The sequence below is a fragment of the Meriones unguiculatus genome, chromosome 17 (genome assembly GCF_030254825.1).
Source record: "Meriones unguiculatus strain TT.TT164.6M chromosome 17, Bangor_MerUng_6.1, whole genome shotgun sequence".
Taxonomy (NCBI): Eukaryota; Metazoa; Chordata; class Mammalia; order Rodentia; family Muridae; genus Meriones; species Meriones unguiculatus.
In genome coordinates this window covers 91,118,147-91,190,235 of record NC_083364.1, presented here as the reverse complement: position 1 = coordinate 91,190,235, position 72,089 = coordinate 91,118,147, and the positions used below count along the sequence as shown (strand labels likewise).

At 37.3% G+C, this 72,089-nt stretch overlaps 4 protein-coding genes across 4 annotated transcripts; 2 read left to right on the top strand and 2 right to left on the bottom strand.

Moving 5' to 3' along the window:
- The first annotated feature begins 19,163 nt into the window (after window positions 1–19,163).
- Window positions 19,164–19,700, top strand: LOC132648626 (keratin-associated protein 6-5). Its single transcript, XM_060370850.1, has one exon. The coding sequence runs from the start codon at window positions 19,222–19,224 to the stop codon at window positions 19,456–19,458; it is 237 nt and encodes a 78-aa protein (XP_060226833.1). The 5' UTR covers window positions 19,164–19,221; the 3' UTR covers window positions 19,459–19,700.
- A 6,010-nt stretch (window positions 19,701–25,710) lies between these two features.
- Window positions 25,711–25,979, bottom strand: LOC110544069 (keratin-associated protein 6-1-like). The gene has a single exon (XM_021630202.2). It carries the CDS (start codon window positions 25,958–25,960, stop codon window positions 25,724–25,726), a length of 237 nt encoding a protein of 78 aa, XP_021485877.1. The 5' UTR covers window positions 25,961–25,979; the 3' UTR covers window positions 25,711–25,723.
- Window positions 25,980–33,375: 7,396 nt separating this feature from the next.
- LOC110541807 (keratin-associated protein 6-5) lies at window positions 33,376–33,739 on the bottom strand. The gene has a single exon (XM_021628503.2). It carries the CDS (start codon window positions 33,681–33,683, stop codon window positions 33,447–33,449), a length of 237 nt encoding a protein of 78 aa, XP_021484178.1. The 5' UTR covers window positions 33,684–33,739; the 3' UTR covers window positions 33,376–33,446.
- A 4,682-nt stretch (window positions 33,740–38,421) lies between these two features.
- On the top strand, window positions 38,422–38,646 carry LOC110541808 (keratin-associated protein 6-1-like). The gene has a single exon (XM_021628504.1). The coding sequence runs from the start codon at window positions 38,422–38,424 to the stop codon at window positions 38,644–38,646; it is 225 nt and encodes a 74-aa protein (XP_021484179.1).
- Window positions 38,647–72,089: the final 33,443 nt, after the last annotated feature.

Sequence of the window (72,089 nt, the reverse complement as noted above, 5' to 3'; positions counted from 1 at the left end):
TGAACTCAGTAGACTCCTGTCATATGTTCAATGCACATCCCATCTGTCTTTCTAAATGAGGATTGATCATCTTACCCCATGTCCGCTCTCTTGATTATCTTTTTTAGGTGTATAGATTTCATTATGTTTATCATATCTTATAGGTCTATATAAGTGAATATATACCGTGTTTGTCTTTCTCTTCCTGGGATATTTCACTCAGAATGATCTTTTCTAGATCCCACCATTTGCCTGCAAATTTCATGATTTCCTCCTTTTTTGATTGCTGAGTAGTATTCCATTGTGTAAAAATACCACAATTTCTGTACCCATTCTTCAGCATGAAAATGAGTGGGTCTACATCTCTATCTCTTTTCTTTTTCCTGAATTCTTTCTTTTCTGTTCTTTTGTTTTGTCCTATTTCAATGTCTTTGTTTTGTTTTATTATCTATCTATCTATCTATCTATCTATCTATCTATCTATCTATCTATCTATCATTCCTTAAAAACATGTTTGTTTTGTAAGTACAGACAGAACGGGGGTAGGTGTAGATGGGAGGGGAGGTGGGAGTGAACTGAGAGGAGTAGAGGGAGGGAATCATGTTAACAATGTATTATATGAGAAAATATTTTATTTTTAATGACAGATAAAATACAAAAATACATAAATAAAATTTCAAGCCATCAGGCTGTGTATAGTGTTGTGTGTTTGTGAGTTCTCTTAGTCAATTACAGCTCAATAAAGCTGAAAAACTAGGGAATAAATTAAGTTTCAGACTGTATTCCAGACTGTGAGGTTAATTCTGCATTCAGAAGGACAGCATTAGCACCTATTTATCCTGCTTCTCTAGTGAATTCACTGACCAATGGTTTGACTGATTACTTTCCTGGAGCAACAGTGTTCCTCTAATTGCTTTTCCCCAAAATTTGAATTATCTAAAAACACAGAAGTAAGCTTAATTTTGTCTTAACGTTATATAAATTACTTTATTTAAGATATTTAAAGTTCCCTTAGTTTAACCTATATAATTTATATAAACAAATATACACAAAGAAGCCACAGATTTGTAGAAAAGATCACTTTTAATGAAAAATTTTGACATGTACCAAATGGTATTTGTTTAGACATTTGAGAAACTTAAAATGGCTAACTGTATTATATTTTTATTTTACTAGTGACCCAATATCAAGACTGCTCAGAGTTTGTTTTTATTTTCAGTGATTCATAAGACTTCCAGATAAATAAAGAAATATAAGTCCTGATACGGATGGTATTATACACTAGAGTTGTTATTTTTAACATTAAAAATATATTGTTATAAAATGTGATGCAAGAAAATGCAGCTTCTCTTGAGACAATGATTTAAGGGGTTCAGGAGTGTTTAGTTTCTCAAAAGAATCCAGGAGACAACAATCTTTCATAGCAATTTGGACAACAGCAGGCACATTCTTATCTACCACAGCCATTGCCATAGCTGGGGCCTGCAGAGCCAGTATACTGCCTACTATGTTCCCAACTGTAGAATCTCATGGTGTAAGGATTAGAAGGTCAGATTCTGGCTATCACAAATAAGGCTGATATAAACATGGTTGAGCAAATGTCCTTGTATTCTTGAGCATCTTTTGGATATATGCCTAGGAGTGGTATAGTTGGATCTTGAGGTAGCACTATTCCTAATTGTCTGAGAAAGCACCAGATTGATTTCCAAAGTGGTTGTACAAGTTTACATTCCCATCAGCAAGGGAGGAGGGCTCCTCTTTCTCCACATCCTCTCCAGCATGTGTTGTCACTTGAGTTTTTGAGCTTAGCCATTCTGAGGGGTGTCAGGTGAAATATCAGTGTTGTTTTGATTTGCATTTCCCTGATGACTAAGGATGTTGAACATTTCTTTAATTTTTTTCTCCATTCGATATTCCTGTGTTCAGAATGCTCTGTTTAGTTCTGTACCCCATTTTTTAAAATTGGATTACTTTATTTGTTGCTGTTTAACTTCTTGAGTTCTTTATATATTCTGGATATTAGCTCTCTGTCAAATATAGGGATGGTGAGGATCCTTTCCCAATCTCTAGGGTGTTGTTTTGTTATGATGACAGTGTCCTTTGCCTTACAGAAGATTTTCAGTTTCATGAGGTCTCTTTTATTGACTGTTGATCTTAGAGCCTGTGCTGTTGGTGTTCTGTTCAGGAAGTTTTCCCCTATTCCAGTGAGTTCAAAGCTCTTCCCCACTTTTTCTTCTAACAGGCTTAGAAGAAACCTGTGTCTGGTTTTATGTTAAGGTTTTTGATCCACTTGGACTTTAGTTTTGTGCAGGGTGATAAATATGGATCTATTTGCATTGTCTGCATGTATCCAGTTAGACCAGCACCATTTGTTGAAGATGCTGCATTTTTTCCATTGTATGGTTTTGGATTCTTTGTCAAAATCAAGTATCTTTAGGTGTGAGGGGTTATTTCTGGGTCTTCTATTCTATTCTATTGATCCTCCAGACTGTTTCTCTGCCAGCACCATGTAGTTTTTATTACTGTTTCTCTATAGTACAGTTTGAGCTCTATAGTACAGCTTGAGTCAGGGATGGAGATACATCTAGAAGATCTGTTATTGTAGAGAATTGTTTTAGCAACAGTTTTAAGCTCACATTTAAAAAAATATTTATTTATTTATTTTTCCTTTTTAAAAATTCTTTATTAATTATACTTTATTCACTTTGTATCCCCCCTGTGGTTCCCTCCCTCCTCCTATCCCAATCCCTCCCTTCCTCCACCCTCTTCAGGCATGCCCCTCCCCAAGTCCACTGATAGGGGAGGTCTTCTTTTCCTTCCTTCTGATCCTAGTCAATTAGGTCTCTCAGGAGTGGCTGCACTGTCTTCTTCTGTGGCCTGGTAATGCTGCTTCTCCCTCAGGGGGAGGTAATTAAGGAAAAGGCCAATCAGTTCATGTCAGAGACAGTCCCTGTTCCTATTACAGTGGAACCCACTTGGATACTGAACTGCCATGGGCTACATCTGTGCATGGGTCTTAGGTTATCTCCATGCATAGTCCTTGGTTGGAGTATCAGTCTCGGGAAAGACCCCTGTGCTCAGATTTTTTTTTGGTTCTGTTGCTCTCCTTGTGTAAACTCATATTTTTTACATGATTTTACACATCAAGTGAGTGTTTTGTGGAGCATGCCACTGCTAAATTCACATAAAAATGACTGTCATTGAAGCTAATGTCATTGAAGCTATCTAAAACATTTCTTACAACCAATATGCCCAAGACAACTTTGTTATGTGGCAGGATGCATGAGTAGATATGATGTGCCCTTAATGAGAGACTCTTCTCCAATTTTATTAGCTTGCTTCTTCCACATGCTAAATTAAAGCAATCTCAAGCTTACAGTAGGTCATATAACCCAGAAATATAGCTCCTATTAAGTTTTTGTTTTTTCCCCCTCTCAGTTTATATGTATGTCTTTCTTCTTTCTCTTTTCTCTTTTATCGCTCTCCATCTCTTTCTTACTTTCTGTCATTCTTTCTTGTTTATTTATTATTTTTGCAAATATGAGTTATTGGTAATAAAGGCCTAGTTAAATAGCATAGATATAGAAAAGGGATTTGTGAGAGGGCAGTGAGTAGAGGGCATGGAGAGATAAAGAGGGTAGGAGGGTTACAGTGGTCAGAATGTACTTTATACATGCATGAAAATTTAATCAAAATTATCTAAAATAAAAATTAGGAGGTAAAGTATAACATCACTACTAAAGAAAGGCCATGGTGGCACCATTAATTTATAACACATTGAACGTCACTATGTTTTAACTTTTCCGTGTATAGGGAAGGTTCATGTATTTTAATTTATGTTTCATGCATTCATTTAATTATCAATTTATACATTATCCATAGTGGAGACACAGATATTTATATCCACTGACCCTGAATACACGGAAACAGAACTCTATTGACGTAGTACTGATGTAGCTTGTTTTTGATATTCTTCACCAATGTGTGGCATCCCTCATGGAAGGCCGTTAGGACTCAAGACCTGTGGCAGCTTCCACTAACATGACTACAGAAGCAGTTGGGCTGAAAGTTCTTGACCTGACGTTGGGAAGCCTGCTTGGAGACCAACAACTAATGGCAGGCTTGGAGATGGCATGTAGGAATCTGACTGGTAGCTGAAAGCTATATAAAGTGATCTCTCCTCTAGAGTAAATGAGTCTGCATCCTCTTGCCCTCTGATTGCATTCACCTCCCGGTGTCTGTGTGATGACTCTGTGCCTCTCACCCCTGTGGCCTGGACCTCCAGTCCTCACACACAAGCTGAACCTTTGAGAGGAGGACCAACACCAATGGATCAATTCTAAAATAGTTATTTGAAAAAATTGAACAAATTTAAATTTGGTGATAGTCTGAAGAATTTCTGACATGTCTATAGATAGTCCAAGGAAGGCATGAAAATCAATGGAAGAGTAAGGTTCTTGTCATTATATTGGAGACTAAAGAGGTTTGACCATCAGGAGCTAATGAGATGGCTCAATCAACCCTATCACTCTGTGTTCCATGATGACATCAATGTGCAACCCTCATAAGTTAACTAATTAATCAATGAAAGTGTGATGAGAAAATAAATGTAAACTTCATACAAAGACAGAAAGTAAAGAGCACAAGTAGAATTAGGTTTATTCTTAGCTTATAACAGATAATTTATTTGGTTGATAAATGTATAATAGCTCTAAACATTAAGTAATGCTAGGTTTCATAACTCCTATATATTTTTATTGTTCAAAATAAGATTAGAAATAAAAACTGAGGTTTACTTTGGTGGAGTATAAACAAAGTAATTCATCTAAATAGTTTAGAGAAAGGCTGATCCTTTAACAGGACACCATCATACTTGGACAAAACAAAAGAAGAAAATATATGAGGTTGAAATTCGAATGTATGGTAGGAGGAAAGCCAAGATGAAAGAATCTTCAGGATGTAAAAAGTAAATTTAGCTGATTTCACCATTGTTCAGAGTCTGGGTATGAAGATGATGTGATCTCTGACTTTATTAAGAATATGAGACCTGATAGGCTAGGGCCAGATGAAAGGGGAGGAGGACCACCCCTATCAGGGGAAAGGGTATGGAAAGAGAAAAGAGAAGAATGGTGAGAGTGTGAGAGGAAGAAGGAAGGAGCTACAGCTGGGATACAAAATAAATACATTGTAATTAATAAAAATAAATTAATTACAAAGGAAACAAATTAAATTTCTTTGTATGTTTAATTCTAAAGCAAAATATAAACTGTGAGATCAAAATTCAAAAAAGATTAAATTTTATTTATTTATGCAAAGGATAACAACTTAATAGAGCGAGGGAGATAAAGACCAGAGATATGAACAGAAAAGTATAGTATACTTTCATGAACACATACTTATGAAGTTCTGTGAGGAGGTCAGGCAGGGCAGTGACAACTACCTCAAAGGGATTGAAGAACAAGATTTAGCTTCCTTTGTTTTGATTATGGATGTTCATGAGCACTGGGCACTTTCAGAAGACCACATCAAAAAATTTTATTCCCATTTAGTGCAAAGTTTTCACTTTTAGGATTAAAATGAGAAAGCAGGTCAATTTGTTAAAATATCAATTTTTGGAAGTAAATGCTAACAGGTAAATTTAAATAACTTTTGTTAACAAGGTCTTTCAATGATAACAAATTATCTATTAATATACCTGCTAAGAAAATGCACAACCAGATTTTAGTTCTATGCAAATTGCTTCATGCAATACATTTTTAAATTTAGTGTTCTAAGAATTAAAATAGTCCAAAGAAAGAGTAATGCACGTTATTTATACCAGTGCTTACAAAAGGTGAAGTTATTGTTGCATTGAGTGCAACTCTAAGATTTGTATCTTCTAATTGAGGCCCATGGCATGAGAAGGAGCCTATGCCCTACACTGTCTGGATGGCCAGGAACTGGAAACTGGATAGCCCAGAGACCTAGGATAGAACAAAAATGTGACTGGTTAAAAAAAAAATCAATGAGGAGAGAAAGAGACAGAGACATAAACAGACAGAGAAAGAGAGACAGATTGGAAGTAAACAGGGAAATCCTTGGAAAAGGGGAAGGAAAGATTGTAAGAGTCAGAGAAGGTGAAGAACTGTGGGAGAACATGGCCAAAGGAATCAACTAAGCAGGGCTCACATAGGATCAGAGAGACTGAAGCAGCCAGCACAGGGCCTGCAAGAGTCATCACCAGGTCCTCTGCAAAAACATTATAGCAGTTAACTTCTTGCTTTTGTAGAACTTCTCACAGTGGAAGCAGATGTGTCTCTGACAATTTTACCTGTTCCTTTTATTGGGTTGCTTTGTCCAGCCTTAATATGAGGGTTTTACCTTGTATTTTTGTATTTGTTTAGGTCTTTTTGGTTGTCAGTTCTTGGAGGCATAATCTTTTCTGAAAAGAATACAGAATGGGGATTGATCTGAGGGAGAGGTGAGGCAGCAGGGACTTGGGAGGAATGGAGAGAGGACAAACTATGCTTAGGATGTATTGTATGAGAAATGAATATAAATTTTCAGTTTTAAAAAAGGATCTGACTTTGAATAAGTGCAGATATTTTCTATTTCAAATATCATCTCACAAAAATGCACCTACCAATTAACACGTAAAAACAATATTCAAAACATGCAATGAGTTTATTAATAGACTAATATGTTGATTTACTCATTAGCATTTAGATATTTTCCATTCTTTTGAGTCGCTTGTAAAGCACACAAGGTATGTCAAATTCCATAACTAAGAAGTAAGTCCACGTCCATATTCTGAAGAATATCAAGAAAACTGATTAGAATACAAGGCATGGCTAACACCTGAACCCCCTTAATTTTCATGTAAATTATCTCTATATCTGAATATTTTAAGTTTACCCAAGGATATCTGAATGAATACATTAAAAGAGTAATTAATGTGAACTATTTTTGAAATGTCAGAAATATGACTAAAATATCTAAAATCAATGTGAAGAGTAGAAAATACTGCCTTCCTACATATATTTAATGAAGGATATTTACTAATATTTAAATAAATTGTGATTAATTAATAGTAAAAAATAACAATTTAAGGGTAATAGAGAAATGAAACTTAATCACATAAGTATTTTCTTAATTTTCAGGAAAATACTCCATCTTTCACAGACCTGGGTCTACAAGTTTTGATTATTTGGAATATTATCAACATTATGAACATCAACTATGAACTGGACTTTTATATATATGTTTAATATATATACATATATGTCCTAGTAGTACAGCTAAGGAGGGAGAAATTTTACATTGATAAAGAGAGAAGAAAAGTCACATTGCAAAAGAAATACCACCTCTCCGAAAATATTTTTCAAAATGATACTTTTGGGAGTAAAAACTGAGACTCTAGGCAAGTATAGTTTGTTAAACAAAAGATGAATAATAGAGGTTTAATAAAAAGCATAGTTTGGGGAGGAAGGAGGGGTTTATGGGGGGATACAAAGTGAATAAAGTGTAATTAATTTAAAAAAAGCATAGTTTAAAGAAGGTTTAGGTGAGTGTATGTGTCTCCCCTCTTTATGGAGCTCCTAACAGTGAGAATTTCTCTGACTCGTTTGCTTGCTCTTGAGACTCTTCTCTTCCTATTGGGTTGTCTTGTTAGCCTCAATATGAGGGTAATTGTATCTTGATTTTGTCTTGCCTGGTTGCTTTCTCTGGGACACCTGCTCTTTTCTGAAGAGGAAGTGTATCTGGGGAGGAGAAAAGGGAAACTAAGAGGAGTGGAGGGAGGGAAAACTGGTCAGGGTGTATTGTATAAGAGAATAATCTGCTCTCTCTATATATATATAATATATAATCAGTAAATATAATTACATACACAAAAATATAAAAAACAACCCTCAGTTCAATCAGGAGAGTCTAAATTCACCATTGAACTACTCCTGTCCTGCTTTGAACTTCCCAACCTCACACATCCATATTCACAGTCTTTACAAATATTCTCTAGGGAACAAGGGGAAGAAGGGGGTGCTGTCTTCCAGGTGTGACATAGCCACTGCACTCATGAACTCACAGCAACCTCTATTATTTACGGTGGACCTGCAGGAAATTGGGGCTACCAACATCACCTGTAGACAGCAGCAAGGCTCACAGGACCTAGTTTATATCTGGAGACCTATTGAGAGCTAATGGTTTCTAGAGGGCAGGGAGTCATTTTCTCAGTGGTGTACCCATATTCCAATGGACAGCTCCATACTCATGACCAGGGCTTCGATGGCCTTTGTTAAACTCCTTATGTCACAAAACAAAAAGACATAAGATAAAGATGGGGAATTGTTCAGAGAACCACAGGTCTTGCTGAGACATAAGCAAGGGTAGAAAGGTAGGAGGAGCAGAATGTCTTATACGCTGCATATATAAAACTTTCACAGAACAAACTATTTAAGCAACAAATGGAACCAACTATTGGATTCACTGATCCTTTGTACCATTTTCTTTGAGTTTTATCAATGTCTGTGTTGATGTTGGATTCATTGAGTCAATATTTTTTGTCACATAGTAAGAAGATAGGAAACATGGGATGGGTTCTTTTTTGTTTTTTTGTATTTGTTGAGGTTGATTTTTTGTTCTAGCATGTGGTCTGTTTTAGAGATGCTTCCATGTGCTTTTGAGTACAATGTATATTCTTTGGCATTTGGATGGAATATTCTGTAGATACGTAACAATAATACTCAGAGAAAAGTTTTAAACTTGAGATTTTGAAGGGTATAGAAGGGTTTTAGGGTGTAAAGAAAGGTAATTCTATTTTATTCATAACATTAAAAATAGTAAATAATTTAATATAGAAAAAAACCCTGAAAGACCAAATACCAAGCCTCTCTAATGACTGATAAATTGTCATGGTTGAAAACAACAAAATAATTAGAGTAGTCATAAAATTACCCAGTGGCATGAGCACGTGGTGGGCTCCACCCACACTGAGAGCATATAAAAGGTCCTCTCTTCAGGCAGAACTACACAGACTCAACTCACCTACACTCCTCTCTACCCAAGAACAACCTCAACAACCAACACCATGTGTGGCTATTATGGAAGCTACTATGGCGGCAGAGGCTATGGCTGCTGTGGCTATGGAGGTCTGAGCTATGGCTATGGAGGCCTGGGCTGTGGCTATGGCTCCTGCTATGGCTGTGGCTACCGTGGACTGGGCTGTGGCTATGGCTGTGGCTATGGCTATGGCTCACGGTCTCTCTGTGGCTGTGGCTATGGATATGGTTCTGGCTATGGATCTGGATTTGGATACTACTACTGAAGACAACTTTGAAGACTTTCACCTTCTCCCACTGTGAGCTCAGAAAACTCCAGTTCTGAACCCCATGTTTTCTTAACCTACTTCTTAGAGGACACATCTCAATTTTATGATGTGACTGTTTTGAAGCTGTGCCCTCGATTAATGCCCTTCAGATATAATACCCAAGACTTTTACTTATCTTACCTTTGACTCTTGAGAGGTCTTTGGATTTCATTCTATGAACTTCTTTATATCTCTTATCAGAGTGATAACAGTATTGTGTTTTGACTTTCCTCTTCTTTTCTAATAAACTTATTTCTTCTCATAAACTGGTATATTTATTATTTAATTTATTTAGTGTGTGTCCTTGTGTGTGCGTGCATGTGTGTTTACCCATGTGTGCCCCATAGAACATATATGTAAGTCAGTAGATAACCAAAAAAATTGGTTCTTTATCTCCACAATAATCAGAAACAGGGGTTGAACTCATGTTGATAGGCATAGAAACATGATCCCCACCCCCCACCCTGAGCCATCTTTCTGGTTCTGTGATTTTCAGACCTTATCCATATTTATATTTCATTATTATATGCAACTACTTTTCTAGGGATATACATGCTTAAAAATTTCTAATTCACTTGTGTTACAAAATCCTTGGTTTATGATATTAGGAACATAACCATCTTCTCAATGCACAATATTTTATTTTGTTTAAAATGTGTTGATATGTGTTGTCATGAATTAGCTCAACAAGGAAGAAAAGGGGCCACTTGGTCCCTTCAGATCTTACAGTTGACTGTTAATTGGTCCACTTCTGTGAAGGCCCATTACAAACAGCTGCTGATGCGATAAAATTATGATTACACTGGTTGTGTTATACCTACAAGGTAGTTTTCCACAGCACTTATACAATCTTTAAACTCGTACATTATTTCTGGCCCTCTTCCATATTGATCCCCAAGCTCTAGAGGGGATACCAGGAATGTTCTACTCAGGGCTGACCATACCATTGACACTTATTTTCACCACCTTCAACTGCCATCAGTCTCTGCATTCACCACTGTTTATTGTGAGTTTATCAGATGATGTCTTAGAGTAGTATTTGTATATGTCTGGAAACAAATATTTAGAAGACAATTTAAGGCTGTCAATTTAGTAAATAATGATAGTAAAGTTCACCGCTAGGACCTAAGAACTCCATAAGTCCTCAGTTTTTAACTGTATTAGTGCTACTAATCATGAATTATGTTTTGTGGATTGTTCTTAAAAGCCAATTGTAGAACATGTGGTTGCCCCTGAAACACTGTGCCCATATTACACTAGAGGGTACATCTTGACTGATAGATTTGTATTGCAATTAATGAAGTTTTTAACTTGGTGAGACAATCACCCTTTGTCCTTGACAGCTTACAGTGCTTGTTCTGACCTAATGAAACCTGGACCGTAGGAAGTCTCAATCTCAGTTTCAGATTTGTCTTACATGGAAGGTAAGTGGTGATTTCAACAATCGGGTCTTAGAAACTAGTAAAGTACGACAACCAAAAGGAATGTTAAGATGCTATTCTGGGAGGCACTGTTTTCCACTGGAGTAAAATTGTTGGCTCCACAAAAGGAATTCAGTTTTCTAGAACTATTCAACCTTAGTTAAGAAAATAGTTCCTTCAAATGATGTTCACCTAAGGACTTTTATTTCCTATTATTTTATTCCATAATGTTAAAATAAAATCACTACTGAGTAAAGCACAAATGGTAATTATTTAAAATTACAGATTTTAGTTATCTTAAATTTTTTTAATTTTTTATTTAGCTTTTATTAATTACACTTTATTCTTTTTGTATCCCCCATAAGCCCCTCCCTCCTCCCCTCCTGGTCCCTCCCTCCCCCCCTTTCTGCATGCATGCCTCTCCCCAAGTCCACTGATAGGGGAGGTTCTCCTCTCCTTCTTTCTGATTTTTTTTTTTGTTGTTGTTCTTCTCAGTGCAGTTTATTCAGGAACCTTGAACAATCTTCTCACCCTGGGGAAAGCCAGCCCACAGCTTAAAATAGCCCCTGGGTAGCCAATCCCAGTGTGCCTCGTGGGCAATGCAGATACACATACAGGGAAGCAAGCCAGATCCTCAGCCTTAGCCAAATATAGAGCATGTCTGATGGCATGCGGGTTGATGCCCCAGGTCCCGCCTCTGAGAAAAAGGTATCCGACGGGTCTGATGCTCTTTGGGTGGATGACACCTAAATGAACATCGGTACAAAGTCCCAATTTATTTCTAATATCAGAGATCAGACCTCTACTCTTGCCTGATGCGTCTAAAACAAAAAGGGGGAACTGTAGAGAGCTGTGGAATGCCGCACCTTAAAGATGGAGCTGGTTTCCGCCTTCCACCTTCCCGATGGTGAGTGCTCTCTATCTTGAATTTTTGAAGAGACTTAATCACTGAACAAAAGATAACACCTCTTATGAAATAAGATGATAGAAAAATATCCACAACTATTGTTAAGATGGATTTCCCAGGTGTGACACACTAGCACAAGAGTACACAGAAGGATACTGGCCAGCCACTTCCTTTATGGAAGGAAAAAAGAAGACAACACTGGTGAGGTGGGAAGATAAGGCATCAAGACTGACAGGAAAGAAACTAATGGGAGAGGAATATAGGAAAACCATCCTACCGTGGGCTCAAAATAATGACACAACATTTGGGAGGGAAAGAGGCCTGGGATCTCCAAACATCAAAGATGGCAGGCACTTTGTAGGCTTATGGTAGACAGAGACTAAAGACCATGAGATGACACTCTTGTGATCTTGGGTGGTCGCTGAGCTTTGGATTTTTCCGAGCTTTTTTAATTACTTCTTTTTCAGGGGTCTCTCTCCCAGTAAATAGTTGTTATCTCTACCAATTAAGAAAAAAAAAGATATTCTAATACTTGTACCTGCCTCATATGTTAACATTAGCAAAAATTAATATGATTTTTTGCAAGCTTATAATGCTCAGAACTTGAATTTAAATTTCAGCAATAATGTCACCAAAGAAATATGCATTTTATTCACATTGATTTGTTCATCTCTATTAGTTGAATTGGGAATCTCTGGAATGGAAATAAAACATACAGCGCTCTTTTGACATTTGCTCTGTACCTTATTTGTGCCATTCATTTCCTATACTTGTCAACCTCCATTCTAGCATCATTATACTTACTTTTGTTAGACATATACATATGATAATTCCAGTTGATTGTACCAAAACATGTTACATAGATCTGATTCCTAATGGGTTTTGCTTTTGACATATTATATACTTTTGAGATTGATATGAACATATGAAAATTAAACACGATAATGGAAACTACATTGAAGGGCTACATTTCCCTACTTGCTTAGGGACAATGAACATGTTTGAGATCTTTCTTATCCAGTTTTATTTCTTCTTTTGAGAACTTCTGTTCAGTGTTTTATTTTAATTCTCTTTCTCAGGAAAAGGGTTTCCAATTGATTATCCAATGCAAAGTATTCAGCCGTGAAAAAGTATTTACACAAGTAAAGATTAAAGGGGCTGTATTTATGTTTTACTTATATCTTTATATCTTTTTTACTTTTACTTTATTTATATCTTTAATATAATATATTAATATATTTACTATATTATATTAGATACTTAATATATTAAATTAAATATTTAATTTAATTTATATTAAATATTTATATTGCATTAAATATTTAATATATTAGATATTTAATATAATATATTAAATATATTAATATATTTGATACGATATATTAAGTATATTAATATATTAATTACTATATTATATTAATATAATAAATATAATATATTAAAGATGTATATATATACAACATCCATATAATATGCTTTAAGTGTTGAACATTTTGCATTGTAATATATACATATATATCCAATGCCAAGTGGCTTTATATATATACACATAATTGAATATATATATTTATTTAATTAAAAAGTTGTCATGAATTTGAGATTGAACAAGGTAGGGGTATACATAAGGGGTTATAAGTAGAAATTATGAAAATATATTTTAATTACATAAATAAAATTATAAGTACATATACAAAATTCTAAAACTTTACCTGGGTGTTTAGAGACCATAGAGTCTCTGTGGTTTAGCCTTGTAGAACTGAGGCATGAAAAAGAAATATTTAGTCTACTATAAATTTCATTTTACAACTTATCTTAGGTAGTTCTCATGTTCATTTCATTTGATCTTCACACTAGTATTCCATCCTGTGGCAAGAATTCACATTTACATATGGGAAGCATCATTAAGGTCTTTGATTTCATGGAATTTATTTTCTTAAATGTGTGGTAGGGAGATGATTCGAGTAATGTCAGAAGCTATACCTCTAAAGGATCAGCTTTAAACATGAGTGCCTAAACATGAAATGAACAATGGGCATACGAAGTGGACCAGAGTAACTAGGAGGCCTCGGTCCCACGCAGAGAACTACAGGCAACCAGGAATGCTGAGGCTGGGAGAAACAGCCTTCCCCAGAGAAGAGCACATCAACTGGTTATCCACTACAAAGTGATCTGCTCTGGAAACACCTACAAATAACATTATACAGACTGATCACGTTTTATTTAGGAATATATGTATATTTACATACATATATTACAAACATAAGTTCCTAAATAAATATATGTATACATATATGCATATAATAACAATTTATGAAGAAAGTGGTCATGAACTAGAAAGAGAGCAAGGGGGAGTGTATGGGAAGTTTTGGAGAGAGGAAAGATAAGAGAGAAATATTGTAATTATATTGGAATCTTAAACATAAAAGTGTCAAAAGTTAAAAAAAAACACATCTTGGCTGTGTCTAAATTTGAGCAACCATTAATAAAGTTGCCATAAACATCTGCTCCAAAGAGGGGAGAAATGAAGAACTTGAAGAAGATGGTGCAGAGTCAAGGGAACCTCCTGTATGACACTCAGTGTAGTCCAAGTGGGATCTCTGAAGATCAACCTTTAAGACAAGGATAGAAATAACTTACTTTAATGCGTGATAAGAAGAAAGATTACATTTGGTGTCACAAGAAAATGTGGGCTTTGCCCTGGAGATGTCAACTGTCTATGCATGAGGAGCAGCCTTACTAGACCACAGAGGAGGACATTTCAGCCAGTCCTGAAGATACCTGATAAGCTAGGGTCAGAGGGAAGGAGAGGAGGACCTCCCTATCAGTGGACTTGGAAAGGGGCAGGAAGGAGATGAGGGAGAGAGGTTGGAGTTGGGAAGGAATTAGGGAGGGGGCTATAGGGGAGGGGGCTACAGCTGGGATACAAAGTAAATAACCTGTGATTAATATAAAAAAAATAAAAAATATAAAAAAATAGAGAATTGTATTATTTCTTTTTTTTTTATTAATTACACTTTACTCACTTTGTATCCCCCCCCTTGTGGTTTCCTCCCTTCCTCCACCCTCTGCCTGCATGCCCCTCCCCAAGTCCACTGATAGGGGAGGACTTCTTTTCCTTCCTTCTGATCCTAGTCAATTAGGTCTCATCAGGAGTGGCTGCCTTGTCTTCTTCTGTGGCCTGGTAATGCTGCTTCCCCCTCAGGGGGAGGTAATTAAAGAGCAGGCCAATCAGTTCATGTCAGAGACAGTCCCTGTTCCTATTACAATGGAACCCACTTGGATACTGAAGTACCATGGGCTACATCTGTGAAGGGGTTCTAGGTTATCTCCAGGCATGGTACTTGGTTAGAGTATGAGTCTCAGGAAATACCTCATAATATTAGTGGGAAACGAACTGGACAAATGTTTTCCAAGCAAATGGAACCAAGAAGCAAGCAGGAGTAGCCATCCTAATATCTAATAAAGTAAATTTTCAACCTAAATCAATCAAAAGAGATAAAGAAGGGAAAAGGGAAAAAATCATCAAGGGAAAAAATCCACCAGGAAGATATCACAATCCTGAACATCTATGCCCCAAATGCAAGGGCACCCACATTTGTAAAAGAAACTTTAATAAAACTTAAACCACACATAGATCCCCACACATTAATAGTGGGAGACTTCAACACCCCACTCTCAACAAAGGACAGGTCAACTAAACAGAAATTAAACAAAGAAACAATAACTCTGACAGAGGTCATGAATCAAAAGGACCTCACAGACATCTACAGAACCTTTCACTCAAACTCAGAAGAATTTACCTTCTTCTCAGCACCTCAAGGAACCTTCTCCAAAATAGACCATATAGTTGGTCACAAAGCAAGCCTAAACAGATACAAGAAGATTGAAATAATCCCTTGTATCCTCTTTGATCACCATGGACTAAAACTGGACCTCAATGACAAAAATAGCAAAAGGCCTACACACACATGGAAACTGAACAACTTGCTTCTAAATGATAGCTGAGTCAGAGAAGTAATAAAGAATGAAATTAAAGACTTCCTAGAATTCAGTGAAAATGAAGGCACAACATACCCAAACTTATGGGACACAATGAAAGCAGTGCTAAGAGGAAAATTCATAGCACTAAGTGCCTTCAAAAAGAAATTCGAAACATCTCATGCAAGCAACTTAATGGCTCACTTAAAAGCCCTAGAAAAAAAAAAAAGAAGAAGCAGACACACCAAAGAGGAATAGATGGCTGGAAATAATCAAACTCAGGGCTGAAATCAATAAATTACAAACAAATAAAACAATTCAAAGACTCAATGAAACCAAGAGCTGGTTCTTTGAGAAAATCAACAAGATAGACAAATCCTTAGCCAAACTGACCAAAAGGCAGAGAGAAACTATCCAAATCAACAAAATCTGAAACGAAAAGGGGGACATAACCACAGACACTGAAGAAATCCAAACAATAATTAGGTCTTACTTTCAAAGTCTATATGCCACAAAATTTGAAAATCTAAATGAAATGGAAAATTTTCTTGACCAATTCTACATGCCAAAGCTGAATCAAGACCAGGTAAACCAATTAAATAGTCCTATATCCCCTAAGGAAAGAGAAGCTGTCATCAAAAGTCTACCATGCAAAAAAAGGCCAGGGCCAGATGGTTTCAGTGCAGAATTCTACCAGACCTTCAAAGAAGAGCTAACACCAATATTCTTCAAACTATTCCACAAGATAGAAACAGAAGGAACACTACCAAACTCATTCTATGAAGCCACAGTCACCTTGGTACCTAAACCTCAAAAGGCCCAACAAAGAAAGAGAATTGTATTATTTTCAGGTAGGTGATTGTACATACAAAAAGACCTAGAATATGTTAGAGACTGAGGCAAAAGTGTAGAGGAGTTGCAAAAGAAATCACAAAAATGTAGTTGGACACCAGCTGCTCCAGTGTTTTAGACAATTCCCAGACCTGTGTCTCAGAATTAAAATAAACTGTCAATAAATAAACTAAAACGGAAATGGGGTAGCCTCCACAGGATTGCTGAGTGTCAATAGTCTAAGTGTTTGAGGGAAAGGAGGTAAACAGTGGATCATGTATATTTAGACACAAACTTTGTAGTGGAAAAGTTTTTTAATTTTAATTTTTTCTTCAAAATTTATTAATTATATATCCCGATTGAAGCCTCCTCCCTCAACACCCCCCCTTCCCCAGCCTCCCTCCCTCAAGAGAAGTAGTGAATTAGGCAATCACTGAGGGAAACTAAACAAAATTTCTCCAGGAAAAGAAATCCTTTTGGTTTGTTTCTGCAAGAAATAAATTTTAATTATATTTCAGAGAAGTAGGTATGCAGAACCTTTTGAAGTAAACATACCAAAACGATTTCTAGGGCAATAAAACTATGAAACTACAATGCTGAATGCATGCCATACAACACGTGTCAAAGTCCATGGAAGATATGTCCCAAGAGTGAGCTTTAACTATGGACTCTGGAGACAGTGACGCTTTGGAGTAAATGATAGGTTGCAGTAGGTGTGCCACTGAGCGTAGCATGCTGATGGCGGAGAGGAGAGACGACACGTGAACTTCTTCTCTGATTCTCAGCTATGACACAGTGAGATACTGCTCAAAACAAATGTTGCTCATCAAAAACAGAAATGTTTTAATGCACATGAAGCACTCGCTTATTATAAAACTAAATATTAGTGCATTATAAGACACAAATGGCTCTTGAAAATTGATTTTGAAAGACTTGCTGCCATCAATTTTATAACCTTGGCTTATGTGGGAAACTATAATTTCTATTGATGTTTTCCAGTTTTAACAGTATTTTGATGATTATTTTCTTTACTAACTAACATAATTAAGTTGTGTTTTTTTTTTAAATATAACATTGAAAATTACTTCATAGTAGTGACCATTTAAGTTTTCAAGTTTTATCATCAAGACAACTGGTAGAATCTAAAGAAAATGAGATCTGAGGCAACTGATACTTCTTTTTGGAAATTTTAGTGACAGAGTGAAGACCTCCCATCAATCATCACAGGAGGGAGCAAACAAATATGTAGCCACAATAATGTGTGTTGTTTATAAATGTACATTTCTAAAGAGAAAGTATGAACCATGAAGAGAAAGTATGGTAAAAGGTATGGAAAATGGTTGAGCTTATTTACTGTGAAAGAAATATTGCTTTATTATTAAACTTACATTATCTCAGCTAATTTGAATTACTTTTCAGGGTAGATAAACAAGATTCTTGAATTCCAAAGGCAGGTTAGTTGAAAGCAGCTAACTAACTTCCTTTCTGCTACCCACTTCACTATTTAATAATGAAATCGCAGCTTCAGACCCTGCTTGTATATAAGAGGAAACCACACTTCAATACACAGCATGTTTGGCCCATCAAGCTTCTGGTCATTTACTTAGAGACGCTCCTTGCAAAGATGTGGCTGTTTTTACACAATGAGAAAATGCTCTGCTGTGTGTCCTCACAGCCTGGAGCATGTAGTGAAAATAACAAACTTTAATATATAATGGTTATTACAAAAATTCCGCATGGATGACTAAAAGCAGATTTCTTGCTCAACATTATTAATTGTTGCAAAGGAATTCAACTTTGAATAATATATTGGTGGAATCAAATGTCTAAAGGAAAAAATGCCCTACATGATATTAACTTATTATTATAAATTTAATGATTTAAGCAATTGCTGATAGGTAATATGTTAGTCATAGAAGCAATGACATTTCAGGTCTCACAAATTTCACAAACATAACTGATAAAATTTCTTAAGCTTTTCAAAAGCTGAAACATGCTATTTATCAAAAGTCATAATTTATGGAAATATACTTTTATTACTTTTAGTAGTAGGCTGGACAGAAAATTAATATATAAAAAAGAACTTATTTTTATGGCCATGAGAAGAAATAAGTGAAAAATATTAAATGTGTTTAGTTAAAATCCCAGATACAAAATTAGCTCAGCCTCTTGGTTTACTGAATTTTTTAATAAATTTTTAAAAATTAAAGTACAATTTAAAATAAATACAATTAACCGACTTCTGAATTGCATTATAAAGATAAATGGCATTGAAAATTTTACTGTTGTTATTGATAGACAGCTAAGACATTAAAGAACAAAAATGTTTTGAATAAATAACAGGTGAAATACACTGCTTCAAATGACTACTCTGGGATATGAAAGGAAAAGAATATACATTTTATTTTGTGTCAAGAGCAAGTAGCACATGTGTAGCTTCCATAGCTCATATATGTATACAGAAGTTAAAATGAACATTTCTGTGTATTAGTGTTTCCTCATTATTAGTGTGAAATTGTTTCATGGGACACCTAATTAGCAAACATAACAAGCTTCCATAATAGCTCTGAGGTTTTGTCAGATGATTGAGAAAAAAATAAGAAATAAATTAGATCAATCTTAAAATTAGCCAATGGCATGAGCCCATAGTAGGTCCCACCCACACTGAGAGCATATAAAAGGCCCTCTCTTCAGGCAGAACTACACAGACTCAACTCACCTACACTCCTCTCTACCCAAGAACAACCTCAACAACCAACACCATGTGTGGCTACTACGGAAACTACTATGGTGGCAGAGGCTATGGCTGCTGTGGCTATGGAGGCCTGGGCTATGGCTATGGAGGTCTGGGCTGTGGCTATGGCTCCTGCTATGGCTGTGGCTACCGTGGACTGGGCTGTGGCTATGGCTGTGGCTATGGCTATGGCTCACGGTCTCTCTGTGGCTGTGGCTATGGATGTGGTTCTGGCTATGGATCTGGATTTGGCTACTACTATTGAGGAGTTCAAGGACACTTCACTTCCCACATGTATGATGCAAAGAACTCCAAGTCCTAGCAGCACCATGCAAAACTGGAATAATATGAAGCTGTGGTGGCCTGAAATACATTGGCATCCATCTATATCCAATATTCTACTATAAATAACATCTGTATCCAGCTATTTATTCTACAAGCCTTGTATAAGTACAAGAATTGTAATTTTATTCTCTATATTTCCAATAAACTCTGCTAAGCTAAATATAAAGCCTTGTTCTAATTTTTTATTATTTATTCATATTTATTTAATATTATATGTAGTATATGTTTATTTTATATTTCTGGATTTTTAAAACAAATTCTTCTCTCACATACATCCTGACTGCAGGTTTCCCTCCCTCTATCGCTCCCAGTACATCCCTGCTGCATCCCTTCTCATCCAGATCCATTTCTCCCCCATTTCCCCTCCATTTCAGTGACTCCATTATTTTATTGTTTCATACTGAGGTTTTGTGGGATTTAATTATTAAATAAATTTTTATTATATTCATCTATTCTTATTATAAGTTGATTTTTCTTAGGCATTTGCTATGATGGCAGAAATCTAATACAAAAATCTTTACTTTGACTAGGGTGTCTGCTATTGCTTCAATGACTGATGACTTTCGAAAAGGTTTGCAGGAAGAATCTATAAAGTGCTTAAAGAAGTAAGCTAGAACAAGCCTAGAATGTTTAGTAGTAGTTCTATTGCAAGTTTGGACACTCAGATCACTGACAAGTAGCATTTATACTGGCAAGATTTCAGGTGAAAATAAGTATCTTTTAGGAACTTGACTAAGACACACACACTGATTTTTTTTCCTATTCTCTCAAATAGAATAGGAAGTGAATCTTAAATGCTATGGACTAGTTTATCTGGTAAAGGAAACAGATCATTCAGCAATATAGTTCCAAGTTTACCAAAGGCAGAAAAATTATAGAACAAAAATCCATTCACTTTGATCATGGCTATGGCCATAAATAGCATTGTCACTAAGCCATGGGCTTTACTAGAACAATAGGACATGTGACCTGATAACATATCAATAATGAACCTAGACTGCTACCATAGAGCCAAGAGTTCAAACAAAAATATCCCAAACTTAATTCCTCCTAGAAAACAATCCAGAGAAATCCAAACACATCAGACACCTGGGTATTCATTTCTTCAAATTCAACTAGGAATATTTGAGTTTATGGGGTCTCTACTAATATTGCAGAGGAAAGGTGAGGAGTTTATGTGGATTGCCTCCCTGCACTCAGTCATTCTTGGAAAAAAGTGTAAGATGCTCTGGGGATAAAACTGAGGCTGTAGTTGAGACCCCAGAAAGATGGCGATCCCAATGATGTGTAGGGATCCACAAGAGAAGCCACGGGCAGTAAGAGAGCCAGTCCTAGAGGATGGCCGTATTTGCTTTGGAGCTTCCTGACTTTTGGGAGTCTGCATCCCAGTGCAGTGCATCCAGAAGTCATATATGAATATTTAAGATAGGGTCGTTGGGTTTTTACCTCTTCTTTATATCACATTACACCTTTCCTTGGAATAAGAATATATATCTTGTGCCGATTTTCACATTGAATCCTGGGTTTATATGCCTCCCTGTAATTTTTATAGAGGCTTACAATTAAATGAGCCATGACTCCTGAAGGATATGTTGGATGTTTTAGCAATGTGGGGATAGTTAAAACATCATGACAGGGGTGGAGTAAAACATACTTTGTGAGAGTCACATGAAGCTATGACTTCCAAGAATGAAATGGAGTGAGTGTACTTGACATATTCTCCAAGGGCTCCTGTGATGAAAGTTTGATCCCCACATGACAGTGTGGAGAAACAACATGTTCATAGCAGCTTCTGAAAACAACCCAGATGTCTCTTATCAGAGGAATGGATACAGAACTTGTGTTATATTTACACTATGGAATACTACCCAACAATTAAAAACAAGGAAATCATGAACTTGTAGGCAAATGGTGGGAACTAGAAAAGATCATTCTGAGGTATCCCAGAAGCAGAAAGTATATGGTATATACTCACTTATAAATGGATATTAGACAGATAATATAGGATAAACCTACATAAATCTGTATACCTAAAGAAGCCAAGCAAGAAGGAGGACCCTGGGTAAGATGATAAATCCTTACTCAGAAAGGCAAATGGGAATGGCATCAGAAGAGGCAGAGAACAGGGAACAGAACAGGAGCCTACCACAGAGGACCTCTGAAAGACTCTACTCTGCGGGGTATCAAAGGAGATGCTGAAACTCACCCAAACTTTGGGCAGAGTACAGGGAATCTTATGAATGAAGGGGGAGGTGAAAGACCTGGAGAGACAGGAGCTCCAAAAGGAGAGCAACAAAACCAAAAAATCTGGGCACAGGAATCTCTTCTGAGACTGATATTCAAACCAAGGGCTATGCATGGAGATAACCTAGAACCCCTGCACAGATGTAGCCCCTGGAATCTCAGTGTCCAAGGGGGGGTTCCCTACTAAGGGAAATAGGGGATGACTCTGACATGAATTCACTGACTGGTTCTTTGATCACCTTCCTCTGAGGCGGGGAGGTGCAGCCTTACCAGGCTACAGAGGAAGACAATGCAACCGGTCCTGATGAAACCTGATAAGCTAGGGTGAGAGGGAAGTGGAGGAGGACCTCCCCTATCAGTGGACTTGGGGAGGGGCATGGGAGAAGAGGGAGGGAAGGTGGGATTGGGAGGGGATGAGGGAGGGTGCTACAGCTGGGCTACAAGGTGAATAAACTGTAATTAATTGAAACAATAAGTTATTATTATTATTTAAAGAGAAGCAATGGAGAGGTAAAGCTTAGCGTGAGGCCATGGAGTCCTCACGGCCCACAGCACTGTGGACCTCAGCTCTTCCTTGCTAGTTCTCTTTCACTTTCTGAACATCACATGAGCAGTTTTACTTGTGTCACGTGTTCCAGCCATGTGTGCTAGCTTGGTATGGGTTCAACATTGTGAGCCACCTCACCTGTGCTGGGACATCCAACATGTTAGCCCTAATTAACTTACTGTCTTTGTAAGTTATTGTTTAAATAAAGATTTTATTTTGCTTTATTTCCATTAGAAGTTTATTGCTTGGTATCGAGTATTGAGACCGCTTCTGCAGGCAGTGCATTTATGTTTTCTTTCTCTTTAGATTATAGTTCCTCATGAGAAATGAGCAGTAATTCATTTTCTTTATCAGCAGCAATACTGTTTATCTTTAGCTGTTTTTGGTATGTTGGGCTCTTTGTTTTTGGAAACGTAGCTGTGATATCATCAAATATTATTTGCTTTGAGTGTCCTTAATTGGGTTTGTAACCATATAACTTGCTGTCTTTATCTTTTGAATTTTGGAAATGCAAGACTTTTTCATTATATTACTCTTAGACTATTTTATTCCTGTATCAAATGCACTCTGATTACTCTCATCTCTACCTTCTCTTTTCTCCTTCCAATTCCAGTCCACTCCACACTTTCTCTCTACAAGTTCATTTCTCACATTCATTTGATTACATTTAGTGATTTTCACTCAAGGCTGCCCATGTAACTATGTGAATGGAAATAAGCACTAAATATATTTCTATAACAATGTATATCCTATTTGATATTTGATTACTATGAATGGTCTAAAATTTCAATGTTACCAATGGTACAATTTCAGATATGATATCTATGTACTCAATTTATATTTTATAATTTCAAAAAGAAAAAGATATATAAAACAATAAGGTGATCTCAAACAAAAATAAAGAATATTACTAAATCTGTTACTTTTTTAAAATGTTTAAGATTATTTAAGCCGTATAAAAAGTAGACGGAAGAGGGGCATGTTTACACCTCTGTATTTCTCAGTATAGGAGAGTATACATTATACTTGTATAAATATGTTATAAATTCAGAGTAGTAGTATAAAATCAAGTGTAATTATTCATGTCAAAAGGGTTTTATACAAAGACATTTGCAGAATTGCACAGAAATACACAGAGCTGGCAGACAACTGTTAATAAAATTGACAAGTTCAACCACCTTTAACACTAAAAACAGCTCACAATAACACTTGACATTGCGACTTTAAGATTAAAAGAATACTGGAACACTCTCACTGGCACATATGCTAATAATGGTTTCATCATGATGTTTTCATACATGGTCACAATGTATTTTAATGATGTTCATCCCGTTCATGCCTTTTTTCCCCTTCTCACTCCTAATAATCCCCTTCTTTTTAACCAACCTATTTCTACTTTCATGTCTTCTATCTCTTATGACCTAAACAATGTCATTAGGTATGTTTACAGGAATATGAGTGACAATTTTCTAGCCGGTGTCTACACCTCTGCAATAGAAATAGCTCTCCTTTGTATCAAGTTTTAACTGCATATAAACTCTCAGCAAGCTGTCATCCCATATATGCTACTGTCCTTTCTGTGATAGGTATTGTCTTGTCCAATCTTTTGCAGATCTTGTGAAGTTAATCACAACTGCTCTAAGTTCAAGAGTACAATAGCCACGGCATACCAGAAAGCTAGTGTCCCACACCTCCCCTCTTATGTTCTTTCTGTCCATTCCAAGATAGTCCTTGGGCTGTGGTGGTGGTGGTATAGATGTCCTTTTCATGGATGTATCTTCAATTGTTGTATTTTAAATTTTTTTTTTTTTCATTTTGAACAGTTGGGAGTTTCTTTAGTCACTACTGATAATTCAAAAATTTCATTTCAGATTTTATTTTTTATTTTTGAGATTATAATGTGATTATAGAACTTTTCACTTCCCTTCTCTTCAAACCATTCTTCCTCAAATTTAACTAAATATTTTTAGTAATTTTTGCATTCATATATATATATATATAAATGAATGAATACATATATGAATGAATATATATTCCTGAATACACCCTTTTCCATTTATATGTTACTTGTATTTATGTTTTATGTTTTCAGGGCTGACCTTTGGCACTGAAAAATTGATGAGTTTTTCTCTGGGGAAGATAACCTCTCCAGCTTCCAGCATTCCTCAGTTGTCTGTAGTTCTTTGTGAAGGGTTGAGGCCTGGTAGGCTTATCCTCTTCCGGTTTGGCATGCCTGTTGGTATTATCCTTGTTCAAATCAAATGTGGGTAGTAACATTGGTGAGACGTTTTTAGGTGTAGCTTCTGACAATACTAGGAGACACAATATTATAGTAAACTCCTTGATAGTCTGGCTTATATAGTCTTTCTGCATCATCTTCCATAATTTTCCTTGAGCTTTAGTTGAGAGAATAAGTTTACTAAAACAGCATAACCCCTAACAACAATCCACAAATATCTGTTCCTATACCCAAAGATAAGTATTGTCTTCACCCCTTATCAATAAATATTTTTTGCAACAGATACAGGCAAACAAGCAAGCAAAACCAAAAACAGTACAGAGTTGTACAAACTAGTCCCAATATATCTACAAAAAGAAGATTCTTTGACTAAAGTTACCCACATAACTAGAAGTTTTCTTTCTTCATCAACAGTCTTGTTTAGGTAAATATTGCAACAATACCGGCCAGCCATATAAGAGGACTCCACACTTACAATGGTGGCAAGGTCATTCACAGGCAAATGTTTATTTCTGATTAGATTTCTTGCCCATTCCTCAGGAAATAATGTATATCCACTTCTGTGAAACTGGTCAGAAAACTCTGGTTGGGAATGTCATAGGCCTAGGGGGGGGACACTGCTATTGATGTTTCACTAAAAGAACATAATGTGCCTGTTATTTTTTTTTCTAAGTAACTATGTTTCTACCCATACAATGTTGTTTTCATTGTAACCAGTTGACTCTTTCATGGGGCAAATGTTTCTTTCCATAATTATCACTTCCAAGTTCATTTATGTAAGATAGATACCACAGAAATTTCTACACATAAAATTTTAATTCGTTGAGAAAAATAATAAGAACTGGATTTAAATAAAAAGAAAACCACATTTATAGATTCAGTTGAACACATTTATTGGAAAAAGAGAAAAAAACAAAAATATCTGTGACAGAGTCATCACAATGAATGACAATTTACACACCCAGAGTATGCATTTCATATTCTTCCATTTTTTATTACAAATGCTCAAAAGAGAGATCCTTAGACCCAGAAGGAACCAGAAACCAAGGCTTCAGTGAGATTGTATCAGAAACACGTGATGTGCATCCTCACGTTCTAAGCATGGCAAACTCTCGGCATCACAGATGGGAAGGGTAATAGTCACCGATGGTGTCTTCAGTAGTAGTATCCAAATCCAGATCCATAGCCAGAACCATATCCATAGCCACAGCCACAGAGAGACCGTGAGCCATAGCCATAGCTACAGCCATAGCCACAGCCCAGTCCACGGTAGCCACAGCCATAGCAGGAGCCATAGCCACAGCCCAGGCCTCCATAGCCATAGCCCAGACCTCCATAGCCACAGCAGCCATAGCCTCTGCTGCCATAGTAGCTTCCGTAGTAGCCACACATGGTGTTGGTTGTTGAGGTTGTTCTTGGGTAGAGAGGAGTGTAGGTGAGTTGTGTCTGTGTAGTTCTGCCTGAAGAGAGGGCTTTTTATATGCTCTCAGTGTGGGTGGAGCCCACCACGTGCTCATGACACTGGGTAATTTTATGACTACTCTAATTATTTTGTTATTTTTTACCACAAAAATACTTCACAGTCATTAAAGAAGTTTTATATCTCATGTGAACATTCTTTATCTAGTTTAGGGTTTCGGTGTAGTAGCATACATCACATACACAATACTTAGACAAGTGTGAACCAAATGATGTTTCCATTTTAACCTTCTATGACTATCCTTTATACAGAGGTGACACTTTCTTAGGCAAATTTATTTTCTATCTCAGTTCACAAAAAAAAAACCCACCATTTCTTTGAATTGTGAATTTGAATTCAAATTGTGAATTTGAATTTTTCTCCACTCACAAAGCAAATTCATTTTCTGCATCAAGGTTCAATTCCTTTCCTCTTCTGAAATCACACATTTTTTCACATCAGTGATGGTAATAATAATCCAATTAATTAGCATTTCAGAAAATGAACTCTGAGCTAAATGCATTAAGTTTTATTGTTATACAGATGAGATTAATCCCATTTAAATTTAGTTTCTATAAAACAAAGAATTTTTATTTATTGCATAGAAGTTTATTTCTCTATCTTTACAAACAAGTACATGGTGATTAGTAAGTACTTTAATGACTATTAGAATTATATTTTATGTATGGAACTATACAATGATCTAACCATCATTTATTCACATTGATTGAATTATTTAGATGAAGTCTTATTTCTTTAATAAGATAAACCAGAATTATTCTGTTCTTAACAGCAAATGCTAAGCTTCAACAGCATTGTAGTTGTTCCTGGCCCCATGCGGTTTCATGTGATAATAAATCCTCCTACTAAAAAAAAAAAAAAAAAAAAAGCCTGGGTAGTTTTAGGTTTCAGTGGAATTGTGTACTTTGAGTGGATAAGGGATTAGAGCAAAAATTACATTATTCTCATGTCTAGCACACCTACCTGGGCTAGTGTGGAAAAAAAGAAAAAGCGTTTCCCAGTAGAGTATTTTCACACTTATGTTCATATCAAACACTGCTACTTATTCATTTACCTGTGTGTGTGTGTGTGTGTGTGTGTGTGTGTGTGTATGTGCTGATGGTGTCATAGTAGTATGATGGTCTGACAGTTCATGCTAACCTCAGACATGACCTCAGACATGTGATCATACCCCCTCCCACCACCTCCTGAGTGCTGAGACTGCAGGGCATGTGCCATGACTCCCAAATCATGTTCTTTCCGTTAATGGCTCTTGGTAGACTGATTCTGTAAAACCTATTATGACATTTTATCAGAATGATCATGAGGTTTGAGAATTTTGAATTAGATGAGATTATCTTCATGCATTTTTTAGATTCCACAGTGACCTCACTTATCACAGTGTTGTTAACCAATCAAGGCCTACATCATATTTTCAGGAAAAAAAAAAACCAATAATTAAATGACATGGTGTCAGTCTTTCTCTAGTCCAAGACATTTAAAAAGTCCTGAAAAGTAACATGGCTGAAATTCTTCATGCAAGTAGAAAGGAAAAAAAGAAAAAGGAAGAAAATAACACACACACATATTGTAACTTTAAAATATTTGGCTAAAGTAGCTCTAAAATTTTATTGTAATGGAATAGCATAGTATAATTGCAATGGAATAATTCTGCCTAGGAAGGTGCATTTCTTATAGTAAATTCTACTAAATTTTATCCCCAAAGAAACTTTCTCAAATAAATTTTCTTCTTTTAAAAATCCTAAATTTCGACTCCTATCCAACCATCAAAAACATTCTCTCAAAGGGATTCCCTTCATTCTTCCTCAATGGGGTTTTCTAGTCTCTGTTGTGCTCTTTATTTAACAAAGAAGAAATAGCTAACAAAAGAACAAAATGACTTTCCTTGGGCTTCTGAAATTCTCCTCCCCCTGCAAACTTTACAGTTTCCTTGCTAGTATTTTCATGTGTTTTAATTTCTGTCTATTCTAGTATTTTTCTTTTTTCTTTCTTTCTTTCTTTCTTTCTTTCTTTCTTTCTTTCTTTCTTTCTTTCTTTTCCTTTCTTTTTTTTTCTTTTTTTAGTTATGATCACTTCTAGTCTCCTGAAATTGTTAATATAGGGATCATGAAGACTTCTGTCATGTTAAAAATAAAGTCTAGGGTCTAGGTTCTCTCTGTTTTCCTAGAGCTTTTGGGAATCAGGATTACCATCCTCTTCTTCTATTGATGAAAGACTACCCACTGTGTCTCTTTCCAAATTTCACACATTTGCTTTAATTTTGATCTTTTTTTTTTTGGTTAACCTACTGCTCACATTCAATTGTTCAGTTTTTCTTCTTCTTCTTCTTCTTCTTCTTCTTCTTCTTCTTCTTCTTCTTCTTCTTCTACATTGTTCTCAGTTATAAGGGTAAACAACCAGGTAAGTGTTCTTAGAATCATTACATAACCTCCTCTATATTAGATATATAATTTTCTGCACTAATATGACACAATATTTCCAATTCTTATCTATCCATACTTATCTCCAAATGACCAATTGACATATCCATAGATTGATGGTTATCTTAAAAAATTCTGAATGAGCAAATGTCCTTTTTGTGTACTTGATCCTCTTTTGGATATATACCTAGGAGTGGTATGGCTGGATATTGAGGAAACACTATTCCTAGTTGTCTGAGGAAGCGCCAGATTGATTTCACAAGACTTATACTCCAACCAAGGACTATTCATGGAGATAACCTAGAACCCTGACAATGCAGCCACTTCTGATGAGAACTGATAGACTAAGATCAGAAAGAAGGAGAGGAGGACCTCCCCCTATCAGTGGACATGGGGTGGGGCATGCATGCAGAAGGAGGGTGCAGGGTGGGACTGGGAGGAGAGGCAGGAGGGGCTTATGGGGGGATACAAAATGAATAAAGTGTAATTAATAAAAGTTAAATAAAAAATTAAAAAAATTCTGATTGAAATCTAAAGTACATTATTTTCCCACATTCTCAGGTTCTTTTCTTCTTTGTCTGTACATCTGAAAATGCAAATGACTCAAACTAGATGAGATATACTCTAGAAAACTATCCTTTAATGTGTGGAAAGTACATCTTTTGCTAGACTGTAGGAACTCTACCCAACAGGGGATTGAAGCAGATTCTGAGACTCACAGCAAAACTTTGTGCAGGATGCAAGGAATCTTATGAAAGAATTGGGGAATCAAAGGACCCAGAAGGGGACAGGAGCTTCACAGGGAGACCAACAGAGCCAAGAAATCTGGGCCCTGGGGGAGGGGGCTGCAGAGACTGATGTACAAGGACCATGCATGGAGAAACCTAGAAGCTCCTGCTCAAAAGGCAGCTCAGTCTTCAGTTGGGTACCCTAGTAAGGGGAGCAGACGCTGTTTCTGACATGGATTCTGTTGCCTGCTCCTCGACCACTTTCCTCTGGTAGGAAGACCTTGCCAAGCCACAGAAGAAGAAGATGCAAATAGTTCTGATGCATGTGGAAGCTTCTCTGACGATGACTAAGCAAGTCATTGATCTACAAGTATAGCAGAATGTTGTTATGAGTCATTTTGTTGCTGTTTAAAAACAAAACAAATCAGAAGCATAGCATTTGGTTTTTACCATAGGACCACTGTCCATCTCGTCTCAGGTTCTATACATTGTATGTATTTCAAGATTATTTTGGCGTGCATTTGTGTGTATGATACTGTCAATAGTATCAATAGTATTGCTGCCTATACTTTACAATGTAGATGTATCAAATCTGACTAAAACTTATATTTAACTAGTGGATGTGTTTTTTGTTTATTTGTTTGTTTGTTTTCTTCTGGAAAGTCAGGTGGCTACTGCTATCTACCTACAACCTCATTTTTGGTGTATTGTAAAAACAAAAACAAAACAAAACAAAAACAAAAAACAAAGAAAGCAGCAAAGAATTATTATTTTCTTCCAAGTAGATATTGCAACAATTTGTTGTTCTTGTTCTTTACAATTACAAGACAGTACAAATGTACTTTTTTCTTAAATTTTATATGTTTACTGGTGCCTGTCACTCTGAGATAATAAACATATCTTTGAACTTACGAATGGTAGCACTGGTGACACATGATCTCTTTGTCTGCTATTTCCATATTGCTCTAGGGAAATGCAGAATTTCATGTTCCTTTTAATGACTTCTGAAAAAAAAAACAGTTGAAGGAAAGCATTTCTAGTGGAATAAATTATACATAAATAGGCATAAAAGAATATGAATATCACCTTGGTCTCGACATTTGAAATTTAGAGACATAAATGAAAATGAATACCATATATGAAAGCACAATTAGTTTCACTGTGCAAAGATACTGTTGCAGGCATAATGAATAAATTCTGCCCAATGGAAAAATGAATTCAAATAACATTTTAATATTTATATTAAAATATAGAATTAATGAAAGTAAAAGTGAAACATAAAAATAATAAGAAATTATCTATATCTTTTCAAAAAAGTGGCAATCAAGGATTTTGAATGTTTCAAGACAAATGATATTTGAATAGATATATATAGCCTGGTTTGAGGCTTATGGAGCACAATCATCTCTCAGCAGATCAGAAGGCATTACATGGGTATGTGTAATATTCCATGTGACAATTTAAAAGTTACTCAATTAGTTAATTGATTGGAGCTACGATGATGGGAAGGTCTGTCCATTGTGGCCTACAACCTCATCTGTGCTGGGTTCTGGCCTGTAGGACTGGAGAATGTGAGCTGAGTAGTAGCAGATATGTTTTTAGTTTTCATTGCTTTGACTGCTTTTGACTGTGAGTAGTTGCTTCATGTTTTTGCTTCCTTGACTCACACTACGATAGACTGTAACCTGGAACTGTGAGCTACAGTAACTTTTTTCCCTTCTAAGCTGCTTCTTGACATGGTACTTCATCACAGCCACAAACTGTGAACAAGTCCATCAATTACATAACTATAGCGTAATGACTTTAATCAGACCATTGGAAAAGATTCTAGTTGAGCTCATGAATAGGAACACGCATGCACACACACACACACACACACACACACACACACACACACAAGAGGCAGAGTGGTGGGCAATGGACAGGAGCACAATCATAGGAGGATTTCATTGACCGCTACATGACAAATACATCAAGTATAATAAAATGAAAGAACACACTTAAACTATAATTGAAGTAGTCATTTGTTTTGGTACATATATGTCATATATATATATATATATATATATATATACATATATATATGTATATATATGTGTGTGTGTGTGCTTAACCTTTATAAAAATAAGAAAGAATAAATCTTTCCATATGCCCTAATAGACTGTATATAAATACTCTGTGTTTTAGGGAAGAAGAGAAAAGAAACTTTTAAATATTCTCTTTGCTTGCCATGAAGTGAAACTAAAATTGCTCACTGCAATGAAAATAGACAACTTTTTGGTATGGAAAGGAAATCTCTGATTAGACAATTTCCAGACAACTGGGGAAAAGTGGTTTAAAAAGAATAAGATTACAGTTTCAAAGAAAATAATAGTAATAAAATAATGCTTGAAAACATATGAAAGTAAAGAAATAATTAGAGAAAATTCATGGCACTGAACACTTTCATCAGTAAAAATAAAGTGGCAATGAAACCAAATTAATATTCACGCTTTAATGAACATCAGAAAGTACCACTCAATAAACCAAAGTAGGTACTAGGAAAGAGACAATCAATGGAAAACAGATTAGTTACAAGGGAAATAGTAAGAGGCAGACTTATTTGAGTTTGCATTTAGTTGTACACGGCACTGAAGGTAGGTATTCTCTCGTGCTATAAAAGGTATGAATTCTGCAACAACAAACCCCTGCTCAGATGTAGCCCAGGGTAGCTCAGAACCCAAGTGAGTTCCTAGTAAGGGGAACATGAACTATTTCTGAAATGAACTCAATAACTGCCTCCTTTAACTCTTCCTGCCCCGAGGAAGAACACCCTTGCTAGGCCACAGAGGAGGACACTGCAGCCAGTCCTAAAGATACCTGATAAGCTAGGGTCAGATGGAAGGGGAGGAGGACCTCCCTTAGCAGTGGACTTGGAAAGGGACAGGGAGGAGATGAGAGAGGGAGGGTGGGATTGGGAGGGAATGAAGGAGGGGGCTATGGCTCGGATACAACCTGTGATTAATATTAAAAAATAAAAATTAATATATTAAAAAAGATAAGTTACCTTGAGTGTCTTTGAATGTGAAGTTCTCCTGCCTAGCCTTCTGAGTACCTCAGATTATATGAGGTCTCCAGAAAAGCCAATAATGGACTAGTTAAAATGGAAATGCTAAGTGTTATATTTGACGGATTTAATGATAGTAAAGCAGTTGACAAGGTACACTATTCCAAATGATGTGTGATGGCTTTGCAGAAGTTAATGGTTATAATTGGAAATTCACACTTAGAATAGATACTTCTCTAATGAAGAACTGAGGAGTAAAACTGACATCATTAAATTTAAGAGAGCCACATTCTTTAGAAGAAGCAGGAGAAACAATAAAAGCTGTGCTGAAAACAAACTTCATTTCTAGATGCCTAATCCAGGAAATTCTACCAAATTGCTGCCCTCTTCTGACATAAAATTTCCAGTATAAAGAACACAGAAGCACAGGCCTTATGTTTTTTTGTGGGCATAGTGTAAGCTTCCACTCTGCATTGTCACCAAAGCCTGTGATTTCTAATAGCAAATCAAAGGTGATGGAGCATGTGTGATTGTGTATATACATGAGCATGTTGTAAAACATTGATAGACTGTAAACCATTGTGAGTTAGAAATGAAGATGAGAAAGCTGATTTGGGGACATAAGGTATATGAGTTGTAGAAATTATTTAACTGCATTGTTTCCCAGATACTCAGTAAGTTAATTTATATATAATACAGCCTGTATTTGCGAGTTTCATAGCATGACAAATATTTCCTCACTAATGTAAAAAGAAGCTGAGTTTTCCATAAGCAGATTTTCAAAGGACTACTAGTATGGATATAGTAAAGAAGATGACCTAAGAAAGTGTTTAAGAAAGTGATCATTGTCTTTCATGAATGCTGAAACCAATCATTTCAATATGAAAATTTCAACACTGACAAATGAAATAAAAACTAGAATTCATTTTTTTATTAAAGATGTTTATTAGAGAAGAGATAAATGAGGATAAGAATGAAAGTCACCAAAGCTATTACTCTGATGACATCATTCTGAGAACAGTAGAAGTGACAGGGGTCAGGTAAGTTTTATTCCCTCTTTTTATGAGGGACATCCATGGCACAAGTGGTCTCTGTGCAAGTCACAGAAGAACATAATTAACTTCTTGGCAGGTACATGTAGGGTTCAGAACTGGTTGAGTCTTAAGGTCCCAATTGGAGAAGATGAGAGTCACCCATGGTGTCTTCAGTAGTAGTATCCAAATCCAGATCCATAGCCAGAACCACATCCATAGCCACAGCCACAGAGAGACCGTGAGCCATAGCCATAGCCACAGCCATAGCCACAGCCCAGTCCACGGTAGCCAGAGCCATAGCAGGAGCCATAGCCACAGCCCAGACCTCCATAGCCATAGCCCAGGCCTCCATAGCCACAGCAGCCATAGCCTCTGCCGCCATAGTAGTTTCCGTAGTAGCCACACATGGTGTTGGTTGTTGAGGTTGTTCTTGGGTAGAGAGGAGTGTAGGTGAGTTGAGTCTGTGTAGTTCTGCCTGAAGAGAGGGCCTTTTATATGCTCTCAGTGTGGGTGGGACCTACTATGGGCTCATGCCATTGGGTAATTTTATGATTAATATATTTATGTGCTGTTAGTGGACACTTAAGGTGTTAGAGAAGCATCTTTTACAAACCATGGCAGCTTTAGTCATATTGTGCAGCAATGTATACAAAGTTACAGGTCACATTAGGTATTCAGTTGCGATTTTAAAAGAGGCAAATAGAGAGTGTATTTTCAATAGTTTAAGTTGGCTTGTTTTTGTAGCCACAGAGTATTATTTTAGTCTTGACCTTCACCAGTTGGCCATGAGATACTTTTTAACACTTCTTTATTTCAAGGTAAACTGCAGAAAATGAAAATGAGATTGTTTGGAAGACCCCTTACACTTTCCTAGCAGATATATGAAGAAATGTAAGTTATTGATCTCGTTAACTTTGATAAAAATTCAAGGAAAGAAATGAGATTTAAACACAATCAATGAAAATGTCAAATAGTTTTAATTCACTCAAAATTCTTTTTGATATTTTATTTTTTATAATTTATTCACTTTATATCCTGGTTGTAGCCCTCTCCCTCATCTCCCCCTGTTTGCATCCCTTCGTTACCCCCCATCCCACTCCCCTAGTCCATTGAAAGGGTGAGTTCTTCTCCCTGTACTTGTGTTTTTATGCAGTGTTCTCTAAACACATACTTAGGATGAAATTATTATTTCTGATTTTGCTATTCAGTTTTTTGAACAAGTATTTATTTGCATGCTTGTTTGTTCATTTGTTTATTTAGTATGTGTATTATTATTTTTTCCTGAATTCATGTTTGTGTACCACTTGTGTATCTGGTGCCCATGAAAGGCAGAAGAGTTTGTCAGATCTGCTAGAACTACCCGTGTGTGCTGGGAATAGAACCTAGGTCCTCTGGAAGAGCAATCAGTCTGCCTAACCACTAAGCAAACTCTCTTCTCTGTGTTCGTGTATATGTTTGTGTTTGTGTTTATATGCCCATGGACATGTCAGACACAGTGCACATGTGGAGGTCAGAGGAGTTGTAGAACTTAGTTCTCTTCTTCTAATAGATGGTCTCAGAGATCAAATTCAAGTTGTCATGTTTGGCAGCAAATGCCTTTACATACTTAGCCATCCTATTGGTCCTCAATCAGTATTTACTAATAAATAAATTTTATCTAATAGATCTTAACAATCTGGTTGTAAATGTTGCTATAAAATAAATGGTTTGTAACTACAGTTTGTACTGCAGTGTATGGCAAATTGTTCCATGTGTATAAATATCATCAATCACATATCAACAACTGTAATGACAGTGGAAATAATGTAAAACCCTTTGATTCTCCTGGAATTCCTATGTTGACAATATGAGAAAATTGATCCAAATTGTAATCCATTGTATATATTAAAAACTTTATATGCATAATCTTATTATAATTTAAACAACAAACGAACATATAGTTTGTCTCATATTAAGATGTTCTTCTGAATGTCAACTACTGCAGGTTTGGGCAGAGAAAGCGCAGTTTGTGCTTTGAACGCTGGAGAAAGTGAACATGCCAGCAAAGACCCAGAAAAAATATATCATAAAGATTCCAAGAAGTTCTTGCTGGCAGAGTCCTAGATAATTAGTATATGGAAACAGTGTAAGAATTATAATGCTTTGAAGGGAGAAAATGAGTGAACAAACCATTGGAGAGAATACAATGTTTTTTTTATAATAAAATGAAAAAGAATAATTATAATAGAAGCTTTTGGGTGTAGTAAAATAATCTAAAATAGTACAAGTTTTTGATGACCCAGCAAAATGCTTAGCATACTCTCAAACAGTCCTCCCAATCTGCACAGACGTGTGGAAACTGGTGACTATATAATCAACTCAATAAACACAAATGATCAAAATTAACGTTATCAATCCTGAGGGAGTTTAATCTCACTTGCTTTGTGATATTATAAACTGACAAGATTATAGCAATGCATAATGATATGAAAAAAATACATGAGCCAAACAGATTCATGGATAAAAACAAACCCACTTTTTCTTTTTAAAAATTATTATTATTATTACAATTTATTCACTTTGTATCCCTGTTGTAGCACTTTCCCTCATCTTCTCCCAGTCCTACCCTTACTCCCTCTTGCTCCCCTATCTTTCTTCCCTAGTCCACTGATAGAGGAAGGCCTCTTCCCCTACTGTCTCACCCTAGCCTATCAGGTCCTATCAAGACTGCCTGGATCCTCTTCCTTTGTGGGCTTGCTAGGTCTCCCCACTAAGGAGAAGTGATAAAGGAGCAGACAACCAAGTTCATGTCAGAGACTGTCTCTTCTCCCTTTACTAGGGGACCCACCTGGAGACTGAGTTGTTTTATGGGCTACATCTAAGCAGTTGGTCTAAGTCCTCTCTATGCATGATCTTTGACTGATGCATCAGTCTCTACAATTTCCCCTGGGTCCAGCTATATTTTGGCTTTGTTGGCCTCCTTGTGTGGCTCCTGTCCCCTCTGGGTCCTTCTATATTCATACCCTTCTTCCATAAGACTCCTTGTGCTCTGTCCAAGGTTTGGCTGTGAGTCTCTGCATCTGCTTTGATCTGATGGAGTCTCCCAGGAAATACGTTTAATTCTCATTCAGAAGGAAAAACCAGGAGAGATTCTGGAAGCAGTACAAGAAAGAGAACAGGAAGGGAGCCTACCATAAACCCACTTGTGAACAGTCTAAGAGAGTACAGCATAGCCTCTGAACAATTACCAAATGCATACAAGTTGGGGAAAGGCTGAGGAACTGTATAGAGTGTTTCTCTCTTTCTTGTTTGGGGGATTCATAACCACTCTGCTCATGCCTGCCTTCCCCCTTCATGCTCTCATTTCTTCAAGTCCTTTTGACATACTTGCTCTATTAGCATCTCAACAGCCTTTTCCTAAAATGGTTTAAAATTTGATCTCAGAATGCTACTGTGCTTAGGACTCTAAGATGCTGAAATAACATTGGCTTCTCTTAATATGGAATTTATATTGGTTTATATATATTGTCCATAGTGATAGACTTCATAAAGAAATTTTCTTGAATGTATAATTTATTTTGAACATGTTACCTCCCAAATTTAACAAATATTTGCTTTTATTAAGATTGGATCTGAGGTAGAAGGGATGGTATGGGAGGGAGGAGTTAGAGAAATGGAGAAGAAACTGTAGTCCAGAGGTGTTGCTAAATTATTGTCATAATCTTTCTTCTTTTTCATTTGCCTTAATTGTTACCTTTAAAAAAAACAGAGCCTGGTTGTTTTGCTCAGATGTTTCACCATGATTTCCTACAACAGTTTTGATACAGGAGACCTTTGGTGAAGACTTGATGAGTGAGTGAGAAACAACAAATGAGTGAGTTTCTGAACTTCCTTTGCTTCATTTTGTGTGGAGGGGTGGAAAGAGAACGTGTATTTGCTGATAATGTCTTTAACATATTGCAAAGAAGCTACACTCATGAAATATCAAAAACATGCTATTCTATGAGACCAGAACAACGACAACAGGACCAATGGATGTGTCAACAGGGAAGGGAGAGTCTCACAAGGTCCCTCCCACAGATGACCATGGTTGCTGAGAGAAGGAGATCCAGTCTTCCTCAGGGACCAAGCCTCTGATAAGTTGTTCCATATCAGTGATAAGTGAAAACACATACATTTGCATACGACCAATATGAAAGAGACCCTGAAGGTTGTATGTATATCTAATATACATACACAGTACACATACATATACAATAAAGATTTAAAAAAAATAACTCATGAATTTGAGAGGGAGTTGGGAACAGAAGGACTTGAGAATAGGGTGGGGAGATGTAAAGGATGTAAATACAGCACACACATATTAATTCTCCAAAGAGAGAGAGAGAGAGAGAGAGAGAGAGAGGACAAAATACACTGGTGATCTGGAGGCCATTGGAAATGAAGATACAGAGTGTCTGGAAAATCTTTACTAAAACTGTGAACAAAGAAATATTTTGATTGGAAATGAAGATTTGGGTGTCACAAAAACTGAAGAAAAGTCAACAGATGTATGAATGGATGTCTAAAGTAGACATCCATTGTCTAAGCCTAAAGTAGACAAAAGGAAGAGGAGTTTACACACTTCTTTCTGAGGAACTAGTTATCAAAGAAAATTCAGACTCAGTTTGTTTTAGTGTATTTGTGCATAATCATTGTAATGGGAACTGAAATGGAATTATGAGTAGAAAGGTTTCTCAGTTATAAAAGGAATATAATTAACACGGAGATATAAACAGGGCAACTTTAATAAATGACAGAATCTTATTTGAAAAAAAATATCTTTGGAGGTAAGACACAAATATTTTATGTTATTATGATGGATTCTCATCAGTTTTATTCTAGAATTTTAAATAAGCCATCTCTGAAGAACAGAAGCCTGTTGCCAGAGGGCTCATGATCTCAGCTATTAGAAATCCTGAGACTGTGGCAAAGTTGTCTTGGGCACATGTTTAGGATGTTTGTTGAGGGCGTATTTGTTTTTGACTTTAATGGTAATGGGTTTGGAGGACTCTGTGGTTTGCCTCACCTGCCATTCAGGCAGTATAAAAGGGCCCACACCTGGTGAGCAGACTCACACACCAGAAGCTGATCACCTGCCTCAAAGAAACTCCCATTCCTGACAGCATGTGCTACGGAAACTACTTTGGTGGCCTAGGCTACGGTTATGGTGGCCTGGGTTATGGCTGTGGTGGCCTGGGCTATGGCTGTGGTGGCCTGGGCTATGGCTGTGGTGGCCTGGGCTATGGCTATGGTGGCCTGGGCTATGGCTACGGCTGTGGCTGTGGCTCTCGCTATGCATACAGTACCTATCGTCCCTGTTGCTATGGAAGAATTTCCGGATTCTACTAAGAATTTAGGCTTCCTGATTCATTTTGGGTCATTTTCTTATAAAAATCCCAGGGCACTAACATGTAGGAAAATTTCCAATTTTTCTTTTCAATAAAGCTAAATTTCTTTCCCGTTATTTACTGTTTATCATGTTGTCATTCTTCTTTGTCGTTTGTGTGTAAGTGTGTGTGTGTGTGTGTGTGTGTGTGTGTGTGTGTATTCGAAGAGAGAGCACAGGAGTTATCTTTGTGGCACTCTACTAAATGCTGTGGGGGAACAGATGCTTAGACACTAAGCCCATCTCTAGTCTTTAATCCATGTTGTCACCAACACAATCAGACTATAGGGCTCTGGTTCAATTGGCCTTTAAACATTAGTCTGAGAGAGTTAAATGCAGGAAGCTATGACTGAACTTGTAAAGCTTCTTTGGTTTATTTCCCCTGTTCAAATGTGGTCTTGAGCCTTCATAAAGCTTCTGACATGAATTAATTTTTATAACTTATCCAGTTCAGTATGAGTGGAGGTAAGCACATGACTACATACTCCAACATGACTGAAAGTGCATGTTTATCATCTGTGCCCTTTGGAAAAAAGAATGAAGTTTATTTTCTTCAGTTTTCTTTGAGGTGGCAATGCAGTAATTTACATATATATACATACATACATATATATACACATACATACACACATATATGTGTGTGTGTATACATATATTTACTTGTGTGTGCCTGTGTGTGTGTGCCACATGGGAAAACCAGAAAGAGAGGTTTGGATCTCAGCTAGCAAGAGTTATATAAGCAGTATTGAGCCACCTGCTGTGGTGCTGAGAACTGAACTCAGGTTTTCTAGAACAAGCATTAAAGTAACTTTAACTGCGAAGGCATCTCTTCAGCCCCAAAAGAAATAATTTTAAATAAAAAGAACGCTGTATAAAATTGTCATCTTATATAAAAGGTAATATTTAGTGCTTATAAATATATCAATGTGGTGAATGGATACCTTCGATCACAATGAAATATTCCTTTCAAAACAAGAGTGCAAAGTCTAGTTAATGGTACCTTTTCATTAACAAAACACATCGTACTATATTCATTTTCTTTTAGGTTCTGAGTTCCCAGCATTAAGACAAGCTTTTCTAAGCATGTTGAGGACAGAGGCAAGATTTATTCTCTGTAGGTGAGAGTCATCTGCAGAAAGATCTGCTCCCTGTATGGCTGAGGCCCTGCAAGTTAAGTGAGTTCCTTTCTAAAGAGAAGACATTTTTCAGGCTCTTCCCATTGTCTACTCTCAGAGCAAATGCTGGGTGCCCTTTTTGACATCCATTTTAAATCTCCTCTTTCACTGGTATTCTGAGGAGCATTTAAGAAATTCTTTGTAGGAAACAAAGGGGATCCTCAGGTTCCACCATCAACTCAGGGAAACATCCTCTTTTCTTAAGAAGGACTTGAAGATTTTGGATCAGCCTGGTAATCAGGAGTGGGGTGTTTCACAGATGTTAATCTTAAATAAACAAACAAACTAAATCCCAAACAAGACAAAACAAAACAAACAAAAAATAGGAATCGTTGTTCAGCATGGGCACTAGGTGTTTGTGTTCAAAAGGGTGTGATGTCCCTAGCTTGTTTGAGACATTATAAGACTCCACAATACATGTAGACTAAATAAAAAACCTAAATCAATAAAGATTTTTTAAAACTTTTATTAATTATACATTATTCATTTTGTATCCCCCATAAACCCCTTCCTCCCCCTTCTTCACATGCCCTTCCCCAAATCCACTGATAGGGGAGGTCCCCCTTTCCTTCCTTCTTATCTTAATCTATCAGATCTCATCAGGAGTGGCCAACTGTTGGGCAGAGTGCATGGAATCTTATGAAAGAAGTGGGAAATAGTAAGATCGGGAGAGGACAGGAAATCCACAAGGAGAGCAACAGAAATAGAAAATTTGAGTCTTTCCAGAGACCCATACTCCAACCAAGCACCATGCATGGAAATAACCTAGAACCCCTGCATAGATGTAGTCCATGGCAGTTCAGTGTCCAAGTGGGTTCCATAGTGATGGGAAGAGGGACTGCCTCTGACATGAACTGATCGGCCTGCTCTTTCATCACCTCCCCCTGGGGGGGAGCAGCCTTACCAGGCCACAGAGGAAGACAGTGCAGTCAACAAAGATTTTTGAGAATCTTCTACCAGTATAGCAGCATCCAAGTGATTTTTAATTTCTTTTAGGAAATGTTGGCATCATTCAAAACATTACATAAATAATGTCAATTGTTAAAATCAAGTCCATAATGTATGTGCAGAGAAAAAATTTAAAATATATGCAGTAGAAATAGGAAAATATAGGAAGAATATGCAACAAAATGTCAACACTCATTATTATTGGAATGTGAAATATGTGGATTTTTTTCTTTTCTGCATATTTCAAATTTTTCACATGTATTTTTCTAAGTATAAAGTATATTTAATTAAAAGAGATATTGTTAGCCAACTTTAAGTTGTTGATTTAAAATTAAAAGCATCTGTAACAGAAAAGTTAGTCATTTTATTACCCGGATGAATTCCTTATCCATTCTATAAGTTTCTACTTTTAGTATTCAATGGGCAAAATAGACTTCACGCTTATTTTTTTTTCTTAGAATCTTGTTCTCTAGGATCCTAAAATTCAAAAACTTTAAAGAAAGGCAAATAAGACAGACATTTGGAGAAGGAGAAAATAGGGAGCAGGACAGAAGCCTACCACAGAGGGTCTCTGAACCACTCTACCCTGCAGGGTATCAAAGTGACTCACAACCAAACTTTGGGCAGAGTGCAGGGAATGTTATGAAAGAATCAGGAGATAGAAAGACCTGGAAGGGACAGGAGCTTCACAAGGATAGCAACAGAACCAAGAAATCTGGGCACAGGGATCTTGTCTGAGACTGATACTCCAACCAAGAACCATGCATGGCTATAACCTAGAACCCCTGCACAAATGGAGCCCATGGCAGCTCAATGTCCAAGTTGGTTCCCTAGTAAGAGGACCATGGGCTATCTCTGACATGAACTCAGTGGCTGGCTTATTGATCACCTCCCTCTGAAGGGGGAGAAGAGTTACTAGGCCATAGAGGAGGATAATTTAGCCAGTCCTGGTGAGACCTGATAGGCTAGGGCCTATCAGGTGGAAGAGGAGGAGGACATCCCCTATCCATGGATTTGGAGAGGGGACTGAGAGGAGATGAGGTAGGGAGAATGGGATTGGGAGGGAATGAAGGAGGAGGCTACAGCTGGTATAAAGTGAATAAACTGTAATTAATATAAAAAATAAAAATAAGTTTAAAATATTATATATATGTGTGTGTGTGTGTGTGTGTATTGCATACTTTTTTCCAGAGAACATAACACAACAAATCATATCAGAGCAAATAAGAACTTTTATATGATGAAGTTAACTGCATAAAATTTTCAACGTATTTAATTCTTAATAACTCATTACTAATTTCTTCTGAAGTCTCTTGTAGCATATTAACTGTTTTGTATGTTAAATTCTTGTATTTGCTTTTAGAGCTTCATTCTGAACCAATTGTTCTAAGTGCTTTGCAAAAACAAAAGTATTGATTTCATTGCAAAAATATTTACCAGCATATCTTAAATTAAAGAAAGGCAAATAAGAAAGTATAAGTACATCATCCTCCCTTTCTTTTTCTTCCCTCCAACCCCTTATATGTATTCCCATTTCTATCTATTTCAAATACATGGGTTCCTTTTCTTTATTATATAAATATAATATGGTGAATATTTTAAGGTTATTTGTATGCTTATGATTTTAGGACTGACCACTTGGTATAGGGTAATCATTTAAAGGTCTTATCTCAGTGAAGACTCTTTATACTGTTCTGAGTGTTCATCTATTTATTTATTGCTTATAGTTCTTTGTCTAGAAGTAGGAGACTATGAGATCCCGCCTTTTGTGTTCGATTATCTGTTGATTTTTTTAATTCTTCAGGTCTTGTTTAGGTAGCCACATTATTGAGCAATTACGGGTTAAGCTTCTGGTTCATTTCTGGGAGACACATCCTTACAAAATATTTCTAGATCCTTTGGTTCTTACAATCTTTCTGCCTTTATTTTGTAATGTTCTCTAAGCCTTTGGTGCAGGAGTTGTGTTGTAGATATATCCGTTGTGTCTGGGCATTTTATGATCAGTTGTTCTCTGTATTTTAGTCAGTTACAGTTTTCGGTAGTGGTTTCCATCTGTTACAAAGTGAAGTTTCTTTGATGAGAGGTGAGACTATGCTTCTCTGTGAGTATAAGGATATTTCGAATGCACTTAGGAATTATGTTGGTTTATTAGTTGGCAGTAGTAGGTTTCGTTTAGGATCTCACTAGCCTCAGATAGTTGACTAGGTTTCCAGTTCTCTAGGAATTATGTTGGTTTATTAGTTGGCAGTAGTAGGTTTCGTTTAGGATCTCACTAGCCTCAGATAGTTGACTAGGTTTCCAGTTCTCAAGTCCAATGAGGCAGTTGTTGATTCTGCCAACATAAGTCTGCTACTCTTTAACTGTTAAGGATGTTGTGCTGTGCTGCTCATTGTTGTACTTTACAGGTGTCACTTCTGGATAGAACTATTGGTTGCTTCCCTGCCTTGGTAGCTTCTATTACACCTTCATGTTCTATGAAAGCTAGTCTTCTGGGAAGAGGCTCTCAAGTCAGATCTACCTTGCATTCTCTGAGTTCTGTGTCCTAAGTGCATAGTGTCATTAACCATATGAATTTACCTTCGACTTCTCAGAGGTAACCAAGGACGACAGCAATCATCTATATTGTTTGAGGAATAGCTTGGATTCCCCTCATCAACAACTTGAAATGGGTTTTTTTTTTCTTGCCATGTGCTTGAGATTTTGTTAGACAATCGATGGCTTTTGGGGGGATTATTGTTCATTCAAGTAGGGGTAACATCATTTAAACTATATATGTGTATGTATTTACATAAACTTCTGCACACTATATGTAAACTTCTATGTACTAAGTTTAGGAGGATAAAACATAATATGATTCCTGTTTTGTTCAAAGAAAGTGTCATTTTATTCTTTCTCTATCTCCTCTTCTGTATTAACCAGCCCTTTCCTAATATTAACCACTGAAACATTACAATATCAGTTAATTAGAAAAAATAATAATGTTAAAGTAAATAATTTTCTCTACAATTTTAATCTAGATGTTTATTGTTTTCATTCTGAAATATTACCAACAACAGTTTTACCGATTATTTGGTACTCTGTAATTTGAATCTTTTTCTATCCCTGCCCCTTCAGTCAAATATGCTATCAGTGCAGCTGAAAATGGATATTATCTGTAAGAGAAGGAAGAAGAAAGAAACTCTTGGGAACAACAAATGTTACTATGCTGTAGCTTCCAGTGCAAAGGTGGATGCTGATCTGGCGATCATCTGCTTTCTATTCACTTACGATATGGGAAGTGCTCTGTCCACAGCAGCTTCACAAGTGTGCATTAAGCAGCTTGTCTCTGTCATCTGAGTCTCTTGCACACTCACTCCATTCTGCTCCTGCCTAGCTGTCAACTGCTGTTTCAGTTCTGCTACCTTCCCTGCCCAGTATTGTTTGTGTGTTCATAGTTCGTAAAAGCACAGCTCCCTAAGTGAGTATTAAATACAAAACTCCAGGCTACTGAGGGGGGATGACAAAAGAAATTTTATTTGTGCCTAATGAGAAATGATGAAGATGGGAGGAACATTATTGTCACCTGCCACAGAGTACTTGGCACACAAAATTTTCTCTTCAATGTCCTTGAGCAATATAAACTTATTTATTTCATTTTTTAAAGCACAAGAAGCAAGCTTAGTTATTATTTTTATTACACAGACAAGAAATTTCAGGGAAAATTTTAATAAAGAAAGACCTAGAGTGATCTAATTGGTCAGAATATTCGGTTCGTAGCTGATGAGTAAAACTACATCTTTGCTTGCATGTTATGATAGATGGTACAGACAACTTGGCCTCCACTGGACAATAACATAATTTTGAGTCTCATATTTATCTTCTTCTAGCAACTTGTCATATTTTCTGATTCCTGTCACTTGCCACCAACATGATCCCTAACTCAAAATCTTTGAAATCTATGGTGCTGGACTCCATATCCTTACATTTATCACACAGACAGCCAATTTAAACAGTCGATCCTCAAAACTCCTCTGTCACCTCATCACCTCTGCTCTACTTTAACATGTCATTCCAATCCATTCTTAACATGAAATAGTGCTCTTTCCTGAAGCTCATACTCAGATCCCTAAACCTCCAATCTTCTAGTTTTCACATTGCTATTGCAGTGAAGACATTTCCCCTACATAATCAAGATTGATTGCTCCTTCTCCACCTCCACCCTTCTTAAGAAATGATGCCATGTTTTTCAATCATCCCCTACATGCTCAATAATTTATATTGAAGGGTTCTAGCATTACTATTAATAGTGTAACCTTTGGCACCCAAGCGAGCTCATTTGGTAAGCAGTCTGTATTAAATACTATATACTGTTAGTCTTATCAATCACATTTATTCCACCAATCTCTTTTTATCCTTCTATTATTTAATTCTTCTAGGGATTGTCTGTACAGTAGTTAGAGTGTTCTGCCATGAGGCTCTTCTTAACTGTTGCTGGAGAGAGTATCTGGACTGTGGAGTAATACCTCCATACATTTGTACTGTTCTCCTTTGAACTGAGTCTTCAGGGATGTTAGATGCTCCTTTTACTGATGTTTGCCCACTTTCCAACTTTTATTGTGGCTTTCCTGTCCCCTTGCCACCCCTCAAGTTCCTTGTCCAAGATTTGCTTTCATCCTCCTCTGGCTGCCTTGTATGAAGACTAGTAATCTACCAGAGCAGAATCTTATCAATTCTTTTCCCTCACAGTTATCTACATTTACACCTGTATTTTGGTCATTTATCTCAGTCTCCATGGAAACCATATTCCCTTTCTTATCTAAGCTAAATAAATAAATAAATCACTCCTCCACTTTTTTAGATGCCAACTTCTTCAATACCTTGCTTGATAAATTATACTGCTTACAATATTTTCCACATCTATTTTTTTCTCTATTGACACTTGTCTTTTAGTCTGTAAACACGTGCAAATCTTTCAACATTATAAAGTCTGTTTCAACACCAGATAACTTGTAGCTGGCTTTCTTCAAGTTTCACATCCAAGGCTTTAAATTACTTTTTACATTGCTTTAATTAGGTCTTTTATGTATGTATGTATGTATGTATGTATGTATGTATGTATCTATCTATCTATCTATCTATCTATCTATCTAACTGTCTGTCTGACTTGTCTCTTGCTCTCATGAATATCCTTAGTTTTCCAATGATTTAAAAATGTTTTTTTTTAACATGTTTTACAGTCCTTTGTGTGGTCTTTGGTACTCATGACCACTATCCTCAAAATCTTTTCTTTGTTATTATTATGTGTTTAGTCAGTTTCTGGCTTATTCTTATTTATATCAGTGAGATAAAGACCATGACCAAAATCAGCTTGGGGAGGAAAAAGATTAGTTGGCTTACACATACAAGGTCACAAACTATTGAGGAAAGTCAAGCCAGGTACTCAAGGCAGCTTCCTGTAGGCAGAAACTGAAGCAGGAGGCATGGAAAAATGCTGTGTATGGCTTGTTCCTCATGGCTTGAACATTTTGCTTTCTTTTCATATCCAGGATCACCTGCCTGCCCAAGCAGTACCACACACAGTGAGCTGGGCCCTCCCACAACAATCATTATTTAAAAAAAAATACCCAACAAACTTGACTATAGGCACTTCCTTAACTGAGATTTCCTCTCCCAAGATATGTCTAGGATTGTGTCAAGTTGACTAAAACCAGACAGTGTAGTTTCATTGTAAATTTAGGTTTTGTTCCTCAGCAAGAGGTCTGCCCTTAGTTTTCATATACATCATTTAGTATGTCCTCAATCTTGTATCAAACATATATATCCATTTTCATGGAATAGTTGCTGCTGTTGTTAAAACCTGAAAAATTTTGTTCACTGGCATGCTATGTTTTTGAACTCTTTTTCTGCAACTATAGCTCTTCTGTACCACTTCATTTTGAACTTCTCTGTGGCCATAGTTTCTATTTTCTGCTACACACCCAGATGGCATTGTTCTTCTCAATAACAGAAGATATCAAAGGAAAACTATTAAACAACAAAACGCACGTCTCATGCCCTTAGAGATGGTCAGCTTGCTTGTAATTCTTCATATGCATGCCTCCACTTGTATGCAGTAGAAGGCGATTTTTAAATTTTATTTATTTACTCAGTTTACATCCTGATTGCAGACCCCTCCTCTCCTCCAACTCCATCCCCCCACATACCCTTCTCCCCCATTCTCCACTTTCCTCCTCAGAGAAGGGGGAGGTCTCCCATGAGTACCAACCTGCCCTGACACCTCGAGTCACAGCAGGACTAAATGCATCTTTTCCCACTGTGGCAAGACAAGGCAGTCTGGTTAGGGGAATGAGATCCAAAAGGAGGCATCAGAGTCAGAGACAGCCCCTGCTCCAGTTATTGGGGATTCACATGAAGACCAAGCTGCACATCTGCTACATAGGTGCAAGGTCCTAGGACCAGTCCATGCATGCTCTTTGGTTGGTGGTTCTCTCTCTGTAAACTCCCATGTGCCCACTTCTTTTTTTTTTGAGTCCTTGGTCCCTCTGTCTTCCTCAGTCTTTCACCCAATCCTTCCATAGGACTTCCTCAGCTCTGGCTAATGTTTGGCTGTGTATCTCTGTATCTGTTTCCATCAGATGCTGTGTAAAGCCTCTCAGAGGAGGTATGCTAGGTTTGCGTGTGCAAGCAAAGCAGGATAACATTAATAGCATCAGGGATTGGTTTTCTCCCATGGGATGGGTCTCAGGTAGGGTCAGTCTTTGGTCGGCTATTCTCTCAATCTTTGCTCCATCTTTTTTCCTGCACATCTGGTAGGAAGGACAAATTTTGGGTTGAAGGTTTTGTGGGTGGTTTGGTATCCTTATCCCTCTACTGAAAATCCTGCCTTGCTACAGGAGATTAGGTGATTTTTAAAATTTCAAATTTATTTTAAAAAATTTATTCACTTTACAACCCTAGTCATAACCCCCCTCCCTCTTCTCCTCCCTGTCCAACTCTTCCTCCTTCTTCCCCCTCCCATTCCCTTAGTCTTCAGAAAGGAGAGTCTTCCTCCCCTAGCAACTTATCCCAGCCTATCAAATATCATCAGGACTGCCTGCATCCTCTTCCTCTGTGGTCCAGCAAGGCCCTGCCAGGGGGAGTGAATGGTGAGCAGGTGACAGAGTCCGTGTCAGAGATATCCCTAGTAAGGTGATATTTTCAAACAGAGAAACAATTGAAAACTCTGTCACTGAATCAGTTTCAAACTTTATAATTCATTAGGAAAGTAATTTACTAGACACCTTGTAAATATACACAGTCAATTAACATGTGCTGAGAAAAACTAAGCATCTGAAGTCTTCATTTATCCAGAGAAGTATATCAATGGTAGCAGGAATATTTTTAGAGTTAAAGGCACTTCCCCATAAAACAAGAAATAACAGAATGTAAATCCAATCTCATCTAGCTGTATTTCGTGTGGCAAGACCCATGATATTTAATATTTAAAAATGATTTTTATCTGAATTGTTCAATCTGTAAAATTGGAGCTATGTCTATCTTAGTTTAGAATATTTAATGAGATAAGAAACAAGAGAGTGCTCCAAGTATGTTATTTGTCCTGTATTCTGAACACTGACAAAGAGTTTCAGTGAATGCAGAGTCAGTGGGACAGTTAGGCTATACGAGGCTAAGCACTGCACTCAGGGTCAGCAGCTTTCGACCCAGAGAAGAGCATGTCTGATTGCATGCGGGTTGATGCCCCAGGTCCCGCCTCTGAGAAAAAGGTATCGGACGGGTCTGATGCTCTTTGAGTGGATGACACCTAAATGAACATCAGTACAAAGTCCCTATTTATTTCTAATATCAGAGATCAGACCTCTACTCTTGCCTGATGCATCTAAAACAAAAAGGGGTACTGTAGAGAGCTGCGGAATGCTATGCCTTAAAGATGGAGCTGGTTTCTGCCTTCCACCTTCCCGATGGTGAGTGCTCTCTGTCACGAACAATTCCACATTTGGCTAAGGCTGAGGATCTGGCTTGCTTCCATGTATGTGGACCTATCTGCATTGCCCACGTGGCATGCCTGGGTTGGCTACCCAGAGGCTATTTAAGCTGTGGGCTGGCTTTCCCCAGGGTCCGAGGATTGTTCAAGGTTCCTGAATAAACTGCATTGAAAAAAAAAAAAAAAAAAAAAACCTGACATGTCAGCTCTGTTATGACCTTCGTGCTGAAAGACACATGAATGGAGAGTAGTGCTGTGTCCATGGAGAAGGTGCGATGCATGGGCCTACACTTCAATTTTTATAACATATTATTAAACAACGTTATACACAGAAGTGTATGTTGTTTCAAGTGTCCTACTTCCTGAATCAAAGAGAAATTTCTATTATTTTTGGCCAGAATGTGGTACCGAGAAGGTGAGTGAGGGCTGACTGGAAGAATACTATGGATTAATTCCATTAGGGCTATAGTGTGGGGGGCTCTGGAGGGACAGTCGCTTGCCAGAAAGAACTATTATTAGTAAAATTTAGGGATGTAAAAATAGTAACTAGGCTAGAAAGAGACAGTCCTTTTTCATATAAGAATGTAAGAATCTAAAAGAATATTTTTAAGAAGTCAGTGTAACTTACATTACAATAAAATTCCGGATTAGATATTTAATAACAGAATTTATTTTTTCCCTGACTACTTTCTCTTTATGTTTTTTTTAAACATTAAAAAAGAAAGATGATTATTTCCTGTACAGAAACATTTCATTATCAAGTAGTCCTATCTGATGATACCTGGGCATGATATTGATATTCTATTCAAAAGTGTAATTTTTGAAAAAGAGGGCAAAAACATACATTGGAAAAAGATAGCCTATTCTACAAATGGTACAGGCAAACAGGATTTGTGCTGCAGGAGGATGAAGTTAGAGCTTTATGTTTCACCTTGTGAAAAATAAATTCAAAATGGATCAAACACCTTAATTTAAAACTTAACATACTACAACTTCTGGAAAAAACGTATGGATACCATTCAAGGTATTGGGGTAGGTGAGGCCTCTTTGAATAGAACATCAATAGCATCAGAACTAACCCCAAGTATGAACTCTGTCATATTTTTTTCATTTTTATTTGTGGATAATACATCAAAATATATTTCACTGTGAAAGTATAAATCTAATGTGACATTCAGCTTCTCTGCTGAGTGTCTAAAAATATAGAGATGTCCTGTGTGCTGCTCTAAATCTATAGTTGTTCATTGAGTCTTACAGCCTTCAAGTCTGGTTAATTTCAGTGTATGCTTTTTTAAACCATTTTAAAACAATATACCTTAAAATAATATAAACAGCATTTTCACTTAAAAATAAGTTCTTTTTTTTTCTAAAAGCCTTCCAGTAAACTCTCTTCAAGTCGCTTCCTGTGAGTATGCTTAAAGTTCACTGGTGAATACAAGCTGTTTAATCATAGCTATCCAAACACCTGCCTTATGTTCTTCTTGATGTTGAGGTTCAGGAGCATGAGGTAATGCTCTTATCTAAAGGTGCTATTATGCAAATAAAAAATGACCACAACTCATTCATAACCTTTAGGTGCCTTTGAGTGACAGAGTACTGTCAGCATTACTGGAAATCTAAATATAAATTATGTGTGCCTATCATTATGTCATACAGAATGCTGGTGCCTATGACTTTAATTAGTCCTCAAATGTCTACAGATTTAGGTCACATAGGTGAACTCCATGCCAAGTAATCAATTCCTTGTACACATTTTCTGGCTATGGATCTCTGTGTTTGTTCCCATCTACTGCTAAAGTAAGCTTCTCTGATGGTAACTGGGCAGGGCACTGAGCTTTAAGCATAGCAGAATATCCTTAGAAGTCATTCTATCACTCCAGCCCTTTAGCTGGAACAGTGGCATCTGGTTTTCCCCTAGGCTCTTGTCTTATCTAGTCTCAGGTTTCTGGTCACCTGAACAGTGTTTAGGATGGTTTTTTATCACATGGAATGGGTCTTTAATCCCATCAGATATTGGTTGGTTGCTCCCACACACTTTGTTATGCTATTGTACCAGCACATCTTGCAGGAAGGTCACCAGTGTGGATGGAACGGTTTGTGGCAGGGTTGGTATTAGCATTTCTCTTTTGGTAGTGTGCAGAGTAGCTTCCAGTATCATGAACACTAGTCAGTAGAGGTAAAGGCTCTAAGTAGCCACAGATTGATCTCTCCCTGTTTAATGAGTTGTGCAGCTGCTGTCTTCAGCAGCAATGGGGTCTTACTGTATGTATATTAAATGATAAGTTTGATTAAGTCCATTGACTGGCCTCTTTTTTTTTAATTGAAAATTAAGTTTTGGAGAGCAACCAATAGATAGACTGGGCTCTTGATGTCTAGTATGGAACACATACATTTCTAGAGTAAGAATCTGAAGAATTATTTTGTCGTTGTTATTATTTATTATTTATTATTTATTATTATTACATTTTATTCACTTTGTATCCTGGCTGTAGCTCCTCCCTTTTCTCCCCCTATGTTCTTCCCCTAGTCCACTGCTAAGGGAAGTCCTCCTCTCATACTTTCTGACACTAACTTATCAGGTCTCATCAGGACTGTCTGGATCCTCAATCTTTGTAGCCTAATAAGGCAACCTCTCCAGGGGGAGGTGATCAAAGATCAGGCAACTGAGTTCATGACAGAGACAACCCCTGTTCCCCTCAGAAGGGGACCCCCATGAAGACTGACCTGCCCGTAGACTACATCTGAGAAGCTGGTCTAGGTCCTCTTTGTGCGTGATTCTTGGTTGATTCATCACTCTAGGCAGGCACCTCTGGGCCTAGTGGGTTTTTTTTTTTTTTTGGCTTTGGTGGTCTCCTTGTGGAACTCCTGTCCCCTCCAGGTCTTTCTATTTCCCTCTTCTTCCATAAGGATTCCACCTTAATCCAAACTCTGCCAAAGTTTGGCTATGAGTCTCAGCCCTTTTTCCATAAGATTCCCTGCAATCTGCCCAAACTTTGCCTATAATTCTCAGCATCTGGTTCAATACCCTGCTAGGTAGAGTCTTTCAGAGGCCATATGTGGTAGGCTCCTGTCCTGTTCCCTGTCTTCCCCCACTACCAATATCTACCCTGTTTGCCTTCCTGAATGAGAATTAAGCATCTTCCCTAGGGTCCTCCTTATTGTTTATCTTCTTTAGGATTATAGATTTTAGTATGTTTATCTTATATGGCTAATATAAACTTATAGTGAGCATATTTCATGTGTGTCTTTCTTCTTCTGGGATACTTCACTCAGGATGATCTTTTCTAGTTCCCACCATTTGCTGGCAAATTCCATGATTTCCTTGTTTTTAAATTGTGGAGTAATATTCCATTGTGTAAATGTGCCACAGTTTCTGTATCCATACTTCAGCTGAGGGATACCTAGGTTGTTTCCAGATTCTGGCTATTATGAATAAAGCTGCTATGAACATAGTTGAGCAAATGTACTTGTTTTATGATTTAGCATCTTACAGATATATACCCAGCCAGGTATAGCTGGATCTTCAGGTAGCAGTATTACTAATTTTCTGAGGAAGTGACAGATTGATTTCCAAAGTGGTTATAAAACTTTACATTCCTACCAGCAATGGAGGAGGGTTCCCCTTTATCTACAACCTCTCCAGCATGTGCCATCCCTTGAGTTTTTGATCTTAGCCATTCTGATGAGTGTGAGGTGGTATCTCAGGGTCGTTTTGACTAAGGACTTTGAGCATTTCTCTGCCATTTGATATTCGTCTGTTGAGAATTCTCTGGTTAGCTCTGTTACCCATTTTTTCTTGGTTTACTTGGATTACTTAGTTTGAATTTTTTTATACAAGTACATAACAGATTAATATAAACAAGTATTAATCTTGCCATTTCCAGTATTTCTTCAGTTTTAACATAATCATGAAGTTTTTCTTATTCATGTTTCAACACCCAGCATTAGGGGATATGGAATTAATTTCAGAGAAATAGTGCAGACAACCCAATGGACTCATAGGCATTATTAAAATCTATTTTATTTTTTGTTTTATATTTCATTGAGATTGCAGGTGGGACTTTATTTAATATTTAAGTGACTGAAGAAAGTCTGGACTACTTTCTTGGACATGTAGTATAAACAGTTAATCTAGAAATGTGAATTTTTCACTACCAACGTCAATGTTACATCCTTCTTGAAGTCTGGAGATGTCGACATTATGTTACACATGCTTTATTTACTTATTTATTTTTAGAATAAAAGCAGCCTTTACCTGAGGTTTCAAGCACTTCCTCTCGGGTTGGTCGAGATGCTGTAACATAGGCTATTAGCACTAGAAGTAAGTTGTCATGATCTGCTATCATAAAATAATGAATTCATGTATATTGATGTGTTCTGATTCTTCCCTTGAACACAACTTTCTAATTAATAGTTTCATGCTTCATTCAGGAACAGAGTACCTTGATTACAATGAGTTCCAGCCTTTGATCAGTCTGCAACATGATTTCTCAGGGTAAATTGACAAACTTGTCTCTGATTATTATTTCATTTTCCATATCAAAAGAGGTGCTACACTGACGAGGTAGACTATTTCCATTTCCCAGTGAAGTAATTTGTCTCTGAAAATTAATACAATAATCTAATTATAATTTAAATTGCCCTGTAAGTTAAATATAGTAATAATTTATGAATCAAGCAAATACAAATGTCATAACTCCCACAGTAACAATTTATTATACATTAGTACATTTACACTGATGAATATCAACCACTTAAGAAATACATTTTTATTTTAAAAATAAAAATTTTATTCTTTTATTTAAGCATTAAAAACTTGAGGCAAAAAGACAAATATATACCTAATCCCTTTTCAATATTGGTATAATGCACAAATAAAGCTATGAAAAAAAAAACAACATAATAAAAATGTAGGACACTGTAGTTCAATGACCTGTTATATCTTTCTTTTATTAATTTTAATTTTTCTTTTTTATTTTAATTAAAGCTTGTTCACTTTCTATCTTAGCGGTAGCCCCTTTCCTCATTTCCTCCCAATCCCACTCTCCCTCCCTCATCTCCTCCCATGCCCCTCTCCAAGTCCACTGATAGGACTGCTCAGGCCCTTCCATCTGACCTAGCTTATCAGGTCTCATCAGGACTGCCTGCATTGTCCTCCTTTGTGGCCTGGCAAGGTTGCTCTCCCCTCAGGGGGAGTTGATCAAAGAGCCTGCCACTGAGTACATGTCAGAGACAATTTCTGTTTCCCTTAATAAGCTACCCACTTGGACACTGAGCTGCCATGTGTTACATCTGTGCATGGGTTCCAACATTTTCTCCATGCTTGGACCTTGGTTGGAGTATCAGTCTTAGAAAAGACACCTGAGCCCAGATATTTTGGTTCTGTTGCTCTCCTTGTGGAACTCCTGTCCCCTGCAGGTCTTTCTATCTCCCCCTTCTTTCATAAGATCCCCTGCACTCTGCCCAAAGTTTAGCTGCTTTGATACACTCCTGGGTAGTCTTTCAGAGACCCTCTGTGGCAGGCTCCTATCATGTTTTCTGTTTTCTCCCTCTTCTGATTTCCATCCCCTTTGCCTTTCTGAGTGAAGATTGCTCATACCTGGGATGAAGCCTACTTGGTCATGATACATGATACCTTTTATGTTATTGGATTCGGTTTGCAAGTATTTTATTGAGTATTTTTGCATCAATGTTCATAAGACAGATAGTTCTGAAGGTTTTTTGTTGCTGTTGTTATTGTTGTTTTTGTTGGGTCTTTGTGTGGTGTAGGTATCAGGGTGACTGAGGCTTCACGGTATGAGTTTGGTCATGTTCCTTCTTTTTCTATTTTGTGGAATAATTTGAAGAGAAATGGAGTTAGCTCTTATTTAAAGGTCTGGTAGAATTCTGGTATGATTTTCTTGAAAATATTTTCTGGACCTTGGAGCCTGGAATCTTCTTTTTCATCTATTCCTAGTTCTTAGATTTCGTCTTTTCTTGGTGACCTCGATTTCTTGGATGTTTTGTTTTCGTAACTTTTCCGATTTTGCTTTTTCTTTGAGAGACATATCAATTTCTGCAAGTATGTTCAGCACCTGAGATTCTCTCCTCCATCTCTTGTATTCTATTGGTGATGCTTACCTTTGTGGTTCCTGATTGCTACACCTATGCCAGTGTCGCCATAGTAGCATATGCTACAGGGCAGGGGATACGCTTTCTTTGGAAATACGCCCCCTGGAGGGTCCCTGGCAAACTCATCCCACTTGGAAAAGAGACATATTCTGAGATTTCTACACTTTTTCAGTTGTGGCTCTGGGGTTGGAATAATGAATTCTTTGATCTTTCTCTGTGACTCCTGAAACAGCACAACTAATTTTATAAAGAAATTTATTATTAGTAGATTATTAAAGGCTTTAATAAAAATAAAATGTAAAAGGAATAAGTTTAAGAAAAGTAATGAATTAGATTCAGTATCAAAAGGCATTATAGAAATAGTAAAAAAATAATGGGCTCCTTCTTAAGAAAAAATAACATGAGAAGTACAGCTGGCATGAGTTTACCCCTCCATTCAGGGTCTTAATCCTAGGGAAGATCATAAATCTTTAGCAAGGACATATGGGAGGATGGTTGACAAAGGTGTGTTTAGACCTTGGCAGGTATTCTCGACTTGGCTCGGAGGACTATTACAGCTCCTGACTTTCCTCTTCACTAGTCAGTGATAATGAAACCATAGTCTGAGGTTTTTGTTTCTTGTTTGCGTTGATCAGAAAGTTTCTAGGCAAAGATTTCTTGTGGGCACTGCCCTATGTTAAAACATAAACTTTGTATCCTTGGTAAAGTCTGAATGTTCTGGAAAGCATGCCAATTTTAAGGTGCTTCCTTGTGAGATCACTATAAAAATACTAGCTTGACTTCAGTAAAATTACAGCAGAGTCAAACCATCAAGGTGTCTCTGTCTGTCAATTCATCGCCGAAACTGTGTCTTCCTGTCCAAAGCCTTGTTCTCCCGCGGACGACGGGAGCCCGACTGGGCCAGTCTGTGGCACCTGATCTTTTCTCTAAGTTCTCCAGCTCCAAGGTTTTCTCTGTTTGTGTTTTCTTTATTGATTCTAATTGTGTTTTCATGTCTTGCACCATTTCCTTCAACTGTTTGAATGTGTATTCCTCTCCCTCCATGATGGCCTCTATGTTTTTATTCATTTCCTCTCTGTATGCCACTAATTGTGCCTCTACCTGTGTCTCTATTTGTTTGGCTGTATTTGCCTGTATTTCTTTGAGGGCTTTGTTCATTTCTTCCTTATTTGCCTCCATTTGCATGCCTATTTCATTGAGAGATTTGTTTGTTTCCTCTTTACGTGCTTCTAATAACTGGATAAGCATAGCTTTAAAATAATTTTCCTGTATTTCTGATGAATTAAAATATCCATTGATTTTGGGGGTTGCTGGTGAAGCCATGATGTCCTGATTATTTTTGGATGTGTTCTTATGCCGACCTCTAGCCATCTGCTTATCCATAACCTTTGCTGTTTGTTCTAGTGTCTGTACTTCAGACTGGGTCCATCTTTCTCTGGTGTCTGGAGTATTCTTCAGGTAGGATGAGAGAGGTCCATGATTTGAGAGTTTGTGTTGGTGTTTCTGCTGTAGCTAAGGGAGGAAGTTCAAAGGCTCAGGTGCACAAGTGTAGGTGAGCAAGTGCAGGCGTGTGTGTGGAAGTGTCCTTGAAGGACAGGGTACTAAAGAGTGTAGATGCCTGGAATGTGTGGCTTAAATGTAGGAGAGGGTGCAGGTGCTGGTGCTGGTCCTGTTCGAGAATGCAATGTGCATGCGCAGGTTCCATGACTAACTCAGTGGCTACAGTACTATAGAACTGTACTCCTGGTTTTCAGATCTGTCTGGACTCCAGGAATTATTTGCCTGGATTCCAGTGGTAGACCCACAGAACATTGGCTTCAATGTTGAGAACGCTGACCCAAGAATCCCTTTGTTGCCCACAGTGGGTGTTTTGGTGGGAGGGATCCGATGTCTGGCTGTTAGCATAGAGGGACCCTGGATTTTGGGGTCTGTATACATTGACTTGAAGACACACTTACTTGCTAGTGGCCTAATTGGAAAGCACAGGGGTTCCCCTGTTCTCTATTCTCAGATTTTTTGCCTTCAGGGACAAGTGAGAGTGTAGGAGATCAGTCAGCTAAGTGGTGACCACTATTTGTCCACTGAGCAGGGACACCCTTACTTGGGTTGGCCACTTCTGTTGTCTCAGTCATGGAGCATGAAGGCTCCTGATAGGGCCAGAAGCCACTCTGCTGTCACCACCACCGCAGACCAGGAAGGCTGGCGTAGCCACCGGTGGGAGGTCCTGGAGGCCTAGACAGCTGCTGGCCACTGCTGCACAACCTGGGAGGCTGGTACAGATGCCCTCTGGGAGCCCCTGGGAAACCTGTATAGCCACCCTCAGACCTGGGAGGCCCATTTAGCAGGCTGCCTCTGTGGAACTGGGAGCCAGGTCAGCCTCTGCTGTCTTAGTTATCAAGCAAGGAGATCCATGCTTGGAGCAGCAGGCACTATGGGCCGCTTTCTGCTCTGAAGGAGGTCCATCAAGGGGAAGTGCAGGGGGATTTAATATGCACCACTCTCAGTCCCTGGAGACCTCCGCAGGTGACCTAGATACAAATGGTCTCAGCTCACATGTTGTCCCCTTTTGCTCAGGAAGCCTCAGTGTCCATGTTCTGGCTTCAGCTACCCCCACCCAACTCACCAATTTCGGATCCTGTACTCCTCAGATGTGGTGAGCACTGGTTGTAGCCATCTCAGAATCTCTGACCTGTTAAATTTCTAACAACTGCTTTACTGTTTTCTGTTATTATATGTTAATAGCTAGTGCAGAAAACTATTTCCTGCAAAAATTATGAATATTTAAAATGTAGATAATTTCACAGTGTGATATTTATTGGAGCCTATGGGTGAAATCATGAGACATAATCATTTTATAAATCATCTAATGCCATAAAACAGAAAATCTTTGTTCATTTTACTTATTCAAATTTGTATTTGTTCACCAATACCATTGACATCTCTTGTTATATTTGATTTAATTTGAAAAGTTGCTGAAATTTAAATAAGCAAATATTCAGTTATACTTCTAAAGTACTGTCGACATTACATGAAAAAAGTGTTTAGCCAAGTACTCTTCACTTTATGTCTATCTGTATAATTATAAAGTTTGGTTATCCTTTTAGATAGCTGAACTTATTTTCTTATGATTTTTGTTGTAGTATAATAAAAATTTATCAGGTTTACTTTTTTGTTTTTAATTTCTATTTTATTTAAGTGTATTTACTTTACATCCCAAGAATGCTCCCTCCCTCCACCAGTTCCCCACCACCTCCTTCCTCTTTCCCATCTCTCTTTGCCCTCAGAAAAAGGGAGCTTCCCTCTCCCCCTTATCAACCTTCCTGCACATCTAGCCACATCAAGACTGAGTATATCCTCATCCACTGAGGCCAGGCAAGGCAGCCCTGCCAGGGGGCATTGATTCAAAAGCAGGCAATAGAGTCCATGTTAGAAATGCTCCCCCCGAATCACCAGGAAATCCACATGAAGACCAAGTTGCCCATATGTGCAGGAGGTGCAGGTCCAGACCATGCATGCTCCTTAGTTGATGTTTCAGTCTCGGTAAGTCCCCGAGGGTCTTACCCTTGTTGTTGCCCTTGTTGCTCTTCATGTGGGGTTCCTGTCCCCTCCAGGTCCTTCCATCTTCCCTTCAACACTTTCACAAGATCGCCAGAGTTCTGCTGCATGCTTGGCTGCAAGTCCCAACATCTGTCTCAATCTGCTGATGGGTAGAACCTCCCAGAGGACAATCATTTTAGGCTTCTGTTTGCAAGCTTAGCAGAGCATCGTTAATTGTGTCATGGGCTGGCTTTCTACCTTGTGGTGGGTCTCAGGTTGGGCCAATTATTGCTTGGACATTCCTCAATCTCTTTTCCCCTTTATTCCTGAACTACTGTAGACAGGTAATTTTTGGATCAAAGATTTTGTGAATGGTTTGTTTTTGCTCTCCATCAACTAGTCCTGGCTGGCTAGGAGGTGGTCACTTCTCTCTCCATGTCCTCCTCCCTCTGCCTTTAGGAGTCTCAGCTAGAGTCACACTTCTTTCTTCCCAAGCCTTCACCTTGTTAAAGAGATTCCCCATTCACTTTTCCTGGTCTCCACCCTTGTTTTCCTCTCCATTCCATCTCTTGCTCAGTTCTCTCTCTTCATCCTTTCCCGTTGTCTATTTTATTTCTACTTCTGAGTGACATTATGACACTCTTCCTTGGGTTCTTCATGTTACTTAACTTCTTTGAGTCTGTGGAATGTACTATGGTTATCCTGTACTATGGGTGTAATATGCACTTATAAGTGAGTACATGCCCTGTGTGTATTTCTAGGTCTGGATTATTTCATCTAAGATGATCTTTCCTAGTTCCATCTATATGCCCGCAAATTTCATGATTTTCTTATTTTTAATAGCTGAGTAGTATTTCATTCTGTAAATGTACTGTAATTTCTTTATCCATTCATTGGTTGAGGGACATCCACATAATTTTCAGTTTCTGGCTATTATGAACATAGATGAGTAAATGTCCTTGTTGTACGGTAGAAGATATTTTGGGTACATGCCCAGGAGTAGTATAGCTGGGTCTTGAAGTAGAATTACTCTAAATTCTCTGAAAAAAACACCAGATTGATTACCAGAAAGGTTGCACAAGTTTGCACTCCCACCAGCAATGAAAGAGTGTAACCCTTTCTTCACATCCTCCTTTCAAGAGTTATTAACTTGAGTTTTTGATCTTAGCCATTCTGATAGGTGTAAGATAGAATCTTAGAGTCATTTTGATTTTAATTTCTCTGATGACTAAGGACATTTAGCATTTGTTTAGGTGGCGTGGCTCTTAGCCATTTGAGATTCCTCTGTTGTGAATTCTCAGTTTAGCTGTGTAACCCATTTTTAATTGGATTATTTGATTTGTTGGTGTTTCATTTCTTAATTTCTTTGTGTTTTGGATATTAGCTCTGTGTTCTGATGTAGTGTTGGTGAAGATCTTTTCCCAATCTGTAGGCTGCCATTTTGTTCTATTGACAGTGTCCTTTGCTTTACAGAAGCTTCTCAGTTTCATGAGATCCCATTTATTAATTGTTGATCTCAGAGCCTATGTTGTTGGTGCTCTGTTCAAAAAGTGCCAATGATTTCAAGGCTCTCCACTACTTTTTCTTCGAACAGGTTTGGTGTATTTGGTTTTATGTTGAGGTCTTTGATCCACTTGTAGGGATCTTTGTAGGGAGATAAATATGGGTCTATTTGCATTTTCCTATATGCAGACATTCAGTTAGACCAGCACCACTTGTTGAAGAAAATGGTTTCTTTTTTCAGTTATTTGTTTTGACTTCTTTGTAGAAAATCAAGTGCCTGGTTGTGGGATTATTTTTTGGTCTTCAATCCAGTTCCATTGATCAACCTGTCTGTTTCTATGCCAATATCATGCTGTTTTTATTACTATTGCTCTCTAGTATAGCTTGAAATCAGGAATGCTGATACTGCCAGAATATTTTTTTTTATTGTACATAATTGTTTTTACTTTTCTGGGTCCTTTATTTTCCATATGAAGTTAGTGGTTGCTATTTCCAGGTCTGTAAAGAATTGTGTTGGAATTTTGATGGGAGTTGCATTGAATCTGTACTTAGCTTTTGCTAGGATTAGCATTTTAAATATGTTAATCCTACCTTTCTACAATCATGGGAGATCTTTCCACCTTCTAAAATCTTCAATTTATTTCTTGAAAGACTTGATGGTCTTGTCTTAAACTTGTTTGGTTATAATTACACCAGGATATTGTGGCTTTTGTGTAAAGGGTGTTGTATCTTTAATTTCTTCCTCAGCTCTTTTGTTGCTTGTGTAAAGAAGGAATACTGACTTTTCTTTTGAGTTAATTTAGTATCCAGACACTTTGTTGAAGGTGTCCATCAGCTTTAGGAGTTCTCTGGAAGAATCATTTATGTAAACCATCATATCATGTAGAAATAGCTATACCTTCACTACTTTCCTTCCAATTTGTTTTCCCTTGTGCTCCTTTACTTGTCTTATTGCACTAGCTAGAAATTCAAGTACTATTTTGAAGAGATATGGTGAGTGGGCCTCCTTGTGTTGTCACTGATTTTAGGATCGCTTTAGGTTTGTTGCCACTTGGCTGTTACTTTGTTGTATATTGCCTTTATTGTGTTTGGGTATGTGGGCTGTATTCTTGGTCTTTCCAATACTTTAAACATGAAGGGTTGTTGGATTTTGTCACAGGTCTTTTCAGCATCGAATGAGATGATCATGTTTTGTTTTTTTTTTTTTTTGGTTTGTTTTTGTTTTTGTTTTTAGTTTGTTTATATGGTGGATTATACTGATGAATTTTGGTGTGTTGAACCATCATTGCATTCCTGGAATGAAGCCTACATCATCATAGTGGATGATATTTTTGATGTGTTCCTGGATTCATTTTATAAGTATTTTTATTGAGTATTTTTGCATCAATGTTCATAAGGGAGATTCTATTTCTTTGTTGGGTCTTTGTGTGGTTTAGGGGTCATCATGACTGGGGCCTTATAGAAAGAGTTCAGCAATGTTACTTCTGTTTCTATTTTGTGAAATAGTTTGAGGAGTATAGTTATTAGCTCTTCTTTAAGAGTCTGGTAAAATTCTATGCTGAAATCATCTGGCCCAGGGCTCTTTTTGGTTGGGAGGCTTTTGATGACTTCTTCTATTTCCTTAGGGGTTTTAGGTCTATTTAAGTTGTTAACCTGATCTTGCTTTAACTTTGATAAGTGCTACCTATCAAGAAAATTTCCCACTTCATTTAGATTTTCCAGTTTTGTGATCTACAGGTTATCGAAGTATGATCTAAAGAAAATTTGGCTTTCTTCAGTGTTTCTTGTTATATCTCCCTTTTCATTTTTGATTTTATTAATTTTGATACTCTCCCTCTGTCTTTTAGTTAGTTTAGCTAAGGGTTTGTCTATCTTGTTTATTTTCTTAAAGAACCAGATCTTGGTTTCATTGATTCTTTGTATTGTTCTCTTTGGTTCTAAGTTTTGATTTCTGCCCTGAGTTTGATTATTTCCTGCCATTGTCTCCTTTTGTGTGTGTTTGCTTCCTTTTGTTCAGAGCTTTCAGGTGAGCTATTAAGTTGCTAGTATGAACTCTCACTACTTTCTTTATGAAGACACATAGTGCTTTTCCTCTTAGCATTGCTTTTATTGGGCCATAAGTTTGGGTATATTGGGTCTTCACTTTCATTGAATTCTAGAAAGTCTTTAATTTCTTGATTTCCTCTTTAACCTAGTGGTCAACTAAGTAGAGAGTTGTTCAGTTTTCATGAGATTGTAGGCATTCTGTTGTTTTTGTTGTTGTTGAAAAATAGCTCAAATCCATTGTGATCTGATAGAATACCAGGTGTTATTTCAATTTTCTTTTATTTGTTGAGAAGGTTCCATGATATGCTGAGAAGAAGGTATATTTGTGTGTGTGTGTTGATGGAATGTTTTGTAGATTTCTGTGAAATACAAATTGACTCATAATATTGGTTACTTTCATTATTTTTCTGTTTAGTTTCTTTTTCGATGATATACCCTTTGGTGAGAGAGGTGTGTTGAAAACTACTATTAGTGTGTGGGGTTTGATGGGTGATCTAAGCTTTAATAATGTTCCTTTCTACAAGTGTGGGTGCCTTTGCATTTGGGACATATATGTTCAGAATTAAGATATAATCTTGGTTGACTTTTCTTTCGATGAGTATGAAGTGTTCCTCTCCATCTCTTTTTTATTAATTTTCTTGAAAGTCTATTTTATTAGATATTAGAATAGTTATGGCAGCTTGCTTTTTTTGTTCGTTTGCTTGGAAAACCCTTTTTCAGCCCTTTAGTCTGAGGTAATGCTTATCATTGTTGCTGAGGTATGGGTCTTGTATAGAATGATGGGTCCTGTTTATGCATCCACTCTCTGGGCTTGTGTCTTTTTATAGGGTAGCTGAGAGATGTTGAGAGATATTAGTAACCAGTGTTTTTTAATTCCTGTTATTTTTATGGTGGTGGTGGGAGAAAGAGAGGTGTTTCTTACTCTTGTGGTTTTACAGTTGTGTTTTTTATTTATTTATTTTTTTGTTTCTTGTTTTTGTTTTTGTTTAATTTTTTGTGTTTTCCTTAGTGTTATTAGTCTCCTGGGCTTGGAGTTTTCTCTCCAGTATCTTCTGTATTGTTGGGTTTGTTGATGGGTATTTAAATTTGTTTTTGTGCTGGAATATCTTCTTTTTTCCATCTATGGTGATTAAAAGTTTTGCTGTGTATAGTAGTTGGGGATGACATCTGTGGTCTCTTAGAGCCTGTAAGGTACCTGCTTAAGCCCTTCTTGCTTTTAGAGATTCTGGTGAGAAGTCAGGTGTAATTCTGATAGGTGTGCCTTTATATGTGACATGGTCATTTTATCTTGCAGCTTTTGATATTCTTTCTTTGCTCTGTACATTTAGTGTTTTGATTATTATGTGACAGGAGGATTTTCTTGTGGCCCATTCTATTTGGTGTTTTGTAAGCTTCTCTGTGTTTACAGGCATCTCTTTCTTGAGGTTGGGGAAGTGTTCTTCAATGGTTTTGCTGATGAGATGTTCTGGGCCTTGGAGGCTGAAGTCTTCATCTTATCTTTCTATTTCCTTAGGTTTGATCTTTTCATATTGTCTCAGATTTCTTTGACTTTTTGTTTCATGAACTTTTTAGATTTAACATTTTCTTTGACAGATATATCAGTTTCTTCAATCATATCTTCTATACCTGAGATTCTTTCTTTTATCTCTTGTATTCTGTTGGTGATGCTTTTGTCTGTAATTTCAATTCTCTTCCCTATGTTTTGCATCACTAGTATTGCCTCAGATTGTGTTTTCTTTATTACTTCTCTTTCTGTTGTTAGGTCTTGCACAGTTTTATTTATTTACTTGTCCCATTTAGTTGTATTTTCCAGTACTTCTTCAAAGAATTTATTTAATTTATTTACCTGTTTGACTGTATTTTCCTGCATTTCTTTGAGTGATTTATTTTATTCTTGTAAGGCCTCTATTATTTTCACAACCTCAGATTTAAGATCATTTTCTTGTGTTTCCAGTGTGATAGTATCCTCAGGGCTTGCTGTGGCAGGATAGCTGGGTTTTGATGGTGTCATATAGCCCTGGGTTTTGTTGCTTCTGTTACTGCACTGACCTCTAGCCATTTGGCTGACTCTGGTTTAGCAGGCCTGGTAGTGTCTGATGGTTGGTGTCTGGGGTAGTAGGGAGAATGCATGATCCCCGATGTCCACGGTCCTCAGCTTTTCACGCTGTTCTGTGATCTGTGCCAGTTTGCTACCCCCTGATTTGTGCTGGTCTCTGTGTGGACAGATGAGGGTGTGTCCCAGGAAATAGCCAGGCCCAGGAACTGGGCTGTGGAGCACAAAGCAGTCTCCCCTTTTCTTTTTCTTTCTCTCTTCTTCTTTTCTTTCTTTAGTCTTTATTTTTTTCTTTTTTATTTGACAAAGTCTTGCTGTGTAGGCAGATCTTAAACTCCTAATCCCACCATTTGCCTGCAAATTTCATGATTTCCTCCTTTTTGATTGCTGAGTAGTATTCCATTGTATAAAAATACCACAATTTCTGTACCCATTCCACCGTTGATGGACATCTGGGTTGTTTCCAGGTTCTGGCTATTACAAATAGAGCTGCTATAAACATGGTTGAGCAAGTGTCCTTTTTGTGTACTTGAACAAACTTTGGGTATATACCTAGCAGTGGTATAGCTGGGTCTGGAGGAAGCACTATTCCTATTTGTCTTAGAAAGCGCCAGATAGCTTTCCAGAGTGGTTGTACCAGTTTACAGTCCCACCAGCAGTGGAGCCAAATGGTGGGATCTAGAAAAGATCATTCTGAGTGAAATATCCCAGAAGGAGAAAGACAAACATGGGATATACTCACTTATATAGACCTATAAGATATGATAAACATAATGAAATCTATACACCTAAAAAAGATAATCAATTGAGCAGACATGGGGTAAGATGATCAATCCTCATTTAGAAAGACAGATGGGATGTGCATTGAACGTATGACAGGAGTCTACTGAGCGCATCTGAAAGACTCTAACTAGCAGTGTTTTCAAAGCAAAGACTCATGACCAAACCTTTGGCAAAGTACAGGGAATCATAAAAAAGAAGGGGAGTTAGTCTGATGGGGAAAGGATAGGAGCTCCACAAGGACCAAATATATCTGGGCACAGGGTCTTTTCTGAGACTGACATTCAACCAAGGACCATGTATGGATATAACCTAGAACCTCCCCTCAGATGTAGCCTGTGGTAGCTCAGTAACCAATTGGTTTCCCAAAGTGAGGGGAACAGGGACTATTTCTAACAGGAACTCGATGACTGGCTCTTTGGTCTCCCCACCCCCGAAGGGAGGAGCAGTCCTGTTAGGCCACAGAGGAGGGCTTTGCAGCCAGTCCTGAAGATACCTGATAAAACAGGATCAGATGAATGGGGAGGAGGTCCCCCCCTATCAGTGGACTTGGAAAGGGGCACGGTGGAGATGAGGGAGGGAGGGAGGGAGGGAGGGACTGGGAGGGAATGAGGGATCGGGACACGGCTGGGATACAGAGTTAATAAAATGTAACTGATAATAAAAAAAAAAAAAACAAAAAACAAAAAAAACTCCTAATCCTGCAGGCTCAGCCACCGCCTGGGATTGTACCTGGCTGTCCATTGATTTTGTGGCATGTGATTTTCACTGTTTAATTTATAGGTCTTCTATCATTTCTTTGAGAAGTGAAGATTATCATTAACTATGATTGTCATATCTCTTGACAATGCATGCACATGATTTGTGACAAGAGCTGTAAGAGAAAGAATATAAATATCTAACAGGTCTCTTAAATTAAAGTGATTATCTTAGATGGCATAGAAATAATGTCGTACTTTTCTACAGCGATAGAGTCATAAAATTATTAAACAGTATAGTTATTTTATAGTTAATTATTACCAATGAATTGTAAAAAGAAACTGATCTATATATTTAATAGCAGATAGTTTTATACTCTACATCCATAGAATATTAATGTTTTTTTGCTTTAATGATTCTCTTTTATAAATACTCTAACACATTCATGGTTATGAGATCTCTTGCCTGAGGTAACAGCATCAGCAATGATTGGAAAAAAAGCACAAGTTGTTTTGTTAATGAAAATATCACTGTAAGTGGATGTTGTGGATAGTTATGGAGAAATAAAATGTGAACTGTAAAACATACTTCTTGGACTATTTTGTCAAGTGGAGAATCTGTAACAATGCAGCTTTGTTTATTATTTGCAGACATGTTCAATCTACAGAACTTAAAGTGTCATTAACTAGTCACATTGTACTTTGGTATGTCTCTTGTTCACCACAGAGTGAGGTGAATTCCTTTTTTAGTGGTTTTCTTTGAATTTAGAATATCCTTTAAAAACTAATTAGAAAGTCAGTTGATCAATGCATAAAGAGTGATTAATTAATTAAAGTTTAGCATATTTTAGGTGTTAGTATATTAATATAAATCAGAATATAATTTATTTTGTACATTGAATGTATACATGTATATTGTATTAAATAGAACATACACTTTATTCATTCTGCATCCCCCCATAAGCCCCTCCCTCCTCCCCTCCCAATCCCACCCTCCCTCCTCCCTCTGCTTGCATGCCACTCCCCAAGTCCACTAATAGGGGAGGTTCTCCTCTCCTTTCTGATCTTAGTCTGTCAGTTCACATCAAAAGTGGCTGCATTGTCCTCTACTATGGCCTGGTAAGGCTGCTCCCCCCCAGAGGGAGGTGATCAAAGAGCAAGCCAATCAGATTATGTCAGAGGCAGTCCCTCTTAACATTACTATGTAACCCAATTGGACTCTGAACTGCCCTGGGCTACATCTGTGCAGGGGTTCTGGGTTATCTCCATGAATAGTCCTTGGTTGGAGTATGAGTCTCTTGGAAGTTCCCTGTGTTCAAATTTTCTTGTTCTGTTGCTCTCCTTGTGGAGACCCTGTCCTCTCCAGCTCTTACTATTTCCCACTTCTTACCTAAAATTCCATTCACCTGGGTCTGATGCTCTTTGGGTGGATGACACCTAAATGAACATCGGTACAAAGTCCCAATTTATTTCTAATATCAGAGATCAGACCTCTACTCTTGCCTGATGCATCTAAAACAAAAAGGGGGAACTGTAGAGAGCTGCGGAATGCTATGCCTTAAAGATGGAGCTGGTTTCTGCCTTCCACCTTCCCGATGGTGAGTGCTCTCTGTCACGAACAATTCCACATTTGGCTAAGGCTGAGGATCTGGCTTGCTTCCATGTATGTGGACCTATCTGCATTGCCCACGTGGCACGCCTGGCTATTTATACCCAGAGGCTATTTAAGCTGTGGGCTGGCTTTCCCCAGGGCCTGAGGATTGTTCAAGGTTCCTGAATAAACTGCATTGAAAAAAAAAAAAAAAAAGAACATACACAGAATGTAACATAAAGAAAAATTGTGTACATAGGGTTTTGTGTCTGTGTGTATGCTGACTAATATACCTTATGTATGGTTAGGATGTACATACATACAAAACTGATCACTATAAAACCATATGAAATATATAAACTGATACAAATTTGGATTTTTACAATTAAACTAAAGCCATTGTTTACCATAAAATTTTAAAGTCAGTCCTGTCAAACATAGCATGAAGCAAAATAAAACCAGTATCCATTTGGAACAGGAAATAGAAATACAGAAATTAACACCAACAATACAATAAGCCCTGAACTACGGCTCATTAGAAGCTGGAACCTCTGTGTTTTTCATGTTTAGAAGTGTGGTATTATTAATTTAAAGCAAGCTTAAGCAATATGAAACTAATATTAAGTTAATGTGAAGTTTCCATTCTATGCTAACTCATGAAATTTGTTTATAAAAATATGACATGCGGGTACATAAGGGCATAAGATATAGCTAAAAGAATTTAGAGGTACTTATGAAAAGGAGTCAAAATTAATAGATTGGTAAACTGTCCTCCAAATGACAATGTGTATATAGATGTTTTTCATGCACTTTAAGCACATGAATTTGAAGTCCATGTTGGCTTGTGGGTTGCCACACCAACTATAGAGTGTGTGCAGAAAACCCTATGTAAACAAGGTATCTCATATGCACAGCAAACACTTTGGTCTCTAGTAAAATCTTAATCTTGACACAATGAGCTATTACTATGGCAACTACTTTCATTTAATTTCCCTGTTGTTGATTCTAGACCTCTCTACTGATCGGTGGCTACTGTAATCGATCTTCAGATTTCAGCATGCCAGATTTGACTTGATAAAAAAAAAGTTGCTCTTGCAATGTTAAGTGGAGGGAATTTATAGTTTGGGCAGCCATTCTCCTTTCGGTCCATAAAGAACACTTGAAGGAGCTGAGACTGGTCTCAGAAACACTGTAAGCCGCCTGCTATGACCAGATGGCAGCCTTCTGCTTCAGCATTCAGAAAGTTGCCTAGCTCCCAAGGTCTACTCAGTGGTTGGTCACAGTTATGACTGTTTTTAAAATGCCATAAAGTCTCATCATCATAATAGTATGATTATTTACTATTAATCATAGTAAAAATTAATCCTTACTATGATTAATTTAGTAATCAATAGTAATTATAGTAATTAACCATTACTATGATTAATTTTTAATCTTTCACCGATCATGGTAAATATTTTTATTTAACTTAGCTTATGAGTCATTGAGAGACCATAAAGTTTTGACTGTACTGTATATGTGTTTGACTATCATTTTATCTTCAAACGTAAAAATGACTGCATTGTGTTTCATTTCCCTAGTGTTTGTATATTATTGTAGAATCCTTACATTCTTTCCTTTTTAGTTAACTTTTATTTATGACTATGTGCTTCACTGATAAATTTCTGCATGTATGAAGGTTTATAGAACTCGATTGTAGTCTTTGAGGATTTGAATTTCTGGTTGTCAGAAGGAATGTTCCTATAATTTTTTAAAATAAACGATGGATTTTAAAATACAGTTCTGTTCAGATGTTCATCCCATTAGGTTAGAGTTTGACTCATACACTAATTTATGTTATCTTAGTCTTTGACTCTATAAGGGAAACCAACCAAATTAGAAATCCTATGGTATTTGTACAAATAGAGAGTGGAGTCTCTGAAAGAAGGTGCATTTAATTTCTACCTGGGGAATGGTATTTTGATGATCAAAGGAAAATTTCCACTGGTAGTATTGAAAATATTAGTAATGTGTACTTACAATTACTTCGCAACAAAATTTAAAGAGCAAATATCAATAATATGTTGCTTGTGTGTTATAGAGGCCTCATGCAGTTTAAATAAAAGGAACCACTACAAAAGTTTTTATAAACTTACAAAATGAGTATACATTAGTCCACATCATAAAATAAAGGTATCGCTAGACAAACTTTGCTTGGGCGATGGTCTGGGATGGCAGTTCTCACTTCTCATAAGAAGCCGTTTGCCCAGCCTTACTCTTGCCCATACTGTACTTCCGGCTGCGATAGTTGATTCAATCCTATAATCATTCAGTATCCAGACAACAGTTGTGTGTCATCCCATGGTGTCCAGTCTATACAAAGTATCAGAGGTAATAAGGAAAATTCAGATTCTTGGAAGCTTTATGAACCTACAAACTCAGATGAGATACAAACTCAGATAAGTAAGGTGCATGCATTAGATACAATGCTATTCTACTGGGTGATCTGTAATTAATCCTAATGAGGTCAGTGAGCCTGGGTGGTCTAGGGAACGTAAATAGGCAGAAGGATTAAGCCTCTTTGCTGCGGTGTGGTTTGTAAGAGCTCTAGGCATCCCACTCACCATCACTGGAAACCACATGTAGCTATGTCAGCTACATATGTGCTCATTTAGCATCTTCTGGAGATCTGTGAAGAGCCTGGAGATTGCAAAGTTCAGTGCAATGATTGAGGAACATCTTCCAACGCCCTAGGTCATAATAATCCTCAAAATAGTGGTAGCTAATATAAAGGGATCATTGAAGGTGGAAAGATGACATTGAAGAGAGAGAACACTGAAAAATCAGGACCCCATTTATGACTTCTAAATTAAAACAATATTAAATTTACATACCCAATTGTGTCCAGAAACATACTCTTTGGTGATTTTGCTTTAACTACAAATATATTCCTGGGGATATTCACTGCATTGTTCTGACATGCAGCATTTCATTTACTAAAACATTTTACAGTATCTGACTATTACTGAAACATTAGTATATTATTAAGTATACCCACCAGATTTAGAATTATGTACTCATTTTAAATTTGGGCTTTCAAAATGAGGCTAGACTTAATGATCTCCCAGTGTCACACTGACACACTCAGGTGCATTCATTGCAGTTATCAGATCTGCATAGTTCAACAACTTTTCTAATACAAGAGCAATGTGTCCCTTCGATGGCGGACATGCCCTCAGAGCAGTATCAACCCCAAACCCATGCGAGAGCCATCTTTAGCAGCTCACAGTCTTCTCACTTTTACCGTTGAGATAGATGGAGAGTCTGAGTTCTGCATTTAACGCTGATACTAGGTTTTGGGTCTTTTTTAAGATTTATTTATTTGTTATTTATACCGTGTTCTGCCTGCATGTGTGCCTGCAGGCCAGAAGAGGGCGCCAGATCTCATCATAGATGGTTGTAAAGCCACCATGTGGTTGACTGGGACTAGAACTCAGGGCTTTTGGAAGAACAGCCAGTGCTCTTAACCTCTGAGCTTTCTGTCTAGCCCCGTGATAATAGTTTTTTTATCCCCCTCAAACTGCTCTGATTTGTAAATGTGTGGCAAAATGTCCATGATGTTTACTTCTCTTGTTGGTGGTTTGTTTGTAGTGACAAGAAGGAAAAATTACAGTTTTCTATTCCTTCTAATGCCCCACATTTATCAATGCATTTATCAAAGCAACCACCATTTCTTAGCCCACACTAGTGTAAGTCTGACAACATATTTATTCTATTGATCTGCATAGGCTATCCAAAGATTGAAAGGAAGGTCTCAGTCAGGTTGAGATATTGTCTGGAAGCTGTTGGAAAAATCTTCTTCAAACGTTTTGGGGGTTGGCGAATTAAAGCCCTGTGGGTCCAGAGCAAATCTCCATCTTATGCTGGCAGTTAGCAGGGAAGCAGTCTCATCAGCTAAGTCTATTGCCGTTCCTCTCCACACACCCAGAACACCATTCAACTTTGTAGAGTTGGGAAATTCTCCTCACAGCCAAGTCTACGAGATCCTGCTCCCAGCTACAGTGAACGCTTAATAAGAACGTGTGATTAGGCAGCCCATCACAAGGGCTGCTCTTTCTTGTCAAAATTCTTATCATCGTATATGTATCAGAGGGCTCTGGGGTAGATGACCTTGTTTGCCAAGTTGACTGGATCTGGAATCAACTAAGAAGCTTTTCTGTTTATCCATTGTCTTCATGTTTCCAGGTGAACTTTGTGAATACTGTTTGCGAATTGATTTATTCTATTCACAAATTCATTTTTCTTGTTTGATAATTCATCTGTTCTGGTGCAGCCACTACTAATTCTAGATTTTTCCACTGATAACAAAGCCCAGGTTCCTCTGGCTTCCAAAGTGGACTGAAGACCAAAAGGCTCTAGGGGAATTCTATAGGCCTAGGGCAACTGATGTGGACTACTGAAGCACCCAAGCCCAGGGGCTGGACAGCTACCAAATTTAGAGACTCTCCAATATGAAGGGAGCTAGTGATGAAGAGCCTACATTACATCATATAGGACACTAACAAATCTCTGTGACTGTTTCTATGCTTCTTTCTTTCTCTCTCTATCTTTTCTCTCTCTCTGTGCATGTCTCAGTGTGTATGTCTGTGTGTGTTTCTCACTCTCTGTCCAATATCTGTTCCACAAATGTAAGAAAACATATTTTTCTTTCTAAGACTCACTTTTGTATTTTAGTTCAATGATCTCCAGATCTCCCATCCATTTTCCTACAGATGGAATAATTTCATTTTTTCTTTTTTGTAAGGCAGCCCCCGAATTTATTCCCTTTCTCTTTTTTTATGTTTGAAGTTATTGGAAACTGATTACAATTTTAACTTAATCAGTTTTCTTTTTCTAATTTATTTTTATATAATTTATTCACTTTACATCCCAATTTTAGCCAATTCCCTTGTCTCCTCCCAGTACCACCCTCCCTCTCTCTTCCCCTTTATTCTCCTCCCCTACTTCTCAGAAAGGGGGAGCCCA

Bases quoted from the DNA above. Each gene is read 5' to 3' on its own strand.
- LOC132648626 (XM_060370850.1), top strand. From the start codon at position 19,222: ATGTGTGGCTACTACGGAAACTACTATGGTGGCAGAGGCTATGGCTGC.
- LOC110544069 (XM_021630202.2), bottom strand. From the start codon at position 25,960: ATGTGTGGCTACTACGGAAGCTACTATGGCAGCAGAGGCTATGGCTGC.
- LOC110541807 (XM_021628503.2), bottom strand. From the start codon at position 33,683: ATGTGTGGCTACTACGGAAACTACTATGGCGGCAGAGGCTATGGCTGC.
- LOC110541808 (XM_021628504.1), top strand. From the start codon at position 38,422: ATGTGCTACGGAAACTACTTTGGTGGCCTAGGCTACGGTTATGGTGGC.